General features: G+C 35.7%; 4 protein-coding genes across 5 annotated transcripts in view; 3 read left to right on the top strand and 1 right to left on the bottom strand.

Moving 5' to 3' along the window:
• The window catches only part of LOC142177987 (uncharacterized), a 3,522-nt gene extending 1,339 nt beyond the window's left edge, over positions 1 to 2,183 (top strand). The window contains exons 3-4 of the mRNA XM_075247278.1: positions 583 to 964; positions 1,534 to 2,183. Coding sequence (XP_075103379.1) covers positions 583 to 964; positions 1,534 to 2,183 — 1,032 coding nt within the window. The remainder of the gene's footprint in view (positions 1 to 582; positions 965 to 1,533) is intronic.
• Positions 2,184 to 3,957: 1,774 nt separating this feature from the next.
• LOC142177986 (uncharacterized) lies at positions 3,958 to 7,071 on the top strand. The gene is made up of 6 exons (XM_075247271.1): positions 3,958 to 4,377; positions 4,483 to 4,872; positions 4,952 to 5,107; positions 5,471 to 5,661; positions 5,799 to 5,916; positions 5,959 to 7,071. The coding sequence occupies exons 1-6, from the start codon at positions 3,958 to 3,960 to the stop codon at positions 7,069 to 7,071; spliced, it is 2,388 nt and encodes a 795-aa protein (XP_075103372.1).
• Positions 7,072 to 8,756: 1,685 nt separating this feature from the next.
• LOC107800049 (putative WRKY transcription factor 65) lies at positions 8,757 to 10,506 on the top strand. Of its 2 annotated transcripts, none has more exons than XM_016623189.2 (3): positions 8,757 to 9,044; positions 9,237 to 9,383; positions 9,507 to 10,506. In XM_016623189.2, the coding sequence occupies exons 1-3, from the start codon at positions 8,902 to 8,904 to the stop codon at positions 10,129 to 10,131; spliced, it is 915 nt and encodes a 304-aa protein (XP_016478675.1). In that variant the 5' UTR covers positions 8,757 to 8,901; the 3' UTR covers positions 10,132 to 10,506. The 2 variants fall into 2 exon arrangements, with proteins under 2 accessions (XP_016478675.1, XP_016478674.1); XM_016623188.2 differs by having other exon boundaries at positions 8,758 to 9,044; positions 9,234 to 9,383.
• A 5,110-nt stretch (positions 10,507 to 15,616) lies between these two features.
• On the bottom strand, positions 15,617 to 20,704 carry LOC107800048 (ras-related protein RABA1d). The gene is made up of 2 exons (XM_016623187.2): positions 20,306 to 20,704; positions 15,617 to 16,434 (listed from the first exon to the last, which is right to left on the bottom strand). Exons 1-2 carry the CDS (start codon positions 20,524 to 20,526, stop codon positions 16,002 to 16,004), a joined length of 654 nt encoding a protein of 217 aa, XP_016478673.1. The 5' UTR covers positions 20,527 to 20,704; the 3' UTR covers positions 15,617 to 16,001.
• Positions 20,705 to 72,089: the final 51,385 nt, after the last annotated feature.

The following is a 72,089-nucleotide window of genomic DNA, read 5'->3' as shown; positions in this document are numbered from 1 at the left end:
CTAGAATGACTTGAGTTTTTCTTACTGAAACCGAAATCTGATGTGTCTGTTGTACTACTACAATTCCTTGCCTTTGTTCACACACAGTTCAATAAAATAGTAAAAATGGTGAGATCTGACAATGGCTCTGAGTTCCTAAATTCAATGTGTAAAACACTCTTTAATAAGCTTGGTATTCTCCATCAAACCACCTGTGCATACACTCTACAGCAGAATGGGGTAGCTGAGAGAAAGCACAGACATCTCCTAGAAGTCACCAGAGCTCTGAGGTTTCAAGCTTACATTCCCATCAAGTTTTGGGGTCATTGTGTTATCACTGCAGCATACTTGATTAACAAACTACCATCTTCAGTGTTGAATGGGTGTTCACCTTATGAGTAGTTGTACAAGAGGAGGCCTCAGCTAGGACACCTTAGGACTCTACGTTGTTTGTGCTTTGTTAAGAAAGTTCAGGAGACAGACAAACTTATGCCTAGGGCCAAGCCTGTTGTTCTCATGGGGTTCTCAGACACTCAAAAAGGCTATAATCTTTTAGATATTTCTACACAATAATTCTTTGTCAATAGAGATGTTGTCTTCTAGGAGAATGTTTTTCCATTCAAAGACTCTTTGCATGTCTCTCCTCCTATATTCAATTCTCTTCCTTCACCTCCTAGCTGTGAAGAGGTGTACACAGATATATGTCCCTCTCCTCACATAAATCCCTCTACTTCTTCTTCTAGTGGTCCTGAACCTTTGTCTATTGCTCCTGAGCCTTGTCCCACACTGAGAAGATTACTTAGAACCAAACATCCTCCATTATGGCTTAAGGACTTTGTCACTCAGCCTTCTACCACTACTACACCATATTCCATAACCAACTATGTCTCTTATGACTCTCTGTCTCCTTCTTATCAGTCCTATATTGTAGCCTTCTCATCTATTGTGGAACCTCTTCTTATGATGAGGTTGTTCAAGACCCAAGGTGGGTGAAGGCTATGAAATCAAAAATACAGCCTTGGGAGGTTGTCTCACTTCCTCCAGGCAAGGTGCCTATTGATTGAAAATGGATCTTTAAAGTGAAATACAAGGCTACATGGGAGGTTGAAAGGTTTAAAGCTAGATTGGTGGCCAAGGGGTTCAGCCAGCAGGAAGGTATTGATCATCAAAAGACCTTTAGTCTAGTTGTTAAGATAGTCACATTTAGGACCATACTTTCTGTTGCAACTTCTGAGCATTGGCATATCCACCAAATGGATGTGTGCAATGCTTTCCTATAAGGAGATTTGCTTGATGAAATCTATATGACTCTTCCTCAGGGCTTTTAGAGTCAGGGGGAGAGTAGGCCAGCTTGCAGACTCTTGAAATCCTTGTATGGTCTCAAACAAGCACCCAGGCAGTGGAATACCAAGTTATTAGAGGCACTTATTAGCTTTCATTTCATACAGAGTCAACATGATCACTCCTTGTTTGTACAAGGCATTGGCAGCTGCATTGTGGTTATATTAGTCTATGTGGATGATATGCTCATCACATGACCTGATTTGAGACTAGTAAAAAAAACCAAGGCTACACTCCAGAAGATCTTTAAGGTGAAGGACCTAGGAGAGCTGAAATACTTCCTTGGGATAGAGTTTGCAAGATCATCACATGGTATTCTAATGCATCAAAGAAAATATGGATTAGAATTTGTGTCTGAACTTGGCTTAGGTGTTGCAAAGCCTGCTGCTACACCCCTTGAAGCAAATGTGAAACTCACTACTCCACAGTATGATGAACACATAGGCACAACCAACACCTTGGATGATGCACTATTACCAGATATAACTAGCTATCAAAGGCTACTAGGCAAACTCCTATATCTGACAGTAACAAGACCAGACATTGCATTTAGTGTTCAAACTCTTAGCCAGTTTATGCAAAAGCCTAAGAAATCTCATATAGAGGCAGCACTCAGGGTGGTCAAGTATTTTAAGAATCACCCTGGGCAAGGTGTACTTCTATCTAGTCAGAAGAGAAGTGTTATATCAGTCTTCTGTGATGCTGATTGGGCAGCATGCCCATTGACTAGGAAGTCTGTGTCTGGATTTTTTATAAAGTACGGGGACTCACTGAATCATGGAAATCAAAGAAGAAAAGCACTATCTCTAGAAGCTCTGCAGAGTCAGAGTACAGAAGTATTGAAACAACAGTGGTTGAACTAGTGTGGATATTTGGATTACTCAAGGGCATTGGAGTGGTGTTTGAATTGCCAGCTACTATCTTCACTGATAGTAAAGCAGCCATACAAATAGCTGCTAATTGTGTCTTTCATGAAAGGACCAAACATTTAGAGATTGATCGCCACATCATAAGACAAAAGATTCAGCAAGGACTAATATAGATAGAGTATGTGAGAACCAAAGAACAGTTGGTAGATGTGCTGACTAATGGACTGCCTAGAGCTCAACATGAGTACTTAGTGCCCAAGCTAGGATTGCTGAATATCTTTACACCACCTAGCTTGAGAGGGAGTGTAGAAACAGATGCAGTAGCATAGCAAGAAGGAGGAAGTTGTTAGTTAGATAGTTAGTGTACAGTTGTCATACTCAGTTAGTAGAAATATTGTAGGGACCACTAATCTGTTAGTGGAAGTTAATTATGTATATATGTATAAAATACAATGTACTGTTATATTAAGAAATACAGAAAAAAATTCTCTCATTTTTTTCTTCTTCTTCCTCAGCTCATTCTCTGCTCATGCTTCCTCCATTACTAGGGTTCTTCATCTCAAGCATTCTCTAAGTTCTAACATGGTATCATAGCACGAGCTATGAATTGAAGCTCACAAATCAATCCAAATCTGTAATTCTCGTCCTATCTTAAGTCTCTTCTTCATATCTCAAATCTGAAGCTTTAAGTCATCGTCAACAATGGCGAATGACAATTCTGAGCAAGAAACACCTGCAACTATAACTGAGACCTCTCAAACCTCATCGGAGGATGAATTTGAAGAAAGAATCTCACTTCCAATCACTCATCCTCTGTATCTGGCATTCACTTATACAAGTGGAATTTCTCTGATTTCCTTTCAACTAACAAGGACAGACAATTTCTCTCTATGGTATCGATCTTTGAAAATTGCTCTTCTAGGTCAAAATAAGCTCGGAATGTTGACGGAATGTGGATGAAGGAAAAATTTTGAGAAAAATACTGGTACCAGTGGGAGAGATGCAGTGCAATTGTCTTATCGTGGCTGATGAATGTTGTCGCACCGACTTTGATCAGCGGAATTGCATATGCAACCAATGAACAAACAGTGTGGATGGATCTGCAAGAGCGTTTTGACAAGGTGAATGACACTAGATGTTATAACCTACAAAAGGAAATTGCAACCCTAACTCAAGGTATCTCCTCTATATCTGTATACTATTCTAAACTCAAGGATCTATGGGACGAAACTGAAGATCTAGTTCCTCATCCTGGTTGTGACTGCCCTAAAACTAAGAAATTTATTGAACACCTGCACAAACAGAAGCTATATCAATTTCTTATGGGATTAAATGACTAATATTTACAAGCTCGTAGTCAAATCCTTATGATGAAACCTGTTCCCTCTGTGAATCAAGCTTATGCTATGTTAATGAGTGAGAAGAGTCAAAGAAATGTCACAGGATCAGCAGGTATCTTAGGTGTTGCACCTAATGCCACTGGTGGTCACTATGAATCTACAACACTATACAGCTTTAAGTCTGATAATAGACCAAAACACAAAAAGAATTTCAATCTATACTGTGACTTCTGTAAACTAAAATGCACCACCTGAACTAAATAGTTGGTTATCCAGCTGACTACAAGTTTAAGAAAAAAGGGGGAGCTGGTGCTTATAATGCAGTAGCTGAGTATGGTTTAACATCTGGCAACTAGAATGCACCACCTGAACTAAGTCCCTACACACAGCCTTCTGGACAGCAAAACCCTGGCTTTCAGATTACTACTATGCAGCCAAGATCTGTTCAACCCTTGCAACACAGCAGTCATACTGAAAATGTGGAACAACAACTACAACATGGAGGAGGTAGTGCCTTTCCCTTCACCAAGGAACAATATGACCAGATTATGCAAATTTTGAACAGTAATACAGTCAGTCCTACCTCAACAAACAACAATAGTCTTTCACCTACCTCTCAAGCTAATGCAGCAGGTACTAGTATTGCTTTACTAGTTTTCAATAGTCCACAAGAATGGATCATTGATATAGGGGAAACTAATCACATAGTGTCTAATGTCAATCTGTTAGATAAGGCCATTGTAATTGCTCCCCCTATCCCTAGAAAGGTTCTTTTGCCAAATGGAGATGTCACCCAAGTAACTCATGTTGGAGATAGTCAGACATCAAACAACAACACACTAAAAGAAGTATTTTATGTACCAAAGTTCAAGTATAACCTGCTGTCAGTGTCAAAAATGACAAGGGATCTAAGGTGTTTTGCCTCTTTCTAACCTGATTTTTGTGTGTTTCAGGAGCTCTTCAATGGCAGGGTGAAGGAGATTGGTAGAGAAAGAGATGGTTTGTGCTTTCTACAACAACATGGAAACAAGAGGTTGACTGTTGTGTCCTTGGCAGCTGTTACCTCAAAGGTTGATCTCTCAATCAATCCCAATGATATAGTCTTATGGCATAGGAGACCTGGTCATGTGTCCATCATTGTTCTGAAGAAACTATTCCCTGTTAAACTAGCTAGTATTACTAATGCCATCAATAATTGTTGTGTGTGTCATTGTGCTAAACTAACTAGTACACCATTTCCTCACAGTAGTATCAATAGTACTAGTGTATTTGATCCAATTCATGTAGATTTTTGGGGACCTTATAAAACTGCAACCTTTGATGGTTATAGATACTTTCTCACAGTAGTTAATAACTTCACTAGAATGACTTGAGTTTTTCTTACTGAAACTGAAATCTGATGTGTCTGTTGTACTACCACAGTTCCTTGCCTTTGTTCACACACAGTTCAATAAAATAGTAAAAATGGTGAGATCTGACAATGGCTCTGAGTTCCTAAATTCAATGTGTAAAACTGTCTTTAATAAGCTTGGTATTCTCCATCAAACCACCTGTGCATACACTCTACAGCAAAATGGGGTAGTTGAGAGAAAGCACAGACATCTCCTAGAAGTCACCAGAGCTCTGAGGTTTCAAGCTTACATTCCCATCAAGTTTTGGGGTCATTGTGTTATCACTGCAGCATACTTGATTAACAAACTACCATCTTCAGTGTTGAATGGGTGTTCACCTTATGAGTAGTTGTACAAGAGGAGGCCTCAGCTAGGACACCTTAGGACTCTACGCTGTTTGTGCTTTGTTAAGCAAGTTCAGGAGACAGACAAACTTATGCCTAGGGCCAAGCCTGTTGTTCTCATGGGGTTCTCAGACACTCAAAAAGGCTATATTCTTTTAGATATTTCTACACAATAATTCTTTGTCAATAGAGATGTTGTCTTCTAGGAGAATGTTTTTCCATTCAAAGACTCTTTGCATGTCTCTCCTCCTATATTCAATTCTCTTCCTTCACCTCCTACCTGTGAAGAGGTGTACACAGATATATGTTCCTTTTCTCACATAAATCCCTCTACTTCTTCTTCTAGTGGTCCTGAACCTTTGTCTATTGCTCCTGAGCCTTGCCCCACACTGAGAAGGTCACTTAGAACCAAACATCCTCCATTATGGCTTAAGGACTTTGTCACTCAGCCTTCTACCACTACTACACCATATTCCATAGCCAAATATGTCTCTTATAACTCTTTGTCTCCTTCTTATCAGTCCTATATTGCAGCCTTCTCATCCATTGTGGAACCTCTTCTTATGATGAGGTTGTTCAAGACCCAAGGTGGGTGAAGGCTATGAAATCAAAAATACAGCCTTGGGAGGTTGTCTCACTTCCTCCAGGCAAGGTGCATATTGATTGAAAATGGATCTTTAATGTGTAATACAAGGCTACATGGGAGGTTGAAAGGTTTAAAGCCAGATTGGTGGCCAAGGGGTTCAGCCAGCAGGAAGGTATTGATCATCAAAAGACCTTCAGTCTAGTTGTTAAGATAGTCACAGTTAGGACCATACTTTCTGTTGCAACTTCTGAGCATTGGCATATCCACCAAATGGATGTGTACAATGCTTTCCTACAAGGAGATTTGCTTGATGAAATCTATATGACTCTTCCTCAGGGCTTTCAGAGTCAGGGGGAGAGTAGGCCAGCTTGCAGACTCTTGAAATCCTTGTATGGTCTCAAACAAGCACCCAGGCAGTGGAATACAAAGTTATTAGAGGCACTTATTAGCTTTCGTTTCATACAGAGTCAACATGATCACTCCTTGTTTGTACAAGGCATTGGCAGCTGCATTGTGGTTGTATTAGTCTATGTGGATGATATGCTCATCACAGGACCTAATTTGAGACTAGTAGAAGAAACCAAGGCTACACTCCAAAAGATCTTTAAGGTGAAGGACCTAGGAGAGCTGAAATACTTCCTTGGGTTAGAGTTTGCAAGATCATCACAGGGCATTCTAATGCATCAAAGAAAATATGCATTAGAACTTGTGTCTGAACTTGGCTTAGGTGCTGCAAAGCCTGCTGCTACACCCCTTGAAGCAAATGTGAAACTCACTACTCCACAGTATGATGAACACATAGGCACAGCCAACACCTTGGATGATGCACTATTACCAAATATAACTAGCTATCAAAGGCTACTGGGCAAACTCCTATATCTGACAGTAACAAGACCAGACATTGCATTTAGTGTTCAAACTCATAGCCAGTTTATGCAAAAGCCTAAGAAATCTCATATAGAGGCAGCACTCAGGGTGGTCAAGTATTTTAAGAATCACCCTGGGCAAGGTGTACTTCTATCTAGTCAGAAGAAAAGTGTTATATCAGTCTTCTGTGATGCTGATTGGGCAGCATGCCCATTGACTTGGAAGTATGTGTCTGGATTTTGTATAAAGTACGGGGACTCACTGAGTCATGGAAATCAAATAAGCAAAGCACTATCTCTAGAAGCTCTGCAGGGTCAGAGTACAGAAATATTGAAACAACAGTGGTTGAACTAGTGTGGATATTTGGATTACTCAAGGACATTGGAGTGGTGTTTGAATTGTCAGCTACTATCTTCACTGATAGTAAAGCAGTCATACAAATAGCTGTTAATCCTGTCTTTCATGAAAGGACCAAACACATAGAGATTGATTGCCACTTCATAAGACAAAAGATTCAGCAAGGACTAATCTAGATAGAGTATGTGGGAACCAAAGAACAGTTGGCAGATGTGCTTACTAAAGGACTGCCTAGAGCTCAACATGAGTACTTAGTGTCCAAGCTAGGATTGCTGAATATCTTTACACCACCTAGCTTGAGAGGGAGTGTAGAAACAGATGCAGTAACATAGCAAGAAGGAGGAAGTTGTTAGTTAGATAGTTAGTGTACAACTGTCATACTCAGTTAGTAGAAATAGTGTAGGGACCACTAATCTGTTAGTGGAAGTTAATTATGTATACATGTATAAAATACAATGTACTGTTACATTGTGAAATACAGAACAAATTTTTCTCATTTTTTTCTTCTTCTTCCTCAGCTCATTCTCTGCTCATGCTTCCTCCATTACTAGGGTTCTTCATCTCAAGCATTCTCTGAGTTCTAACAATAACTTAATATTTTTTTCATAGCTGCAAATATCAAGGATAGCGTTTATGAATATTTTAGTTTATTGCAAATAGTTTATGCTATCCAAAAAACATGACGTTGACATGGATACAGACAAATTAAATAATCTAATCAATATAAATAGTACTAACCATCTTAAGTAATAATTAAGAATGAATAATTAGATTAATTAAGAAATGCATTTGATCTTATCTTGCTTTCTTCTTCAATGCATCGAAATTTGTTGTTGAACTAATCCTATATGGACCACTCTTTTAAACTCAAAATCATTACTGTGACATTGTATGCTAGAATTGAGCTGAAACTAGGCTTGGGCACTCCTGATAATCAAGAAAAACTATCCAATTAATAGATTAATTTCCTTAGTTTCATTTTCAAGAGAAAAAAGATCCTCAAAATTGTCTGATTTTGCACCATCCAAGATGGCATGTGAGATTTATTTAAAGAATGTGGTGGAATGATAAGATTTATTTATTCTTAATCAATAATTTCGGAGAATAGATGAACTACCGATAGCTAAAAAAATACTTCTTCTTAATGAATCTTACACGACGTAAACCTATTAATCTGACCAATATAGATACCGCATACCAGATGCTTAATCCATTTTTTTAAAAGTACTTCGCATTATGCTTTTCGGAACATGCATGTGAACCCAATGAGGCTTTGATAAAGGTATCAAAATCTACATATAATTGGTGCAATTCTAATCTTAAGTAGACTTTCTCGTCCCCCTTTTCTTTTCCTTGGTGTCCCTGCTAATATCAACAGGGTTTTTTCGTTGTTTGGTGTCGATGCTTAATCAACAAAGTTTACATGTCATTTTAAATGAAAAATAAACACATGGTATGAGGACTAAGTTATGAAAATTTAGACATCTAGCCATTAGCTAGCCATATAGTCCAAAATTGATGGCGCCCATAAATAAATAAATAGGATTAGAATAACGATAAAACAAACGTTAAGGTCGTTTTCAAATTGTAATATTATAATTGGCCTTTGGATTAGTTTCACATTTGCTTGCACGTCCTCTATAAACAATTAATTACCTCTACCCCATCTCTCCCTTTTTATACTATTCGCTTCTCTTCCTCCATTTTCTTGTTCCCATGAAATCTCTCTCTTATCTTCCATAAATATCAACAGCTTCTATATATATAAATTACAAAACTTAGGACCAAAAGAGACAAAAAGAAAAAGTACTTCAATTCGATATAGCCATGGATGGAAGATTCAATAACATTTTTTTATCTCATGAGCAAGAAGATTCCGAGAATTCGCCGGAAAACAGCCTCGATTCGCCGCGTTCCGACATGTTCAACGATAACAAGATGATGACTTCTACTTCCTCCCCTAAAAGAAGGTCAGTCTCATATACCTTCTTACTTTTCTTTTCCGACATGTTCAATAAAGAAGTTCTTCATTTGTTTTTGGTGGAAAATTTTACTTCAGCTTAAGAGATTTGAGGGAATGTTTTGATATTTAAGTCATGTGCGTGCATGAGAAATATATGGTGCTCACAACATATATATTTAATTTCTTTGAATTGCAGCAGAAGATCCATACAAAAGAGAGTGGTATCAGTGCCAATTAAAGAAGTTGAAGGATCAAAGATGAAGGGTGAAATAAGCATGCCGCCATCTGATTCTTGGGCATGGAGGAAATATGGACAAAAACCCATCAAAGGCTCTCCCTATCCTAGGTTAGTTAGTGAATTGAATTTTCCTTTTTAATTATTTTTGGGAATTTGTCGTAATTTGATAAACTTTTAGGACTGAATTGTATGAAATATCTGAAATTGATTGAATGATTATGATAATTACAGGGGATATTATAGATGCAGTAGTTCAAAGGGATGTCCAGCAAGAAAACAAGTTGAAAGGAGCCGTGCAGACCCTAACATGTTAGTTGTGACGTATTCTTGTGAACATAACCACCCTTGGCCGGCTTCTAGGAATAATCAACACAATCAACGTACAACTACCACTACATCATGTACCAATAATGCAAAGACGAAGACGAAAACATTAGCATCACTAACAGCAGCAGCAACAACAATAATAACAACTACCAATATTGTAGTTTCAGACATTGAGCGCGAAAAAGACACGAGCAATTTCGCAAGTCAATCGGAGCCCAATTCGGATGAAAAATTTACCAATCTCGGTGAATCTTCACTAATTAGTTGCAACGAATTTGGATGGTTTTCGGATTTTGAGTGTTCTTCTACTACCATGCTAGAAAGTCCTATTTTAACCGAAGTCGACGTTACTGATATTGACATGTCATCAACTTTAACAACATTGAGAGAAGAAGATGATTCACTTTTCGCCGATCTCGGAGAGTTGCCGGAATGTTCAAGGGTGTTTGGCCGTGGAATGATGGAAAGGGACGAGGAACGCCGGCGACATAGCTTGAGCTTGACACCTTGGTGTGGGACCACGGGCTGAGATCGTTCGACACGTGTCACTTCTCTACATTTGTCTTTACTTGAGGAAAATATTTTTAACTCTTTTAATTCATTAGGAATTGCGCGTCGTGCGCCATAAGATACCAAAGCAATTTGGTTTTATTGCTTTTTAATATTTCTTTAACTTTTTCTTAGATTTCAGTGTAGGTTTTGTAGTATAGTAAAATAAAAGTTCTCCAATAGAGAGGGCTTTGTCTCAATCTTATTGTAATTAGCATCATTGCCGGCCGTTTCATTTTCAACGGCTAAATTCCTCTTCGATGCCTCTTTACTTTACTTTAAGTGAGAAGGAAGAGATATGCTATTGTTTGTCTTGGGAATTTTGCCAATCACGATCTACCTTTTTCCCTTTTTATTTCTTCTTTTCTTTTATATTTTCACTATACTACCTCCCGGCCTTTTTTTTATGTACAATATTTGATTTTTTCAAATATCAAGAAAGAATTAAATTCTTTTTTTCAAAGTTGCTCTTGGAGTAAAGAGTCTAGGAGTATTTTTTGTATTTTCAATAAATAATTAAGGTTAATATGGTCAATTATATTATTAATCAATGCTAAAATATGAACTTCTTAATATGTAAAAAAACCGTCCCAAAATTATTTAAAGTGGATCGGATGGAGTATTACATTAGAGATCAACAAAAGGAAACGAAGAATAATTAAACTCATACTACCTGCTATGTGGGAGATACTTCCACTAATTCCATTAAACTGTAAATTTTGGTGATAAATATCTTAACCTAGCTCCCAGCAAAAATTAAGGGTAGATTTTTCCTCAGTTGTTAGTTTATATATGTCAACCATTAGATGTGGTATTATGTCAAACTGGAAAACAGCCTAGATTTTAATAGTTCGTTGTATGTTTTCATAATCATAGAATAATAGAGTAATTGGCAAAATTCTAAGTTCTTATATCTAAAGAAGTAACATACTATAGTCTGTTAATTTCGGATAATACATTTATTATAGTGTTTGCTACTAAAGTGAATGTCAAAAGAATATCTTCTAGTCAGATCCTATTAAACCAACATGGCATCATGTGACAAAACCTTTGCTTAAGCCTTACAAGCCGGTAGTCATTAACTTGTTATGTAATTGTGGTTATGCAATAGAAAATAGAGGTAAACATGTGATTTATATAATAGTGAACAAAGTATGTTTAATATATCCTAGTTAAATGAGAAAGCTGGCAAAAAATTTGGGTAGAGCTTGCCCAAACACTAGTTGCAAAAGAACAAAAAGACAAACACATTGAATAACCCTATTATTATAGTAGTAGTTTCTTTTTTGGGAAGATGGCACGGTATAGCCGCTTGCAAAATAATGTCCGAAAATATATATACTCCCTCCATTTCAATTTAAATAAGATAGTTTGACGGTAAATACTTATCCACATCGGGTGTTTACACCAAACTATATTAATTCACTATGGTTAATTAATTTAATTAGATGAGAATGCATGTAATTTACTATGGTTAAATGATTGAAGTCAATATGCAAGACACATATCATATATTTATTGGTTTGGTGTAAACACTCGGTGCGGGTAAGTTTTTACCCTTGACACATAGTTTAAGAAAAAAAAAGACTTTTGAACTTATGGTCTTAAAAGCTTAAGGGATAAAAGCTTGTGGGGCCATGACATATGTGTGGTAATAAAATCTTTTTATTAAAGGTAAAATTGGTAAAATGAAGAGTTTAAAGTTGAATTATTTCCAAATTTAGAAATATATCATTTATTTTAGAACAGACTAAAAAGGAAAGTACCTCATCTAATTTAAAACGGAGGAAATATATTTTTTGTCCTAGTTTTTGTATATATATATTGTATGTCATATATAAAAGTTACAAAATTTATACACTTTTTCGGTCATCAAATATAAATAATTTTTGGCGCATGTTAAAAAAAAAAAAAAAAAAAAGTAAGCCCCTTTTGTTAGTTCCTTTTATGCAAGCAAAGTGTAGCACATCTCAATTCCCAAAGTCTTCATCCTTAACCAGAGGTCTCGAGTTCAAGCCCTGGGTATGGAGTTGCCTTTGTTAGGGAGTGTTTTACTCCCCAATGTGGGGCTTCCCGGCGCGAATCCGGATTAGTAGGGTCCCAATGTGGATATCGAATACCGGGTGAGAAATCAAAAAAAAATCCAAAGTCCATATATGCATTTAATTTTATATGTAAACTTGCAAATTTGGACGAATTAATATTTTTTTCATAAATTTGATGTGACTCATAATTACAAACTTTACTAGCTGACTGCTCCAAAAGTCAAAATGAACCAAAGTTTTGACCTTTTAAGCAATGATAGCTGTACACGGCTGAATAGGGGTTGTCCCACAATAATTTTGATTGGTTACATATGATTATGATCATCAAGTTCCTTGTATATTAATGGTAGTTGCACATGATTTCGAATCAAATTGTCGTATCTTAGCTTAGCTAATACAGGAGTTATTAATTAAGGGTTAGTTAATCATGATTAAAACAAATAAAATATTGAGTAGGTGAAGAGGCTTAAATGAGGGACCCAAATTGCCCTTACATTATTTGTAAATAATTATGATTTTAAAATTGGTAATTTATTGGCATTGGGTAGCGATTAGGGGTTTTATATTTTCTCTTTAAATATGTTATCAAGTTGTCTTAGAGCTTTTAATGAACTTTCACCAAAAAAAAAAAAAGCTTTTAATGAACTTTTTGAGTGATACGTGTCCCCACATACTGCACGTGCAAGTCATGGCGTCACATGAAGATATGTAGTATTAACGTCATTGATGAGATTAAGAATCTTTATCTGTTGCTTCTGCTATCTTATCTCTTGTTTATGATAAATTAACTTTCTCGAAAATGCCAAGTATAAATTTATTTAAATGTATGACCTGAGTGAAAGCTTGCTAAAAGTCGATCTGCACTTGATCTCCTTTTGTTTTGGCAGTCATATAAAGCTTTTGTTGAATCAAATTTGGTAAAAGGCCCTACCATAATTTGAATGATTTTAAACTTTATCAACCGTCAACACAAAAACCATATTCAAAAAATTGAAAAAGGATCTTTACATGGATTAGTATAAACTAGTAATTACATACGGCATGGTATACACATATTATATACTCCCTCTGGTCCATATTACTCCCTCCATTCAACTTTGAGTGATTTTTTGGTATTTTTTTTTGTGGTCCACAATATTAATTTTTTCAAATATCAAGAAAGAATTAACTTTTTCTTTCCAAAGTTGTCCTTGTAGTAAAGAGCATAGGAGTAGTTTTTTATATTTCCAATGAGCAAATTAAGGTTAATATGGTCAATTTTATTGTTAATTAATGCTAAAAGGTGAATTCCTTAATATGTGTGAAAAAAGCCAAAAAATCATTTAAAGTGGACCGGAGGAAATACTAGTTATGTTTTCCTTTTGCATGTCCCTTAAGAAAATATTAAATACAACGATAATTTAACTAAATTGTCCTTATTTGTTTTTTGATCTCAATTTAATTCTATTCTTAATTTCTCTACATTTATTAGAGTATGGATAAAGGTAGGAAAAAATAACTAATTTTATTTTGATTTTCTAAAGTGACAAGTATTTTGGACCAATTATTTTTAGTAATCACTACAAAAAAAATCAAAAAGTATATGGATTATTTACATATATTATATATTTGTCAGCTATTTTTGGATGCACTACGTTAAAAATTTGTGTCGTAACTAAAGACAAATGAAGGATAAAACATTAAAAAGTCGGCCAAATTACGTGTTGACATCATTAGTGTATAGATTTAAAGTTGCCCTGGAATGCTAAGATCAAAATACCAATCCATAAGTCTCCAATTATTAATCAAAAAAATTGTTTGCTATATAAATAAGCTCTCGACAATTATATGTTGATTTATTCTCCTATTAGAATATAGGTAGTGTCTAGTACTAGCTAGTAGGTATATTCTGCAACTTGTCATCTTTCTATGCTTCAAAAGTAGAAGTTGATTTTTGTTGTCCAATTTATCCTTCTCTTCATTTCTTTTTCTTTTTTCCTAAATAATACTAGCATATTTGACCAAACTTCTAAAATTAACTTATTTTTTGCCCAAAAAAGAAAACACTTTTGGCAACAAAAACAAAAAGCACTTTTGACAAAACAGGCTATAAGAAATTGGAGTTGGATTCAGCTAAAAATGACATTGACACTATATGCACAGATTGTTCATAGAGACCTCCTCCCAAAGTTTGATTAAGGTCTTATGTCTAATCTGATTGCGACAAGCAATAAGTTGCCTTCGAATTTCTAAACTAATAAATTGTTTTTCAAAGGCCCTTTCTGCGAGGATTTCGCTTATGTAACAAATAACAATTGATACCCATCGCTAGGTGCAATAAAAAGAATTTATAATTTTAAAATTTTTGAGTCAGATTAATAGCTTAATAGCATGTTTGGCCAAGCTTCTCAAGACAAAAAAAATGCTTTTTTTTTCAAAAGCACTTTTTTTCCTAATTTGAGGTGTTTGGCCAAGCTTATTTGGGAAAAAAGTGTTTTTGGAAAGAAGCAGAAGCAGTTTCAGATAAGCAGAAAAAAATAGCTTCTTTTCAAAAGCAGAAGCAGTTTTGACTTTTCTTCTTACCTAAAATACCCTTAACAAAATATAGTATATACCAAAATAACCCTTAAACCTAATACTTAGGATATTAATTTATAAATATTTCTTATAAAGAAATGGAAACTTTCTAATATATAGTGACTTTAGGGGTGAATGCTTTTATATTTATTGAAGGAATTTTAATATATTTAACTTATATTAAAAGAATTAAGTACTTTTTAATTTTATTTTCATATTTTACTTAAATAAAATATTTTTTTAATTATTGCATGTATTAACAAAATTTTGATATTATTTATTTACTTATAGTGTTAATTATTAAGTAAATCTATTCATGTCCTTATTCGTAATTTGACACTTAAAAGCACTTTCTAAAAAGCTTGGCCAAACACAAATTATTTCTCAAAAGTGTTTTTCAGACTGATTAGTCAAACACAAACTAATTCTCTCCAAAAGTACTTTTTTCAAAAGCACTTCTCAAAATAAGTTGATTTCTCCGGCTTGGCCAAACAAGCTATAAATCAATTGGCATACCTGCATTTGACTCACCAAAAGGAATCCATGAATCAAAGAAAGATATTTTGTTAAGAACGTTTCCCTTTACAAGGTTGAAAGATTATGATGTTACTCATCCAAAGGGTAAAGTGAATTCTACCCCAAATAATAGAAGTATTTGGCATGTAAGTTAGTTAAATTTTGAAAGTATACCCATAATTAAGAAAATAATGATCAGTGTATAATACTACAACAACGACAACGACTCAGTAAAATCCCACAAGTGGGGTCTGAAGAGGGTAGTGTGTACGCAGACCTTACCTCTACTTCGAGGAGGTAGAGAGGTTTCCGATAGATCCTCAGCTCAAGATCCATGTATAATACGTATCTGTAAATTTGTTATGAAATAAGTACTATTAAAATAGTCAAGATAGTTACCATATGCCCATCTCCTACAAAATCCACCCCTAGTTTTAAAACTGCTCTTCATCACAAGTACTCTGAGTACCAAGAGCATAGCAAATACAAGATATCTAGAATTTAAGTAATTGAAAAAGACAGAAAAAAATGATTCAGTAAGTTAAAGCCATAACAGGTCTACACAAGTGTTCCACTAGACAAGGTTCTCTAACATTGACATTCCTTAGTACCAACCAAATGAAACCAATAAAAAGGCAGCTCTTGTGATCGAAACATAACCGCACCGAAGGTAGTCTTGAAAATTTTACACTATCAGTTTACCTAGAACCGGACACAGCAGCACAGATTACCTCTAGGTTGAACAGCAACCAGTTTTCTTGACATCAGATACTTCTTTACCTATATCAATCTTTTCTCCTTGGGAAGGGACGTTTGCATTTCCATTCTCACCATTCTCTATCGCCTTTCTGCTAACAACGTGATAGATTTCAGTGAGAACTTCAGCAAATGCATTATCTACATTGGTAGATTCGAGGGCAGAAGTTTCCATGAAGTAGAGGGACTCCTTTTCCGCAAAAGACTTTCCGTCCTCAGTCGACACTGCTACCAGATGTCGCAGATCAGATTTGTTTCCGACGAGCATGACAACGATGTTGGGATCTGTATGATCTCTCAACTCCTTAAGCCACCTCTCAACATTCTCAAATGTGGAATGTCGAGTGACATCATACACAAGCAAAGCACCTACAGCACCTCTGTAGTAGGCACTGGTGATGGCACGGTACCTACAGAACAAAGTAATACAGCCGTTATGAAGAGTAAACAAGTGTAGAAGACAATTTAACTTATTCTGATTTACTAACAAGGAATAGCTTATCAGTAAAGATGTAATTATGCGAATTGGTGTGGGCATCACAATATGCAGCTATAGCTGAAATGATACTTTTTATTTTTAATGAAAAGGTAGGGACAACATGATAATTCTAGTGCCAATATTTATTTCCTAGTCCTTTCTTGAGGCATCAGAAAATAAGTTGACCACAATCTTATATAGTTTCCAATCCTCTAATATATCCACTGTAATAGACAAAAAAATTGCATCTCTTCCCCCTTCTCGCCACCCTCCTTACCAAAAGAAAAAAAGAAAAGAAAATTGGAACCTGATGGACTGCTTTACATCTAAAAGAAAAAGGGCAACCCGGTGCACGAAGTATCCCGTACTCACAAAAGGGGGTGTGATGTAAGCAGCCAACTCTGATGCAAGCTTTAGTGGCTTATTCAATGGATTTACATTCTAAAATGGCTCTAAAACAGAGTATTATTGACTATTCAGCAGAGTACATGTCCATCTCTAATGACGACTTTTAGCCATATGACAAACAAAAATAGGCTGAAATCTCATGACTAGATGGGAAAAAAGGAATCGCTCGATGTGAAAGAATTTAACGTTTCCTATTATATTAGAGAGAGAGAGAGAGAGAGAGAGAGAGAGAGAGAGAGAGAGAGAGAGGAAAGTTTAAGCTCATGCAACACGAATAATGAATGGAAAAAAAAATTAAACATAATACTCCTTTCATCCATTGTATAGGATTTTATTAGACTAGACTGAACATGGAATTTAAGATGTCATCTTATACGTTAAACTAGCAATACTGGAAGAAGGCTATCACATTAGTGATGGGAAGGTTAGTTTGATAGAGAAAGCATCACATATATTTAAGATCTGAATGGTTCAAAGAATTCAAACAATTAAAAGTTGTTAAGAGTGCACAAGAGACCAACAACTTATGTTACCTGGATCATTTACATACATAAAAGTCGGTACTAGATAGTAGATAGTTCTTGCATCTTAGGTTACAATACTGATAGCGGCTAAAGCTGGAAGGTGGTTCTCAGTATCATGGGATTTAGCTATTGAGACTCGCTAGGCTGTCAATGGAAAGATGAGGGGAAAAAGCGGGAAATACTTAACAAAGCTCCCTTTTCTCATTTTAGGTTAGGTCAAACTACTGGTCATGGCATCCACATGTGCTATTTCTTGACTGGTAGAAGAGTATAACTAACAATCAGTCAACCAACCATGCCTCTAGTAAACTAAGAACTGGATAAGCTTACAACAATGTTGGGGAAGTGAAAAATGAAAACACATAATATGTGAATAAATTAGAGGCTAGAGTAGCAACCGAAATGTCCAATTAAAAGTGTGAAATCAGGAATTGGCAAAGTGAGATTAACAGAATATCAATTATGAGCAAATAATCAAATAACCATTTCTATATTCTATTTCTATCAACTCCACCCCAATTATATAAATCTAGGCCAACAATCAAATCACCATTTCTATATTCGATTTCATATGAGCTTCATCCTGATAGTAACTGACACATTCAACCTCAAGCATAATTACAGGGAATAATATGTCCCTCTTGATGCCAGGTAAATTGCAACTAGTTGAGTTCTGCAATAAACAAATAACTAACCCAGACATCTATTTCATTTTCTAATAAGCTAGAAATCTTCAACAATAATGGACAGATCTAAGACTAGAATTAGTAGAAGTCCTTAAAACAACGGAGATTCATCTTACTAAACGCACTGCGTAATCTAATTTGTATCAGCATTCCGTTCCAACCACCCCCTCCATTCCCCCACCCTCCCTTATCACAAGGAGGAAATCAGAATAGATAAAATTTTAAAAAAACATATCACTTTCTCCTTCATATTATTTGTGATTGTAACTATCAGGTTATCCATTACCAAACGAAAGAAAAGGGGAAAACAAACAAGATAGTCAGACAATAGGCTCATCATCCAAACACACGCAAAAAAATTAGAATAGCATCACGATGTCCTTATCCTGAATATGACACTTGAACCACCAAATCTGTGATGCCACCACAATATCTAGCAAGGTAACCCCATCCACCCCACCCCCAGCTAAAGTAGAAAACTCTATGTCAAACTGATATCAGAAAGAAATAATTTTTGGAGACAATCCTTTGAATCAATCACTCTGTTTCAGCCCTTTTATCTGTTTCAGCCCTCTAATTCTTTTTTTGTTATCCATCTGTCACAACATTTGTGATAATTGTTTTTAGCCCTCTAATTCCTCTTTATGTCAATGATTATTGTTAGCGAATATTTTATGTTGACGAAAAGGAAATTTGGAATCATAGGGCACGTATTTGTTGATGTAGGAGTCAACAAATACGTGCACTATGCAAGGCGGTAGATGAGGAGGATCGACCAAGATGAAAGTAGCATGTAAAGCTATCCCGCTGTGCCTTTTCACACCATCTGTAATCAGAGGTATCAGTAAATTTCTAAATGAGTTGTTGAGTTAGAGAGTGGAAAGTTGTCGGAGGTCAAAAGACCCGCATAAAAGAATGATTAATTTGATTGTCTTGATTCTATGCTTTTTCTTTTCTAAGGAAAAAAAAACCTTTTTAGAAGGATCTAATGAAGAAAACTTTAGAGAAGTTGATTCAAAGGATACATTTAGCATGATAATAAACATGTTCATTCAGCCATCTATTACGGACAGCTTTTTAAAATTAAAACTGTAGGGAAAGTTTGAGAAAGTCTTAGTAACAAAAATGTTTGATCGTGCAAGATTAATGGTGTCATATAAAATGGGACTGAGAGACTAACACTTTCATCTTCCCATAGAACACTACCGTTGAACATGGCTTGGAAACTGGTCTACTTAAATTCAACCTTTTTGCCATTACCAATACAGAAACTACCATTTATACCAAAACTAATAGCATGACGCAATCTTCCATGCCTATACCAAAGCATCAGAATGCAGCTGCACATGGCTAATTAATCGTGGTACATGCCTGGTGAGATTGTTACTAAAAATTCTTCTAATAAAAAGGCACTAATCAGCTATTACTACCTTTCAAAAAAGTTGTTGTATCTTGGACATGATCCATGAAGACATCAGTCACAAACATCCTATGATTGCAATGCAATAGTGGGCACTGCACTGCATTTAACTTGACGCCAGCTATATATGAATGAGCTCACAGAATGAAGACAAAATTTAAAGCAAAAAAGTCTGAAACATTTGCAAAGTATAGCATAGAAGAATTTATCATAAAGGTGATGAATTTGACGCTTCCTTTTTGGGCAATAGTCACGGTGGTCCAACAATTGTGTGTACACACACGGAAATTTTACCTTAGAAAGGAAGTCAATTGAGTGTAAAACTAAGAAAGCAAGATGTGGCAGTACATCCAATACATCTAGGGAAAATCTACCTCCAATCTAAAGCAAACATCAAAATATCAAAACACCCCACCACTCCAGATCAAAAAATCCAATATACACCAGATCTATTTGAAATCCCTACATTTAAACCAGTAAAGTACAACACAGAGATAGCATATCATACTCACATTGCCCAAACCAATCACTAAAAGCTAATGTCACACAACTTCCAACAAAATTCAGATCAGGGCTTTGCAATTCTTGAACATAAAGTAAAATTCAGATCAGGGATTTACAATTCTTGAACATAAAACACATGTCTTTCCCAAATCGAAATACACACACACTAGAAATTCCCAAAATACACCAGATCAGAGAAGAATTCGATGCAAGACATTAAAAAAGATACTCAGATCAAGAATAAAAGAATCACAATGGTACCTTTCTTGGCCAGCAGTGTCCCAAATTTGAGCCTTGATGACTTTAGTGTCAACAGTTAAGCTTTTGGTAGCAAACTCAACACCAATGGTAGACTTGGACTCAAGGCTAAACTCATTCCTTGTGAATCTTGAAAGCAAGTTGGACTTCCCCACACCTGAATCACCTATCAATACCACCTTGAATAGGTAGTCATAGTCATCTTCAGTTCTGTACCCACCCATTACTTACTCTCAAAATGTGAATGCCTCAAACCACTGTAAACTTTAGTATCCTGCACAATAAATCTTTTCTCCTTTTTTTTTCCTTACCCTTTTCTTTTTCCAATTAGCAGTGTAAATTTTTGACCCTTTTGGTGGAGAAGGAAACTGGGGAGACGTATGTCTATTAAGCTCTGGATTCCAAATCCACAGAGCAAATATAGGAAAAGGGAACTTTTTCGAAAGGGGGAACTTTGAAAAGACAGAAGAGCCCCTTTAGACTGTAGGGATGTAGGTCATGTGGTTGGCTATTTCAGGTAATTTAGCTAAGATATGGAGGTAGTTTTGTCTTTTGATTAGATTGGTGTGATTATGATTCCCACTTCTTATGTAGTGTATTAAACATGTTTGAAAATTGAAACTAAAAAAGGTGATTTTTTGTCGATTAAAATTTTCAACATTTAATTGATACAAGTAATCTATATCTATATTTATATTAAAAGAAGAGTGGTGAAGCATGACATTAAGTCAAGTGGCATATTGATAAAATGTCACTTGGCACTTTTCAGGGAAGTCCAACTAATCAATTATCTATATTATATTAAAAGGAGAGTAGTATGCATTGTGGTTAAGCCAAGTGGTAAGCTAAAATGAAGCCACTTGGCAATTTTAGGACAATATTAATAATTAGAAATTATATATAGAAACATAATTAATGGAAGTAGTTTAATGAATCTTATACATAATCTAAATAGATCTTAGACAAATCTAATCTATATATTTATAATTAAATTTATATGTATATTTGTATCTATATCTATATTTATATTTATATTTATATATTGATCTACTCATAGATTTTTTTCTATATTAGTTAGAAATATGGAGGTGAAAAAATAATTAAAAACTATAATAGAAAAAACTAAAAATATATAAAGACGTAAATTGAGATAACCTATAACTATTTATACTTTGGAGTAAGTTAAAATATAAAATAAAACTAAAATTTACTTAAGATATTAAGAATTTATTGAGTTTAAAAATTAAATAATTTCAAGCAACAACATAAGATCTTACATAAAATATACAAATTATTTATAAGGTAAGAGAAAAATTAAATAATCAACAAAAGATATTTTAATAACAAGAATAATAAATTCATATTAATATTGATAAATCGTGCAAACGAATATTTTATACGTAAATATTAATACAACATTTAGATATAATATGTTCGAACAAATAAGAAAATATTTTTCTATGATTATATTTGAATTAAGTTCAGTTAGTTTAAATTTGAAAGCATAACATAATTTTTTGAAAATATGGTTTAATTAAGAAAATAGAATGATAAAAATTATTTGAATTTGAGATGAGAAAGTTTTTAAATTTTTATCTATATTATATTATAATGAGTGTCGTAAAAATAGATATTAAATTCAAACAGGCTAATAAAAATTCACATGATAATGTAATAATATTAGGTATCGAATAATATAAAGTAAAAAAATAAAGAATAAATAGGGAAAAAATAAAAATTCAGATTTTTTATCATAGAAAAAAGGGTAAAACTTATTTAAATTTGAGATGAGAAGGTTTTTATATTATACTAAGAAAAGTCATAATTAAGTCCACATAACTCAAGTCTAACAGTTAAAATCAATAACTAAAAAAAAATGAACAATAAAAATAAATTAGAGATAATGTAAGGACATTTATAAATCATAAGTTTAGAAAATAAAATAAAATAAATATACAATACTTAAAAATATTATTCAATTTTAAATAATTTAATTTTTTCGAGCAATGTTTTTAAAATAAAATAAATATTTATTTCATAATTAAAAAAATTATATATTTATCTTATATTATTAAAGAAAAGTAGTTGATAATGATATTAAATAAATTTACAAGTTAATGAAAAGTCACATAAAATGTAATAAGACTATATATTAGATTAAAAAATAGCAAAATTATGTAAAATTATTAGAAATTAAAAGAAAAGACTATTTGAATTTGAGATTAGAAAGTTCTAAAAACTATGACGCGAATGCTAAAATTATGGATAATACCACGAAATTGAAGTCTTAATTATGAAAAATAAAACAATAATAAAAAATAAAAAAATTCAATTACAAAATAAATTTCTAATATAGGTAATTTTACAAAAATTAAATTTGCATCTTAAAACTAAAAAAGAAAGAAAATTATGTAAAGAAATAAAATGACAGCGAAAATATTATACAAAGATATAATATGTTCACATAATTAAGAAAATATTTTCTATGATTAATATCTGAATCGAGTGTATTAGTTTGAGTTTGAATGCATAGCATAATTTTTTAAAAATGCGGTCCATTTTAGAAAATAGAATGATAAGAATTATTTGAATTTGAGATGAGATTATTTTTTTATTTTTTAAAATATTATGTAAAGAACTAAAATGACAGTAAAAATATTACTACAATATTTAAAAATAATGTATTCAAACAATTAAGAAATTTTTTTCTATGATTAAATAAATTTTAAAAATACAAAATAAATGTCTATTATTTGTAATCTTACTAATGAAAATTAAAAATTAAATTGTATCTCATAGCTAAAAAAGAAAGAAAACTTAACTGCATCTAATACAAAATTAATTATAAGAGAACTCAATACATTTGGAAAATTAAAATCAAATAACTTATGTATTAATATTTTAGACTAATTAAAAGTTACAATTTAAAACAAAATATGCCATTATTTTGGCTCTAGGTAAAACATTAATAAAAAAGCTAATTAACATTTGTAGTAGGGAAGAGAATGTACATAAAAAAAAATAGAGGTAGTGTGAGGATACTTATACTTTAAATTAATTTAAAAATAGATAAATAAAATAATAAAATTATATTTAAAAATATTACTGATAAATTTAAATGATTAAAATATTATGAATAAGAGGATAAAAGCATAAAAATATACCAAATTTCAAGAATAAAATATTTATTTTTATTAAATACTATTAGAAGGATAAAAAGCAAGACATTAATTTAATTATAAGCTAATAAATAATTATATGATAGTATAATAAGAATAAAGTGATAATAAGAATTTTGATAAGATAATATGATCTAATGTGCTCGAACAAGATGGATCACAATATGGCATGTTTAGCATTCTTTAATATCGGTAACGGAATGAAATACAAGTACCAAAATCAAGGGGTTAGGTTGCTACAATTATATATTAAAAAGATTGGTTGTTCACTACGAGATTTGAACAATAATTTTATATCATGTTTCATAATTAAATTCTCATGTTATATAATTTTTATCTGAGAGGTTTATATTTTAAGGTTATTTGTACATGATTTAAACAACGTACACCGCAATTTGAAATGATTTGTTCGCGCATCGCGCAGGTACTGATACTAGTATTATATTAAAAGGAGAGTAGTGAAGCATATGGTTAAGCCAAGTGGCGTATTGATGAAATGCCACTTGGCACTTTTAGGATAAAAAATTGAGAAAAAATTAATGAGAATCTATATAAAGATTTTGAATTGATAATCTAAATCTTTTCATTGAAATTTCGAAATGGTAACTTTAGACCATAAAAAGAAAGGAGCTTATTTTATGGAATCTGTTTGCATGTACATTGGATGAATTTTTATGGAATTTGTCTGCATGTACATTTATTAATTAATTGGATTTTCATCCAATTAAACTTAAGTGCTTAAAAAATAAAATTAATAATATTGCTTTAGTTATGGTCAATATCAATTAATATTGCCTCTTATATTTACAGTAAGTACATTCTGAAAGCTTTTCAAAAATAAGGATTCTTGCAATTTATTCACTAATCACATGATCCATTTTCTTATATTTTATAATTTTTATATTTTAGAAACATTACACAGAGAAATGAAATGATAGTGAAAATAACGTTACAATAATTAGATATAATGTTTTCACACAAATACAAAAATATTTTTTTATAATTAATATTTGAATTCAATGCAGTTAGTTTAAGTTTGAAAACATAAGATAATTGTTTGAAAATATGTTCCAATATAAATAGAAGGATAGACTTATTTGAATTTGAGATTTAAAAAAAAAATTAAATTACGATAAGAAAAATCATAGTTTAGAATATGAGCAATAGAGTCAAAGTTACTACTAAAATAATTTTTAACTATTATCTGTATATATTAAAATGCGTATGGCAAAGGTGGATATTAAATACAAACAAGCTAATAAAGAGCCACACTAATACTATTAAGTATTTAGTATATAATAACAAAAATAAAATAAACAAATAGAGAAAATCAAAAACTTCATCACAGAGAAAAAATAAGGATAAACCTTATTTAAATTTGAGTTGAGAAAGCTTTGTTTTTTTTATATCTATTATGATAAAAAGGTTATAGCGTGGATACGGTCACATCAAGTCTAATAATTAAAATTTAAAAAATATTAAATATTAAATATTAACAATAAGTTAGAGATAATGTAATAATATTTATATAAAAAATTAGTTTAAAAAATAAAATATAGTAAATATAGAATATTTAAAAATGTTATTAATAAATTGTAATAATTTGAATTTAGAGCATGATAGTAAGCCAAGTGGAGTATTGAGAAAATGCCACTTGGCACTTTTCAGACATAATCTAAATAGATTTAGACAAATCTAATAAGAATTAAGAGAAATTAGATTTGATCAAATTTAATTTATGATAAATATCAGTTAAGATTGCCTCTTATTTTTATTTTTATTATAAATAAATTATGAAAGCTTTTCAAAAATAAGAATTCCTATAATTATTTACTAACCACATGATCTGTTTTCTTCTATTTTATAATTTTATATTTTAGAAGCATTACGTAGAGAAAATATGATATTATTTCAATTGCAGGTAAAATATAAATGTGAAAAAAGCTAATTAGAATTTTATAGCAGGGAAGAGAATATATAAAGACAAAAATAGAGATTGTACGAGGAAACTCATATTTGAATTAATTTAAAAATAAATAAATTAAATAGTACTTTAAAATATTATTGCTTGATTGAAATGACAAAAGAGTTCCAAGTAAGAGGATAAAAACATAAAAATACATTAAGTTTCAAAAATAAAAATAAAAATATTTATCGATAATTATTAAAAGGGTAATAAGCAAGACGTTAAGTCGATGGTAAGCTAATAAAAGAACACGTGACAGTATAACAATATTAAGTAAGGAATTATACAATAATTATAAACAACGACCAAAAGGAAAAAAATGTGTAAAAGTGTAGAAGAAGATCTGTGTGAATCTGAGGTGAAAAATAAATTGATAGTAAGAACTTTATTAAAATAATAAGATTTAATGTACTCAAACAAGACAGATCACAACATGACATGTTTAGTATTTTTTAATATTGACCGAAAAATAAAATACAAGTAGTAAAATCAAGGGGTTGGGTTATTACAAATATTTTTTTTTAAAAAGGCTATCCACTACGAGATTTGAAATGGTTTTATGTCCAGCTTCTTAATTAATATCTACTGATTATATATAATTTTTATCTGAAAGGTTTATATTTTAAAATTATTTGCACATAAAAAATGGGTATAGATTAAATGGGGGCGACTAAATAGGACGCCCGTGCAATTTTTACGTTACAAACTTGCCAAATCGACATATTTGGGCTCTCAGAATGGGCTTTAAGTTCAATTTTGGCAGGCTTCATTGCAGGAATGCTCAATTCCAATATCAATAGGGCTTGATTTGTAAAATACCGAGCGGCCTAATGTGTAATTTTCCTTTATTTAATGGAATTTTCACCTCCTATAATAAATGTTGATACCTTATTTATTTTAAATAAATACCTTTTTAAAAAATTATATTCCATAGCTACCTTTTGATTTTTATAGCCAAATATCTATTTATGGTTACCTCCTACCCTTAAGCCATAAAATACTCTTTGTATTATTTTTCTCTGTTATTCTTTCGGATTTTTCTCCACCCTTTGTCTCTCATTAGGGTTGTTCACTAGAGTTTATTATATGAGTGCCCGTATTTTCCAATCTTAATTCACCTACAATTTCATTGTTTCCCCCGGCACTAAATTCCTCCGTCTCTATTTTTATCCGACTTCTGAATTCAACAAATCTGAATCTATTTTCTCAGTGACTGCTAATCATTATGCTCTCTTGAGTAACTTCAGCGCTTTCCTCACTGTCTCTGCTAATGACGATGATGAGTCTAGTAAAGCAATTCCAAAAGAATATGTCATCAATGTTGATGAAAGTCAAATACTCAATATAACTTTTTCTCCTTCACCAAACTCTTATGCTTTTGTTAATGGGATTGAGATTGTTTCCATTCCAACTGATCTTTGCGCCAAATTTTGAGAGTATCGAGTCAGAATCGCATCCCTCTTGACGAGACGACATTAGGGTTGTTCTTGAAAAAAGACGAGGGAGTTTGGGGCTGAGCAACTTGAAGAGTCTGTTAATATATTTCAATGTATCTCGTTGTATTTTCATATATTTCATTGTATTCATTATTTTTTTCCCCAGTGTATTTCAATGTATGTCGTTGTATTCCATATATTTCATTGTATTCACTGTCTCGTTGTATTCCATGAATGTATTCATATTTTTTTAATTAATATAATTTATGTATTCAGATGTATATATGTATTCAAATTGCTCTATTTTTGTTGTATTTATCGGCTGGAAAAAATATTCAACATATTTTCGATTGAGAATCTTTTTTTATAACTGGAAATACAAATTTTATGTGTTATAATTGAGTTTGTTGAGTTATATTAGGAGTCTATTATGTTAATTGATTCACTTTCCGTTTAAAAACAGCTGAATAGATTATGAATTGCGCTATTTTACGTTACTGTATTCACAAATACATATCGTGAATACAGTCGAATACAATAATCTGTCTAGCTGTAATCCCTTGTTTCATGCCGTGAATACAGTCGAATACAAAAATTTATCTAGCTGTAATCCCATGCTTCACGTCTAGAAATGCTACTGTATTCATGAATACAGTAGCTTAAATACATTGAATACACTCTAAAAAAAATATGAAAACATAGCTATAGGAAGTAATATAGTAAATGATAGCTACAACTAACTAATAACCACTAAAACATAGTGGTTTATGAAAGTTTCTCTTATTTAATCGAGACCAATCGAATAGGAGTAGGCCGACTTTTATCCTTTCCATTGCGGGAGAAATTCAAAAATAGCCAGATTTACAAGTGGTAATTGAAAAATAGTCACAGTTTCAAAAGTAATCGAAATTTAGTCATTTTTCATGTAAAGATAAATCTGAACTAAAAACACTGCTCAAAATCCAGATATTATTCCAGTATAATATACTGGACTTCCAACATAATATAGTGGAGTTCCAGTATAATATACTGGTCCAACATAATATGCTGGAAGTTCATACACATGTGCTCCAACTTCCAGTATATTATGTTGGAACTTTTCGTGTGTTGGAGTTCCAGCATAATATGCTGGAAGTTTATATACAGGTGCACCAATCTCCAGTATATTATGCTGGAACTTTTTGTGTTGCAGTAAAATAATGACTGTTTTTCAATAACTTTGCAAACGCTGACTATTTTTTAATTACAAGTCCAAATATTGGTTTGCTCATGCTATTTTCACTTCAATTGATTTACTTTACATGACCTTCACTGTTGTATTTTGTATTTTTATTCACCGTTGTATTTTGTATTTTTATTCATCGTTGTATTTAGTATAATATGCCGTGATATATTTTGGTAAAATTTAAAGAAGGATTTTGCTAGTCTACTACATGTAGGCTAACAGGGTACAAAATTTTTATTTATTCAAAGTACCCTTATCACTTATATAATTTATTGATACCTTTTGGACAATGATGTCTTAAGGTTATTGGAAGACTCTGACAAATAAAAATATATATATCCCTAATAATTGCACATAATGATTTTTTAACTCTAAATACAAATAAGAATATAAGATAAAGCTTTATGGCCGAGATTTTTGTGGAATCCAAAGATGACTAATATGAGAAAATATGGTTTCACTTCCTTAACTATTACACACATCAATTCTTGTCGCACTGGCACCTCATAATTGATTGTAATGATTTTAATATCTTGGTTGTTGAGCAAAGGATTTCATACAATGATTTGTCTCTGCAAGAAAACTAGGGATAAAGCTCTTTTTGTCAATTAAAATTCCTTGGAGACTAGTGCAAATGACATAAATGACCTAAATTTTGGCTCTGGTACGAAAATAGTTTTTAATTCGAATTTTGAAACATGTTGGTTAGAAATTATTGGGCAAGTGTTATGGTAATTCATTAGAATCCTAAAGGTTGCTATAACTTTGCAAGTTATGGTAACCATCACAAAATTCTGATGGTTTCCATAATTTTGCAAGTTATGATGATTATCAAGATTCTCGATGTTTCAAAAATTTAACAAGCGTACTTTAAAATTCTGACTAAAGGTCATTTTCCAAAAAGAAATTTAACGAGGTCAAATTATAAAAGGAAATTTTACTTCCTATAGCAAAAATATACACCATATCTATTATAAACAAAAATTATTTTTAAATATTATTTTCTATAGCTATCTTCTATATTTTATAGTAAAAATAAGTATTTATGGTATATACTACCATTGAGGCATGAAATACACCATTTATGTTTTTGCCCTCTCTTAGAGAGCTGGATATAACTATTTTTAAGGTGATTATCCTTACTGTATTCATGAATATATGACGCGAATACATGTGAATACATGCGCGTACAGCTGGACTGCCCTGATTTTAGGGCACTTTTTATTGTTGTATTCGTATTCATGAATACAACAGTGCGAATACATGTGAATACATGCACGCACAGCTAGACTATCTTGATTTTAGGTGCTTTTTGCTGCTATATTCATGAATACATGGCGTGAATACATGTGAATACATGCGCGTATAGCTGGACTTGTAATACTCCTCATTAAAAAAACAGGGTAGTTAAGTAATTTGCAACAAAAAATAATATAATAAGAGATAAATTAGGGTCAAAGCCCTACGTTAATTAAACAAAGGAATTGGGGGCAAGCTATTTAACTCGGCAGAAGCAAAAACAAACAGAAGCATCGAAGGCAAAATCACAAAGTTGGTTTGCTCTTTTCTAGCAAACGAATTTACGGAGGAGGAGAATAAGTTAGGTAATTGAATTCTAATTTTTTTTTTGAGACAACAGTAGACGCAGGCAAGGATTTCGTTAGTTAGAGCACACAAATTGATATTTTTCGGTGAGCCTCGCACTTATTCGCGTGGGCAGAGATTTTATTTATTGTTATGGTCTTTTCATTGAACTCATAGAGTCGCTCCATGGTCATTATTTTAGTGTCATGAGTATTCTTTCGTTATTATAGTCTTATGTTGAGTATCGTTCTCATTTATCAAAGTTGGAGATAAATTAGTATTTTCTAGTGGTTAGTTGGTGGTTTAGTTATGGTGGAGACTTGTATTGGTTAATTGACAAGTTGCCAATTGTTTGGTATGATATTAGGATGTTTGGTTGTTGATTTAGGACAGGAAATTTTTTGGGATGGTCCAAAAATAGGGGAAACTCTGTCCGATTTTCTGTAAAATTTCCGATGAGGCTTACTTGGGAGCACTTGCTCCTAAGCGCCGGTCACAATCCTAAATTGGGTCCTGAAAAAAGTTGGTATTAGAGCTTAGGCTTTAAGTCTCGAGGCATGGAGCAATGTTTAGTAGAGTCTTGTTCATGGGTATGTAGACGCTCATAGTTATGATCTTGAGGCTACTAAACATCTAGGAATGTTTTCCCTTCTTTCATTCTTTGATCGTGCGTTGAGATAACTTGAGATTGACTTTGGAATATTTCTTTCGCAGATGGCTAGGACACGCACACCCTTATCTGTTGGACGTGGTGCTACCTGGGGTGGAAGTCAAGTTGGGGTTCATCAAACTAGAAGACAGACTGATCCTCAACCTCAAGTTGGGAACATGGGTCAAACCCAAGCTGTTATGCCAGATCAAGTGCAAGAACAAGGAGTTTAGAATGCTCCACCACCAGTGCCAACTGTTGTACCTATTGTTGCCTTACCTGCAGATGCAGTGGCAAAGTTACTGAATGTGTTAGAGGCATTGGTGCCTACTAAGGGAGGGAGTTCAGCTCCTCAGGCTACTTTACAGACAAAAGCACCTGCACAGACTCGGACTTTCAGGAATAAGGAAGTATCCCTACAAGAGTTTCTGAAATTGAAATCACCAAAATTCACAGGTTCCAATAATTCAGCAGATCATCAAAGTTTCTTGGATGGGACACTTAAGGCATTACGTGCTCTTGGATGTTCTAGTGAGAGAGTCGTGGAGCTCGCATCATACAAACTAGAGGATATGGCCAACGCCTGGTATGAAACGGTATTGCTAGGAAGGCCAGCAGGAGCACTACCATTAACATGGGACGAGTTCACTAAGTTGTTCAAGAATCATTTTCTTCCAAACAGTCCGATGCAACAATATGCTAGAGACTTTAAGAGATTGGTTCAGACTCCAGATATGGATGTGTCAACATATAACACTAAGTTCTGTAAGCTGGCTATATATGCTCCTCACTTGGTTCCTACCGAAGAAGCTCGAGTTCAGAGGTTTGTTGATGGATTGGTTGGTCGTCTATACATTGTAGAAGCCCCGCAGATGAAGACTTTATCCTACTCTGATGTAGTCGATCTTGCTAGAAAGATTGAAAACAAGGGACGTGAGGAGCGTGCAGCTAGTGATTTACGTAAGAAGGCTAAGACAGGAGGGGCTTTCAGTAGTGGTTTTAGTGAAAATAGAAGAGCAGGAAATCAGGGACAACAACAACAACAACATGGTTCTCAGACAGGGACACACATGTCTTCACAGTCCACATACAGACCACATTACAGACAAGGTAATAGGGGACCATCTTCTTTTGGACATCGTAATTCTGGGCAGATATATGCCACTACTCCAGTCTGCCAAACTTGTGGTAGATCACATTTGGGCCAATGTCGTGTTCTAACTGGAGAGTGCTTTCGGTGTGGGTAGTTGGGTCATCACTTGAGGGATTGCCCTTAGCCTCTGAGAAATTTCAACCAAGCTTTTATTTAGTCAGCTGCACCAACTCAGACTACTCGTAATACTTCAGGTGCTAAAGGTGCAGGAAATAGAGGTCGAGGTACTGGAAACCGTGCTACTGTGAATCAAGGACAAGGAAATGTTGGGAGAGGTCAGGCGAGAGTTTTTACATTTACTAGACAGGATGATCAGGCCTCGAATGTAGTGGTTACAGGTATTCTTTCTGTCTGTTCATTTGATGCACTTGCTTTGATTGATCCGGGATTTACTCACTTTTATGTGTCCTCGTACTTTGCTTTGAGATTTAGTAGACAACCCGAGCTATTGAATGATCCTTTTCTAGTTGCTACTCCTGTTGGAGAGTCTCTATTAGCTGAATACGTGTATCGTGCTTGTCAGATTCGGGTTGAGGGTAGAGATACTCTAGCTGACCTTATTGTACTTGATATGATTGACTTTGACATACTGATGGGAATGGATTGGTTATCTTCTTGCTATGCTATAGTCGATTGTCATGCAAAGATATTAAGTTTGAGATACCAAACCCAGTTTTATTCTAAGAGGGAGTCAGGTTCCAGAGACTTGCAAAATTGTATCTTTTATGAAGGCTCAACGACTTCTAAAGAAGGGTTTCTTGGGTCTCTTAGCTATTGTAAATGACACAAGAAAGGAAGCAGTTAGTATAGAAAATTTACAGTAATGAGAGAATTTTTTGATGTATTTCCTGAGGATTTACCAGGATTGCCTCCAATACGAGAAATAGATTTTGGTATTGATTTGCTACCTGACACACAGTCCATATCGAATGGCACCAGCAGAGTTGAGGGAGCTAAAGCAACAGTTACAAGATTTGTTAGATAAGGGTTTTATTAGACCTAGTGTATCACCATGGGGTGCACTAGTACTGTTCGTAAAGAAGAAAGACGGATCCCTGAGATTGTGCATTGACTACAGGCAGTTGAACAAGATAACAATACGCAATAAATATCCCTTGCCTTGTATAGATGACATGTTTGCTTAGTTACAAGGAGCTGCCCACTTTTCAAAGATTGACCTCCGTTCTGGTTATAGTTAACTTAGAATCAAAGATGAAGATATTTCTAAGACTGCTTTCAGAACTCGATATGGGCACTATGAGTTTCTTGTGATGCCTTTCAAACTAACAAATGCTCTAGCTGCATTCATGGATTTAATAAATAGGGTGTTCAAGCCGTTTCTGGATAGATTTGTAATAGTATTTATTGATGACATACTGATATATTCTCGTAGCCAAAGAGAACACGAGAATCATCTCAGGACTATGTTGTAGACATTGCGAGAACACCGACTTTATGTTAAGTTCTCGAAGTGTGAATTTTGGCTAGACTCGGTAGCAATTTTAGGGCATGTTGTATTCAAAGATGGACTTATGGTAGATCCTAAGAAGACCGAAACTGTGCAAAAATGGCCCAGACCTACTTCTCCTACAGAGATTTGCAGCTTTTTAGGCTTAACAGGCTATTACAGGCATTTTGTACAGGATTTCTCCAGAATAGCAGCGCCGTTGACCAAGCTAACACAGAAAAATGCAAGTTTCAGTGGATGGAGGAATGTGAGCAGAGCTTTCAGAAGCTCAAAACGTGTCTAACAACTGCACCAATATTAGCCTTACCATCAGGTTCTGGAGGATTTTCAGCATTCTGTGACGCCTCGAGGGTGGGATTAGGATGTGTTCTCATGCAAAATGGTCGTGTTATTGCTTATGCTTCGAGACAATTGAAAAGGCACGAGGAAAACTATCCTACACATAATTTGGAGATGGCTGTAGTGGTAATTTGCTCTAAAAATTTGGAGACATTATCTATACGGCGAAACTTGTGAGATTTATACTGACCATAAAGGTCTGAAGTATATCTTTCAGCAGAGAGATCTAAATCTTCGGCAGCATCGTTGGATAGAACTACTTAAAGACTATGATTGTTCTATTTTATATCATCCTGGAAAAGCCAGTGTGGTGGCTGATGCATTGAGTAGAAAATCTATGGGGAGTTTGGCACATATAGCCCATGCAAAGAGAATTTTGGCCAAAGATATTCAGAGACTAGAAGATACAGGTATCAGATTTAGTGTCGGAAATTCAGAGGTATTGTTGGCTGTGAGCACGTGATTTTTGCTTCACGGAAACTACTCCAAAATAAATCGAAAAAAGAAATAAAACAAGTTACCTTCGGGTATAATTTTGAGAATTTGCGTGACGTTTTGATAATTGTTCTGTCCGTAAATGCTCGCCTTGCTATAGTTAAAAATACAAAAATACAAAAATACATGTTGCATGCATTTAGGAATTAGTGGTGCATTTACGAATTAATTAACCATAATTTGGTTAAAAGAAAATCACAAAAATATGCACGTATATTTCTTGTCATTGTGTGATGTTATTTTTTTTTTAATATTGTGTGTTAATTATTATAGGTGTTAAATAATATGGGTGTAATTTTATTTTTGATTTTATAATTTGTTTAGGATTTTGGTTTAAGTTTGATAATTAAAAGAAAGAAGGAAAATGGGTAAAAATAAGGGAAATCGGGATTGGACCACCATAGGTGGACCCAAATCCAGGCCCAAAACAACCCCACACCCGGTCCAATTTGGTCAAGCTTCGAGACGCCTCAAACGGCGTCGTACCGGTTCCTTTTAATTGGAGCCGTTGGATTAAATTGATCCAACGACCAGGATCTCATCACCCTTACCCGTTCCCTGAACCCGACCCGTTGCCTAGTTCGAACCGACCCCCTACTTAACCAAACGACGCCGTGTTAATTAACTCCCCTAATCCTGGCCATCGATCTTGATTGATCCAGCGGCCAGGATTAAACCACTCACCTCGTATATAAGGCCCAATCCATCACCCTACGCCCCAAACCAAACCCCCCCTCGCCCACTGTTCATCTTCGTCCCAAAACCCCCCTCTCAAACCCTAGCTGCCTTAGGATTCCCCTACCGTAAACTCGGCAACCACGACTCCGATGACTACCAAAATAACACCCCTGATGCACCCAACCACCCTGAACACAAATCCGTTAACCATTTACCTTGAATCACCCTACAGCTTCTCGAATCTTCAATCGAAGATTCGAGCAAAAACCAGATCTACACCCACTGACCCCAAACTCATACCATAACACCTCCTGACCTTCCTCACCCCCTGAATGACCTTGGTTCTGTTCGAATCTAACCATAAAGGCTCGAACCCATAATTCGAGCCCAAGAACCCTAGAACTCATATCTATAGGGGTCTGTCCAAATCAACAAAAGGATCGGGGTCTAATAGACTTTAACCGAGGTATACTCAGTTGAGAACACTTCGATTAAAGTCCATTCGACCCCAAAAATGGCCGATTCCAAGTTCGATCCTGGGTCAGTTTTGATTTCAGATCCCTGAGGTAATTTTTCCCTTTTCTTTTGTTCTCCTATGAATTTTATTTGTTTTTCATGTTTAGTTTGGTCTGTTTCTGATTTTCTGTCGAACTCTGTGAATCCTGAGGTAATGTTTCGTTTGTTTTGGTGTTTTAATGATTTCCTGCTGTATATTATAGCTTGTATAGTCGTTTAAATAAGTGTCGTCAATTACTTTGTTTGAAATTAGAGGAAAAACAGGACAGTAGCTCATTAATACCCTCCAAGTATGTTTGCCCGGACAGAAGCTCATCAAAATCTGTATGCCAACTTATAATGAACCTGTTGAATATGTTCAGTTTTGTCTGTGAACTAGGCTACTCATTCATTCAGTAACCTCATGATCTACATAGAAGCCTGTTCATTATTCATCACTACTTCGAGCTTAGCCTGTTGGCTGTTGTCTTTTGCATTTGTTGGCTCTGAGTTGGTCAGGATTGGCTCCCAATATGACCAACTCATTTGGGTTTGATTGGCACCTTTGTTTGATTGAGTTTGAGTCATTGGTTGAACTTAGGTTGAGAATTGGGCATAACTGTAGAAGTTTAACAAATCAACCTGAAATCAGTGTTTGGCTTAAGCTGATTAGCTAGTAGTCAATGATTAGTTGAATTTAGAGGGGTTTATATACTAACTATTAAGGGGTAGGGTAACAAGTAATATGCAAAGGGTTAAGGGGTAATTTTGGGAGTTAGTAGCATGTTAACAGGCTGTTAAAGCTGGGGTCTGCCTAGGGGTCATTTGTTAAACTTATTTTAATGACAATGGGGAACAAAACAACAAGCATGGGAATTAAGTGAATATTATAATACACCCATGACTCTTGATTGAAACAAATAAGACAAGCATGGGGAACAATATAGTGGGCATCAAGAAAGACATTTAGGCATGGGGGTTTAAGGGGTATGGGCAGAATAAAGGCTGAAGGGATCAAGGCAGCCTGGGGGCTTGCCATTTTCTGGCTTATAAATAGGCTGATTTAGAGTTAGGGAGGGGCTGGACAGTTTTTAAGTTTGAATAGAGAAAAGAAAAGCAAAAACAAGGCTAGTCTTTCAACCTTTAGAGGACAGTCTGTTTTCAGAGTGATATAGAGTTAAGAGTGTGCTGGATTTTGAAAATAACAATCAGAGGCTACTGCTTTTCTGCATCTATTTCCTTCTCTGCTTTGCCTGTATTTGTTTTGGGGTAATGCTGGGCTGCAAACTGGGTTCTTTGTCTTGGTGTTAAAAAAATCTGACTGCTGGGTTGTGTTGCTGCGGATTGCTGTTTTTCTTGTTGCTGCTGTTGCTGTGTATGCTACTGCTGCACTGATCATTCCTCTTCTTCTTTTGCTTTCCTATACCAGGTACACAACTGATACACTGTTCAATGTAGGCTGAAATTTGAAACATGAATGCAAAAAATGAAGAGCTGAAGTTTTTTTTCCGAATCTGTTTCAGTCTGTATATTGAACATTAAAGTTGTATGTATAATAGTTCATATCTTCTATTAGGATAATGAGGGTAGTCATCATGTATAACTAGACATCACGTATGGAAACTTAGTATCACCTTATGTATGTATGTTGGTAGATAGAAAAGAAGTGATAGTGTAGTAAGCAATATCTGGAATTTTAGCTGTGTTTGTGATTAGCATATCTTCTAACGCATGTTAAGTGTTAAATTATCCATTGCTAGTTAATCTCACTCCATTTAGTAGGCTTCCTCGCTATAGCTTGCAACAATACCGTTAGAATAAAATAACACCAGTTTCCATTTCAACCTCATAAATGTTGGGCCTGAGTAGTGAACTAACAGCCCCTTATCGGAAAATGAATGGCCTAGGTCCAGTCCATACAGTGTGCGCTGGGCCTGGGCCCGTAATATCTAAGCGACTGCCCATATACGCGTTCATGTTTCGGATTTTGCAAATCATATTCGGAACCCGACTATAACTAACTTGTAAGCATGTAAATAAAGTTGGACCGTTCTTCTTCTTTCATTATTAGAGACAAACTCAATAGAAAACATAGCCACTATAGGACGACCTTTTAAATAAAAATGAGACGAGCCTCGCCAAATAAAACGCACAGATTGTGGGGCCCTCACAAAAATGTATGTGTTGATTACTTAGAACTCGGGATAGGCCGTTCAGCGAACTCCACGGCTTTACCCAAAATAATAATACGCTAATCGCTTTAGGCGCGCATTTTAATAAATCTGACCTTCTTAAACTCGGGTGCACATTTATGTGACCCAAATCCAAATCTCAACGGAGTCGAAATGTGTCTCTAATCATGGGTACATTGATTGTGACGTGGTCCGAGATGCATGTCCATAACGTTGCAAATTCCTTTTAAAAAATAAGGATGAGATGAGCCTCGCCGAATAAAAATATAAAATTGCGGGGCCCTTGGTAAATATTTGCTTTGAAATTGCTTAGACTTCGGGATGGGCCGTTTAGCAAAATTTCACGGCCCTACCCAAAGTAAATGATACGCTAGTCGCTTTAGGGGCGCCTTTAATAATTTAATTTTCTTAAACTCGGGTGCACATTTATGTGACCCAAATCCAAATCTCAACAGAGTTGAAATATGTCAACAACCACGGGTGCATTGATGTGACGTGGTTGGAGATGTATTTTCATGATGTTGCAACTCTTCATAAAAAATATATATATATATAATAATGACAAAAGCGGTTAAAAGTTAAAACTTGCACATGAGCTCATAATTATATAAAATCAGATAAACAAGCCGAATATGACAGTGGAGCGACCGTGCTAGAACCACGGAACTCGGGAATGCTAATACCTTCTCCCGGGTTAACAGAATTCCTTATCCGAAATTCTGGTTCGCGAACTGTTAAACAGAGTCATTCTTTTCCTCGATTCGGGATTAAATTGGTGACTTGGGACACCCTGAATCTCCCAAGTGGCGACTCTGAAATAAATAAACAAATTCCGTTTCGATTGTCCTTTAATTGGAAAAACTCCTTCACCCCTCACGGGGACGGAAAAAGGAGGTGTGACAGCTCTGGCGACTCTGCTGGGGATAAATAGCCTGAACCACTGGTTCAGGGTTAGAAATTCGAGCTTAGAATAATTGTCATTTTTTTGGCTTTGTTTATTATTTGATATTATCATGAGGTATGTGCTTCATATGCCGATGATATGTGTTACCGCTTTGATATTATTGACTGTATATATAAACTGTGCCGAACCCTTCTCTTCTTACCTTCGGGGATGATGCTCACTGGTTTGAGACTCCCTGTTCTGTTAGTGTCATACCCAAGTAGAAAGAGGCTCGGATAAGTTACAAAGTCGGACGATCCCGCGTGTCCCCGGTACGTAACCCCCTCCTCGACTCGAGTTGTCCGCTCGGGTAAGCCAGGTCTAGAACAAAACCTAGTTTTGAAACTTAGTAAAACATGACTTCATGCCGGATCCCTAGTAGGAAACGTTTATTTGCATCATGTTGCATTTGACTTAGGGGGCTCAACACAGGGGTTGGGCCTGTCTAAGAAAAGCAACCTGAAACAAAAAGACCATCCTGCTGCATCTTGTCTGTTGGCGCATTTAATTTGCTTCGAATTTGCATGTTGACCGGTGGGTGAAAACGAGAATTTTGAAAAAAATTGAGAGTTGCTCATTTAAGAAAAACCAATGTCCAAATTGCCAAAATTTTGATTTTTGAAGAAAGAAAATTGGATTCGTGATTTAATTAATTTTTCTTAGCCGAACTACGTCGGTTTGATTCTCACCGGATGTGAGATACGTAGGCAACCCTTATCGGGTCCAACTTCCTATTTTTGCAAAAAAAAAACGATCAAGAAAAATGACAAAATATTGCTATTTTCATAAAAGAGTCAGATGATGCCACTTTTTGCGAAAATAGCCGAATGTTCCCAAAAGGGACGCCGGAAGGCTGTCTTTGCACAAACAACCGCCTTTGGCCATTTTTCTTACCTTTTGGCCGGTTAAATCCCCACAGCCTTAAAATCTTCATCCCTGAAGAGCTGAAAGGCCGTATTTGGAAAATCAGTCTTTCTTTTCTCAAAATTAAGGAAAATGGGAAAAATAGTTTTTGAGTCAAAATAAAGATTTTGCTTTTGTCTAAATCACCTTAATAAATGTGCAGAATGAGCACGAGTAAGAGTTCATCTGGGGCCATTATAAACAGAGTCCCTTTGGGCTTACACATGTGGTGGAACGACTTGGAAGAATCAGGGTGAGATACAGTCAAGATATACTTAGGAAACTTGGTTGGATTACTGGACATCGATCCCCGAGGGGACATTATAAGGGCTTTAATTTCATTCTGGGACTCAGCACACAATGTATTTCATTTCTCAGACTTTGAGCTCACACCGACGCTAGAGGAACTGGCAGGGTACATCGGATGTCCTAAAATCCCTATGAGAGAGCAGTATCTTATTGCACCAAGGACCGTGACCGTACACAGATTCCTAGACACCGTGAATATCCGCAGAACTGTACACAACCCAGAGTTATCAGAAGGGTTTTGTAGTTTGGCATTCCTATACGCCAGGTACGGCCATCTAGGAGGGTTCAACAATCCCGAAGTAAGATCTGCAGCGGGGAAAACCGGCTGAAATGGGAAAGACATAGGTGTATTGCTTTTATGGTGGCCTTTCTGGATTTTCTGGTATTCCTTAGAAAGGATGAGAAAATTAACATACAAATCGCTGGGGTCGTCAGCACTTTGCTCAAATAAGACAACAGCACTCTGGCACCGATGATAATAGCAGACATCTTCAGCGCTCTCACTGTTTGCAAAACCGGAGGAGGTTTCTTGAGGGTTGCAATATACTACTACAAATGTGGATGATAGAACACCTATGTCATCGCCCTCAGTTTCTGAAATATGGGTCGTCACAAAAGACTTCTATAAAAGAGTTTTCCATAAGGGTCGACGGGTTCAGCCTACCAGAAGGGATCGCTGAATGGGTCACTCTACTGCGTTCCGTCTCAGCAAACCATATAGAATGGGCATTTGGGTGGCTACCCATAGATGAGATCATACACATGTCAGCCGTCGAATCTCACTTGTTGTTGATGGGTCTCCAAAGTATCCAGCCCTATGTGCCATACAGAGTATTGAGGCAGTTGGGGCGATGTCAAATAGTCCCAAAGGAAGAGGATCTCAGTAGTCGGGTGGTCGAAATCGGGCCTGGTGGGCAGTTCCCTGAAGCAGTCGTTCGGAGAATCTGGAATGAATGTCAAACCCTGAAAGTAGATACTTGTGTACAGGATCGGGCCAAGGGAGAAGTGTCGCAAAAATACCTCACATGGTACAGAAGAGAGCTTGAGCACCAGATAAAAACTAAGAGAGCTCATGTCCAAGACTTTGTAGAATCGTCGCAAGCACAATGGGGTTGGCTAGCCAAAGAGAAAGAATATCGGGTCAAGATTGGCAAACTAAAACAACAAATTGAGGGGCTTAAATACCAAAGCATCTTGCAAATTGATGCTGATACAGGGGAGAAAAGTAAGTTGACTCAAGAAAACAAGGCCCTGAGAGCCCGAATCCGCCAAGACAGAAAGAATGTCGGTGACTAACAGAAAAATCGGTCCAATGAGAGGTTGATAGCAGAGCTGAGGAGTCAGGTCAGCAAAAGCCGAGAGGACTTGGAGAGATCTGAAGCTTGCATAGCGAGAATGCGGGTCAGATGGGCAAAAGGTACAATGGCCCGGAGGAAGCATCTGCAACAAGTCATAAGGGATTCTGAAATAAGTATCGGACTATTAAGAAAAACGAACTCCACTCTTCAGGAGAGGATCTTTAAAAAGCCCGAGATGCCCAAGCTGACAGAAGGTGCTGTTATGATGTGATGGACAGAATGGAAAAACAAATGGAGAGATTCCAGGATCGACTCGCCGACAATGCTCAAGCACTTGGACTGAAAAACCGGCGAATAGAGCAATTATTCAGGGAAAAGGACAACATCCGAGGTAGGATTGACGAGATTGGACACTACATTTACATGAGATGCTTGGCATGTGAGCAAATGCCTCATGACACCCTACTAGCCTCCGTCATGGGCTACGTTTACCAGATCATGAATGAGTTGAAAAGCTTACAAAGGGGTCTCACACCAAAGCCCGCGGAAAGGCCGAACGATGCCTCGCGAGAACCTAAGTTGAAATCCTTAATGTATCCCTATTTCGAGTCTGGTTTGTTGACTTTATGGGTCCGTTATCTTCCCATATGTAGTTTTTTTCTTTTCATCGAGTCAGGTTAAGAATTTTGGAATCTGTACTATTTCTGTTCTTTGTTTAAAATAAGTAGTTTGTAAGAGCAAATTTTGGTGATGAATTGAATGATTCCAACAGAATTTCGTGTCATTACTTTGTGGCAGAACTACGCCCGATCTGATTCACGCGGGGACGTGATACGTAGGCAATCCACATAAGATTCGACCGCCACTAAAAAAGAAAGAAAAAGAAAAAGAAGAAAGAAAGAAAAGGAAAAAGAGAGAAAAAGGAAGAAAGATAGAAAAGAATAATAGAGAGAAAAACGGGGGTTTCCCAAAACACTTTAAAGGCACAAATAAAGCAAGCCGGGATGACGCATGCGGTTAAAGCAAAAACATGTTAGAAATGGTTAATTGCTTAGGAACATTGCATCCCCAACGTGCTATTACCAAATCTATTAAACTCTAACGCTAACAAGTTTGTTGTTTTTCCCAAATACCAGACAGTTAGTTGTTAAAGCGTTCTGGCAACACATCCTTATCAAACCAGATCCAAGAGACCTGTACCAATAATCATGACTACTTCAGAAAATAGTGCCGAGGAAGAAAGACCAGTAAGCCAGTTGCTGAAAGAGGCAATGGAGAAGATAGAGAGGATGGGATTGGAGATGAATGCGATGCAGTTAGCCTTGGCTAAAGTACAAAAGAGCCCTGAGCCACTAGGGCATATGCCGGAATACCCTCACTCTGGCCCTTCAACAAGCCTCTCGAATCACCGCTATTATCAGGAGAGAAGCACCTATGATTCCTAAGCTCCACCACCTCATCAACCTTTCCCACCACCAAAGGTTCCCACTTTTATGGGACCCACAACAGCCACACTGCAAAGATCAACCAGTGAGCCGTTGTTTCAGGCTCACGATGCGCAGTACTATCCCCCTGAACCCACATTCAATGCACCAGAACCCCATACCTATAATCCGCACTTGGAGGTCCCGGCGGAGATTGAAAAGCCGGTTAAGGTGCCAGAGCAGGATGAGGTAATGAGGAAGTTCAAAAGCCTGGAGCAATCCTTCAGGAGCATGCATGGATTGGGCAACCAGGTCAGCGTGGCCTACAAGGATCTATGCCCTTTCCCGGACGTCCAACTCCCGGCAGGGTTCAAGATGCCCAAGTTTGACTTATACGAAGGGCACGATGATCCTATGGCACATTTACGGGGCTTTCGCAGCAAAATGAGAGGAGCAGGCGGCAAAAATAAGCTACTGATAGCTTACTTTGGTCAAAGCTTAAGTGGATCGGCATTGGAATGGTATACCAGGCAAGATCCCAGCAGATGGTACACTTGGGATGATCTAGCGCAGGCTTTAGCGGGTCACTTTCAATACAATCTCGAGATAGTCCCTGACTGTCTCACATTACTGAGGACCGGAAAGAAGCCTGGGGAAAGCTTACGCGAGTTTGGTTTCCGCTGGAGAGAACAGGCAACCAGGGTTGAACCTCCCATGAGAGAGGGAGAAATGGTGGACTACTTCATGCAAACGCTGGATCCAACTTACTGTGGTCACTTGGTGACGACGGTTGGAAAATCCTTTAATGAAGTAGTAAAGATAGGGGTCATGATAGAGGAGGGACTGAGGTCCGATAAAATCCTGAATTACTCAGCGCTCAAGGCAACAACCCAGGCTATTCAGAGCGGCACGGGAGGTGCGCTGGGAAGGAAAAAGAAAGAAGAAGTCGCCACGGTTGAGGCAGGCAGTTGGTCCAGGTCCGGCAAACCATACTACAACCAACCCAGACCCCGCAATCCAAATTACCCGTACAGCCCGCCGCAACACTACTATCCACCTCAAGAACCACACTTCTCCGTGCACCAAGCCCAAACATATACTCTGCCTCCGGTTCGCCCGCAATGGTGCGCGCCGGCTCCCCAAAACGCGTATGCACCTCCACAGAACACATACCCTCCATCCCAAAATGCCTATCCTCCACCAAGGGCATACAGGAACCCTCCAGGGGCAGGTTTTCGAGGAAGTCAAGCTACTAGAAATGACAGGCTATAGAGACAGAGAGCCTTTATTGAGTTGGGAGAGACCTATACCGCCTTGTTCCACAAATTGAGGCAGCTAGGTTTGGTGAGTCCTGTCGAGCCTAGGGGCCAAACCCCCCACCCCAAGATTTGGACCGATCGATAAGCTGTGAGTACTGCTCAGGAATGCTAGGGCATAATACCGAAAAATGTTGGAGGTTGAGGCATGCAATACAAGATCTTATCGACGCCAACAAGATCGAGGTCCAGACGCCGGAGGCACCCAACATCAACCAGAACCCATTGCCAATACACCACGAAGCTCACATGATCGAGTTGGTGTACAAGGGAGGAGAGCCGAGGAAACCCTCACCGACGGTGATGATGATCCATGCTGCTCCGAAAGAAGAATCGATCGGTGGGGAAGCAGGGGTACAATTGAAGGGGGAAGATGTCAAGTCAGTGGTGATATTAGGGAAGAATCCGTCCACCGCAACAAAGGAACTAAAGCCAGCCAAATTGGTGGTATCGGGAAATTCATCCACACCCGTAGTTGTTGTGAAAGGGGTCTGTAGGGAACCGGCCATCATAAAGCCGGTAGTCCAATTGCCAGTGATTGATAGCAAGGCCGTGCCTTGGAAGTATGAAAAGGCGGTGGTAATGTACAAGGGAAAGCAAGCGGAGGAGGATAGCTGTGAGGCGCAGGGACTGACTCGATCGGGATGGTGTTTTGCTCCAGTGGAGTTGAGAAGGTCCAACCCAGCCGTAACAAAGAAACCCGTGTCAGAAGAAGAGGCGGAGGAATTCTTGAAAAAGATGAAAGTGCATGATTATTCCATTATCGAACAACTGAAGAAAACACCGGCCCAGATCTCGTTGTTATCACTATTGATCCATTCGGATGAACATCGCCGGGCCCTGATGAAGATACTGAATGAAGCTTATATGCCCAATGAAATTTCAGTAAACCACCTTGAAACGATTGCCAACAAAATTTTTGAGGTAAACAGGGTAACGTTCTCTGATGATGATCTGCCAGTGGAGGGCATGGAACATAATAAAGCTCTCTACTTGACTGTCAAATGTGAAGATTCGGCAGTTACTCGGGCATTGGTGGATAACGGCTCAAGTGCCAATATTTGTCCATTATCCACCCTGAACCAGTTGAATGTTGACCATGGTAGAATCCACAAGAACAATATTTGCGTCCGAGGATTTGATGGAAATGGAACAGACACCGTGGGGGATATTATACTCGAGTTGACCATCGGCCCGGTCCAGTTTACTATGGAGTTCCAGGTATTGGATGCCGCGATATCTTATAACCTGTTGTTGGGACGACCGTGGATCCACGCGGCCAAAGCGGTGCCATCCACCTTGCATCAAATGGTCAAGTTCGAATGGGACAGACAAGACGTCGTGCTACATGAGAAAGACACTGCGTGCACCATAGGAGGCGCCATTGTTCCCTTCATAGAAACCAATGATGACAAAGGTCCCTGGGTTTACCAGATTTTCGATGCAGTGTCAGTAAACAAGATTCCCGAGGGTGAAAGCATTCCACACCCCAGGGTAGCTTCCGCAACCTTCATGATGGTTTCAGAGATGCTGGGTAATGGGTTTGTGCCAGGAAAATGTTTAGGGGCTGAGCTTTAGGGGATTGTTCAACTTGTCTCCTTACCCAAGAATTTAAAGACCTTTGGATTGGGGTTCAAACCTACAACGGCAGATGTAAAGCGAGCGCGGAAAATGAAGAAGAGAGTTCGGGTTCTTCCCAAACCAATTCCGCGTCTCTCCAGATCCTTTATTAGAGCAGGTGCCAAGGGATCACCGGTCCCGAAAATTCTCGGGCCATTGATTAGGATGGACGGGGATTTGAATCGGAGCTTCGAAAGGCTGTTCGTTGATGTCCATGTAATAGAAGTTAGAGAGGGTTCCAGCAGAGCAGAAATACAGTTTGTGGGGCCTAAGGCCAATACCAACAATTGGACGGTTACTCCTCTTCCTACCCGGGGGGAGTCCTGGTAGTAGGCTTTGATTTTTCTTTCTTGTTTTTCGGATTATTCCAGGGTGTAATCCAAATCTCATTTTATTTTGTAAAGTGTGAACCCTGTTATCCCGCATTTTTAATAAAATTCTCTTTTCTTGTCTCATTTTAATTTTGTTTTGTTCTTTTCTCTTTCTGAACAGTTCTCTTTTTACTGGTTCTAATGACATGTTATGCACAACAGATCTTCGACCTAGTCTAATAAATCAATCTGACTCCGACTTAATTATACAAGAGATCGGTTATGATGATGAGTTCGAATATGATGAGGATGAAGCCTTCGAAGAAATAAACCGAGAATTGTGCCAATTCGAAGAGAAACCCAAGCCTAATCTGAATGACACCGAAGCTGTAAATCTAGGGGATGCAGATAACGTCAGAGAAACCAAAATCAGTATCCACATTGAGCCAAACATTAGGGAAGAATTAATCAAAGCCCTCATTGAGTTCAAAGATGTTTTTGCGTGGTCATATGATGATATGCCGGGATTAAGCACCGATCTAGTGGTTCACAAATTGCCCACTGACCCGGCATACCCTCCGGTCAAGCAAAAACTGAGGAAGTTTAAAACGGACATGAGTGTGAAGATCAAAGAAGAAGTGACCAAGAAGCTGCAGGCAAAATTTATTCGGGTCACTCGATATCCCGATTGGTTGGCCAATGTGGTACCAGTGCCGAAGAAGGATGGGAAAATCAGGGTATGTGTCGACTACCGCAATCTCAACAAGGCAAGTCCTAAGGATAATTTTCCATTGCCCAACATCCATATCTTGATCGATAATTGTGTTGGGAGCGAGATCGGATTCTTTGTGGACTGCTATGCAGGATATCATCAGATCTTAATGGACGAAGAAGATGCGGAAAAGACGGCTTTCATTACGCCATGGGGAACTTACTGCTTCCGGGTAATGCCATTTGGATTGAAGAATGTTGGGGCAACGTACATGCGAACAATGACTATTGTGTTTCATGACATGATACACAAAGAAATTGAAGTGTACGTAAATGATGTGATCATAAAGTCTTGGCGTTAGGAAGACCATGTAGCAGACCTAAGGAAGTTCTTTCAAAGACTGCAAAGGTATGATATTAAGCTCAACCCGGCCAAATGCGCCTTCGGGGTTCCATCAGGAAAGCTGTTAGGATTCATCGTCAGTCGACGGGGTATTGAACCCATCCAAGATCAAATCCATCCAAGATTTGCCACCGCCAAAGAATAAAACGGAGGTAATGAGTCTGTTGGGAAGACTAAATTATATCAGCAGGTTCATCACTCAACTCATGGCGACTTGTGAACCCATATTTCGGCTGCTGAAGAAAGATGCTGCGGTAGACTAGACGACGGAGTGTCAAGAAACCTTCGACCAGATCAAAGGGTATTTGTCAAATCCACCTGTGTTGGTCCCACCTGAGCCGGGGAGACCATTAATTCTTTATCTGACAGTCCTGTAGAATTCATTTGGTTGCGTGTTGGGCCAACACGACATTACAGGAAGGAAGGAGCAGGCCATTTATTATCTTAGCAAGAAGTTTACAGTATATGAGGTCATGTACACTCAACTCGAGAGGACATGTCGCGCCCTAACTTGGGTGGATCAGAAGTTGAAGCACTATTTGTCCTCATATACTACTTATCTCATTTCCCGTTTGGATCCATTAAAGTGCATTTTCAGAAACCTATGCCTACAGGGAGGTTAGCAAAATGGCAAATTTTGCTCACAGAGTTTGACATCGTCTATGTGACGAGGACGACCATGAAAGCCCAAGCGCTGGCCGACCACTTGGATGAGAATCCCGTTGATGAAGAATACGAGCCTTTGAGGACGTATTTTCCAGACGAGGAAGTAATGCATACAGGTGAGCTGGAATTACCCGAGGAACCAAGCTGGAAGCTTTTCTTTGATGGAGCCGCAAACGCGAAAGGGGTTGTAATAGGAGCATTACTCATTTCTGAAACAGGACGTCACTATCCTGTTACAACTCAGCTACGTTTCTATTGTACCAACAACATGGCCGAGTATGAAGCATGCATTTTGGGTCTGCGACTAGCTGCAGACATGGATGTCTAGGACGTTCTGGTCTTGGGAGACTCGGACCTCCTGGTGCATCAGATTCAGGGTGAGTGGGAAACACGGGATTTGAAACTCATACCATATCGACAATGTTTGCACGATCTGAGCAAGCAATTTCGATCAGTGGAATTCAGACACATCCCAAGAGTTCATAATGAGGTTCCCGATGCATTGGCCACCTTAGCATCAATGTTACACCACCCCGACAAAAATGTATGTTGACTCATTGCACATTCAGGTTCGTGATCAGCATGCTTATTGCAACGTGGTAGAGGAGGAAGTGGATGGCGAGCCATGGTTTTATGACATAAAGGAGTACCTCAAGATGGGGATATATCCGGAGTCGGCCACCGGAGACCAAAAAAGAGCCATTCGGCGTTTGTCAAATGGTTTCTTCCTCAGTGGAGGAGTGTTGTACAGCAGAACCCCAGACTTGTGATTGCTAAGATGTATAGACGCCGGTCAAGCCACGACAGTTATGGCAGAGGTGAAAGCTGGAGTTTATGGGCCACATATGAGCGGATACGTATTGGCAAAGAAGATTCTTCGAGCAGGGTACTATTGGCTCACTATGGAGTATGATTGTATCAATTTCGTGAGGAAATGCCATCAATGTTAGATACACGGAGATCTGATTCATTCTCCGCCGACAGAATTGCATACATGTCAGTGCCATGGCCATTTGTCGCATGGGGCATGGATGTCATTGGGCATATTGAGCCGGCAGCGACCAACGGCTATAGGTTCATCCTGGTGACCATCGATTACTTCACCAAGTGGGTGGAAGCTAAAACTTTCAAGTCGGTAACCAAGAAAGCAGTGGTGGATTTTGTTCACTCCCATATCATCTGCAGATTTGGGGTCCCAAAAGTGATCATCATGGATAATAGTGCAAATCTTAACAACAATTTGATGAGTGAGGTATGCCAACAGTTTAAAATTACACACCGCAATTCCACCCCATATCGTCCCAAGGCGAATGGAGCAGTTGAAGCAGCCAATAAGAACATCAAGAAGATACTGAGGAAGATGGTAGAAGGATCTAGACAATGGCATGAGAAATTACCCTTTTCTTTGTTGGGTTATCGCACTATAGTCCGGACTTCCGTAGGTGCAACTCCTTATTTATTGGTATAAGGAACTGAAGCAGTAATACCGACAGAGGTCGAAATTCCGTCCCTCCGAATTATCGCTGAAGCCGGGATTGATGACGATGAATGGGTCAAAACTCAACTGGAGCAGTTGAACTTAATAGATGAAAAAATATTGGCAGCAGTGTGTCATGGCCAGTTGTATCAGAAGAGAATGGCAAGGGCATACAATAAGAAGGTGCGCCCCAGAAAATTTGAAGTAGGGCAGCAAGTATTGAAACGGATCCTCCCGCATCAGATCGAAGCAAAAGGCAAGTTCGCCCCAAATTGGCAAGGGCCTTATGTCGTGACCAGAGTGTTGTCCAACAGCACTTTATGTCTAACAAATATCGAAGGAAGATGCGTCGACATGGCTATCAATTCTGATGCAGTCAAAAGATACTATGCGTAATTTCTTTGATTATGATAGTTATTGGTTCGTTTGTTTGTACTTAGTACTTATTGGATAATGAAATGACGGAGGCAATTCTTTCTTCTATCCAAACACTTTTAACCTTCGCTTCCCCTTCGAGCCTTATTTATTCTTTCATACCCCTCTTTTGGAATCACTAATGGAAAAAATATATGAAAAAAAAGAAAGGAAAAATGAAAACAAGATAAAGGTCATAAGAAAAACAAAGGAACCGTAGGAACTACGTTTGACCTGATTCCTCCAAGAGGATACGTAGGCGCCTCACGGCTCAGTCATAGTGCACCGTAGTGTGCATAGTATGCATAGTTCAACATAGTGTAACGAAAATAAAATCCCCCAAGCAAGAAAACTGGGGCAGAAGTTATGTTTTAAAGTTTCAAAAAAGGGTTTGATTCCAAGGGTTGTAGTGGTTCATCCATCAAAGTTATTTTGAATTTTTTATAGCCTTTATTTTATCCCCTCGCCAAAACCAACATCGATGTCCAAAAGGACCTCCCGATCAATATCCGAGAGGTGCCAAGTCAGGCAAATGAAAGCCGAGAATAATGCACTGATCCCCAGCAAAAAGAGGATCATAAACTGGAAATGAATTGATAGTCGAAAAGAATCTCTAGAAGAGAGAGTCATATCGGCAACACTCCAATCCCCCGCTGAAAAAATAAAATGAGAGAGTCTTATCGGTGAAAACTTTCACAGGAACCATAAGGCGACGAAAGATGAGAGAAATAAAACGAGAGAGTCTTATCGGTGAAAACCTTTACATGCACCATAAGGCGACGGGAGCTGAGATAAAGGAGAGAGTCTTATTAGTGAAAACCCCTCGAAGGGCACTATATGGTGACAAGATAGATTGGCAAAAAGGATCCGCATTTGCGAAGAAGTGGGCACCTATTTATCCCCAGCAAGTGAGGCCATCAGGAAGATTGATTGATACAAATAGACTGGGTCGATTAATCCGTAATGCACAACATGATCATTGGGACCAGTCATACCGTCCAGATAAGTTCTTTCCTTTTCTTCTCCCCCGACATTTTTTCAGAAAGATTTTTCTCTTTTTCTATCTTTTTCATTTCTTTGTCCAAAAAGATTTTTTCCAGAAATTTGTTTTGAGAAGGATTTTTCAGAGTTTACTACCGGGGGCCAAAATGGTGCAAAGCAAAATGCAAATGGGACAGTCCAAAGCCAAGACAATAAGACAAAAGGCGTTTGTTGCAAAACCACATGACAAACTGGCCTAGAAAGTTAAGGGGGACATGAAGAAAAGCGGAAAACGACAGTTGAGGGACTTATGGACCAAGTTCCAAGAAGATCCCCAACAGAACTTCGATAGATCACGGACCAAGGTCCAAGGTGGTCAGACACCACATGAAAGAGGAAGAGAGAATTAATCCGCAGCAAGATAACCCCAACCGTCCTATCCTCAATAACATTATCCCCAGGTGATAACATTTTATGCCCTGCAGTGCTGGGAGAAAATAAACTTTTAAGGGAGTAGTTTTGGAGTTGAAGAGGACTCCCACAACATGTTTTGAAACAAAAGAGCGGGGAAGGGATAAATGGAAAACCATCCCCGGCAAGAAATACCATCCCCCACATACACGCCATCCCCAGCAAGAAACTTTATCCCCAACAAGTTTTGGGAGCACAGAGCAAGGGAAGGGGAAAGGAAAAATCATCCCCCAACAGGAGTGACACGATCACTCACCATGTTAAAACTAACAAAATTTTCTTTGATTTCTACAGGAAAATAAAGATTGATGATGGCAGAAAGACACGCCACAAAGAAGGTCACCAAAATCGGGGCAGGAAATTTTCTGTCGTTGTCAAAAATTTCCTCGGAGGAACGAGGAAACGAATTCACATATTTTCATATCTTAGTTAAATAGGTGCCCACATGTATAATGAGAGGAATACCTTTATGTCTTAGTTAAATAGGCGTCCACCTGTATAATGAGAGGAATACTTTTATGTCTTAGATAAATAGACGCCCACCAGTATAACGAGAGGAATACTTTTCATGTCTTAGTTAGATAGGCGCCCACCTGTATAACGAGAGGAATATTTTCATGTCTTAGTTAAATAGGCGTCCACCTGTATAATGAGAGGAATATTTTCATGTCTTAGTTAAATAGGCGCCCACCTGTATAATGAGAGAAATATTTTCATGTCTTAGTTAAATAGGCGCCCACCTGTATAATGAGAGGAATACCTTTATGTCTTAGTTAAATAGGCGTCCACCTGTATAACGAGAGGAATACTTTTCATGTCTTAGTTAGATAGGCGCCCACCTGTATAATGAGAGGAATATTTTCATGTCTTAGTTAAATAGGCGCCCACCTGTATAATGAGAGGAATACCTTTATGTCTTAGTTAAATAGGCACCCACCTGTATAATGAGAGGAATACTTTTATCTTTAGTTAAATAGGCGCCCACCTGTATAATGAGAGGAATACTTTTATGCTTTAGAAATAGGCACCCACCTGTATAATGAGAGGAATATTTTTATGCTTTAGATAAATAGGCGCCCACCTGTATAATGAGAGGAATATTTTTATGCTTTAGATAGATAGGTGCCCACCTGTATAATGAGAGGAATATTTTCATGTCTTAGTTAAATAGGCGCCCACCTGTATAATGAGAGGAATATTTTCATGCTTTAGATAAATAGGCGCCCACCTGTATAATGAGAGGAATAGTTTCATGTCTTAGTTAAATAGGCGCCCACCTGTATAATGAGAGGAATACTTTTATGCTTTAGTTAAATAGGCGCCCACCTGTATAATGAGAGGAATACTTTTATGCTTTAGATAGATAGGCACCCACCTGTATAATGAGAGGAATACTTTTATGGTTTAGTTAAATAGGCGCTCACCTGTATAATGAGAGGAATATTTTTATGCTTTAGATAGATAGGCGCTCACCTGTATAATGAGAGGAATACTTTTATGCTTTAGTTAAATAGGCGCCCACCTATATAATGAGAGGAATATTTTTATGCTTTAGATAAATAGGTGCCCACCTGTATAATGAGAGGAATATTTTCATGTCTTAGTTAAATAGGTGCCCACCTGTATAATGAGAGGAATACCTTTATGTCTTAGTTAAATAGGCGTCCACCTGTATAATGAGAGGAATACTTTTATGTCTTAGATAAATAGGCGCCCACCTGTATAACGAGTGGAATATTTTTCAGTCTTCGCATTTTCAGGTCTTGAAACCTGCAACTCACCAGAAAACAGAAGGTTGCGACAAGAGATCCCAGCCAAATTCAAGTGCATGAGCCAAAAGGAAGATAAGACAAATCTCGAGAAGAGCGGCTTTTGAACATCAAATTATTCCCAGCATAGCAAAAGCTTAATGAAGGAAGCCATATCCCTAGCGGACAGAGCCAGACAGTGAGAATTGGTATTCAGAGAAGCAAAAGGCCAGTATTATCCCCGTCAGTTCTCGAAAGAAAAGAAGCACTGGAATAGATACAAGCCGACGAGAAAGCAAGGCGTCAAGAACAAATGGAAGATAGATGGGATCTTGTAATCCGTTGTCTAGCCTAGCTTCTTGATTTTTCTTTTAAGCACGGTGTAATAAGGAGATCGGTAAGCAGTGGTAACAACATGCAGCAGCAGTAACAGCAAAATTGCAGTCACATGGTAGTCCCAGCTACCAACACTTCCCGAACTACATTAACCTGATTCCCCTTTAGCCAGGGATATGCAGGAAACCTTTGAAGCAAAGGTTCGGTTAAATCTTTTTCTCAAAAAATGCTTCACACGGAGTACTCCAACAGGGCAAAAATTGCTCGTATCCGCTCACTTCATCTTTGCACGAAAGCTCTTTGTGTTTTCGGTCAAAGAGGGGCAGCTGTGAGCACGTGATTTTTGCTTCACGGAAACTACTCCAAAAGAAATCGAAAAAAGAAATAAAACAAGTTACCTTCGGGTATAATTTTGAGAATTTGCGTGACGTTTTGATAATTATTCTGTCCGTAAATGCTCGCCTTGCTATAGTTAAAAATACAAAAATACATGTTGCATGCATTTAGGAATTAGTGGTGCATTTACGAATTAATTAACCATAATTTGGTTAAAAGAAAATCACAAAAATATGCACGTATATTTCTTGTCATTGTGTGATGTTATTTTTTTTAATATTGTGTGTTAATTATTATAGGTGTTAAATAATATGGGTGTAATTTTATTTTTGATTTTATAATTTGTTTAGGATTTTGGTTTAAGTTTGATAATTAAAAGAAAGAAGGAAAATGGGTAAAAATAAGGGAAATCGGGATTGGGCCACCATAGGTGGACCCAAATCCAGGCCCAAAACAACCCCATACCCGGTCCAATTTGGTCAAGCTTCGAGACGCCTCAAACGGCATCGTACCGGTTCCTTTTAATCGGAGCCGTTGGATTAAATCGATCCAACGACCAGGATCTCATCTCCCTTACCCGTTCCCTGAACCCGACCCATTGCCTGGTTCGAACCGACCCCCCTACTTAACCAAACGACGTCGTGTTGGTTAACTCCCCTAATCCTGGCCATCGATCTTAATTGATCCAACGGCCAGGATTAAACCACACACCCCGTATATAAGGCCCAATCCATCACCCCACGCCCCAAACCAAACCCCCCCTCGCCCACTGTTCATCTTCGTCCCAGAACCCCCCCTCTCAAACCCTAGCCGCCTTAGGATTCCCCCACCGTAAACCCGGCAACCACGACTCCGATGACTACCAAAATAACACCCCTGATGCACCCAACCACTCTGAACACGAATCCGTTAACCATTTACCTCGAATCACCCTACAGCTTCTCGAATCTTCAATTGAAGATTCGAGCAAAAACTAGATCTACACCCACCGACCCCAAACTCATACCACAATACCTCCTGACCTTCCTCACCCCCTGAATGACCTTGGTTTCGTTCGAATCTAACCAGAAAGTCTCGAACCCCTAATTCGAGCCCCAAGAACCCTAGAACTCAGTCTATGGGGGTCTGTCCAAATCAACAAAAGGATCGGGGTCTAATAGACTTTAACCGGGGTGTTCTCAGTTGAGAACACTTCGATTAAAGTCCATTCGACCCCAAAAATGGTCGATTCCAAGTTCGAGCCTGGGTCAGTTTTGATTTCAAATCCCTGAGGTAATTTTTCCCTTTTCTTTTGTTCTCCTATGAATTCTATTTGTTTTTCATGTTTAGTTTGGTCTGTTTCTGATTTTCTGTCGAACTCTGTGAATCCTGAGGTAATGTTTCGTTTGTTTTGGTATTTTAATGATTGCCTGTTGTATATTATAGCTTTTATAGTCATTTAAATAAGTGTCGTCAATTAATTTGTTTGAAATTAGAGGAAAAACATGACAGTTGCTCATTAATACCCTCCATGTATGTTTGCCCGGACAGTAGCTCATCAAAATCTGTATGCCAACTTATAATGAACCTGTTGAATATGTTCAGCTTTGTCTGTGAACTAGGCTACTCATTCATTCAGTAACCTCATGATCTTCATAGAAGCCTATTCATTATTCATCACTGCTTCGAGCTTAGCCTGTTGGCTGTTGTCTTTTACATTTGTTGGCTCTGAGTTGGTCAGGATTGGCTCCCAATATTACCAACTCATTTGGGTTTGATTGGCACCTTTGTTTGATTGAGTTTGAGTCATTGGTTGAACTTAGGTTGAGAATTGGGCATAACTGTAGAAGTTTAACAAATCAACCTGAAATCAGTGTTAGGCTTAAGCTGATTAGCTAGTAGTCAGTGGTTAGTTGAATTTAGAGGGGTTTATATACTGTCTATTAAGGGTTAGGGTAACACAGTAATATGCAAAGGGTTAAGGGGTAATTTTGGGAGTTTAGTAACATGTTAAAAGGCTGTAAAGCTGAGGACTGCCTAGGGGTCATTTGTTAAACTTATTTTAATGACAATGGGGAACAAAACAACAAGCATGAGAATTAAGTGAATATTATAATACACCCATGACTCTTGATTAAAACAAATAGGACAAGCATGGGTAACAATATAGTGGGCATCAAGAAAAGACATTTAGGCATGGGGAATTAAGGGGTATGGGCAGAATAAAGGCTGAAGGGATCAAGGCAGCCTGGGGGCTTGCCATTTTCTAGCTTATAAATAGGCTGATTTAGAGTTAGGGAGGGGCTGGACAGTTTTTAAGTTTGGATAGAGAAAAGAAAAGCAAAAACAAGGCTGGTCTTTCAACCTTTAGAGGACAGTCTGTTTTCAGAGTGATATAGAGTTAAGAGTGTGCTGGATTTTGAACATAACAATCAGAGGCTACTGCTTTTCTGCATCTGTTTCCTTCTCTGCTTTGCCTGTATTTGTTTTGGGGTGTTGCTGGGCTGCAAACTGGGTTCTTTGTCTTGGTGTTAAAAAAATCTGACTGTTGGGTTGTGTTGCTGCGGATTGCTATTTTTCTTGTTGCTGCTGTTGCTGTGTATGCTACTGCTGCACTGATCATTCCTCTTCTTCTTTTGTTTTCCTATACCAGGTACACAACTGATACACTGGTCAATGTAGGCTGAAATTTGAAACATGAATGCAAAAAATGAAGAGCTGAAGTTTTTTTTCCAATTCTGTTTAGTCTGTATATTGAACATTAAAGTTGTATGTATAATAGTTCATATCTTCTATTAGGATAATGAGGGTAGTCATCATGTATAACTAGACATCATGTATGGCAACTTAGTATCACCTTATGTATGTATGCTGGTAGATAGAAAAGAAGTGATAGTGTAGTAAGCAATATCTGGAATTTTAGCTGTGTTTGTGATTAGCATATCTTCTAACGCATGTTAAGTGTTAAACTGTCCATTGCTAGTTAATCTCACTCCATTTAGTAGGCTGCCTCGCTATAGCTTGCAACAATACCGTTAGAATAAAATAACACCAGTTTCCATTTCAACCTCATAAATGTTGGGCCTGAGTTGAGTGAACTAACAGGCCCTTATCGGAAAAGGAATGGCCTAGGTCCAGTCCATACAGTGTGCGCTGGCCTGGGCCCGTAATATCTAAGCGACTACCCATATATGCGTTCATGTTTCGGATTTTGCAAATCATATTCGGAACCCGACTATAACTAACCTGTAAGCATGTAAATAAAGTTGGACCGTTCTTTTTCTTTCATTATTAGAGACAAACTCAATAGAAAACATAGCCACTATTGGACGACCTTTAAATAAAAATGAGACGAGTCTCGCCAAATAAAATGCACAAATTGCGGGGCCCTCACAAAAATGTATGTGTTGATTACTTAGAACTCGGGATAGGTCGTTCAGCGAACTCCACGGCTTTACCCAAAATAATAATACGCTAATCGCTTTAGGCGCGCATTTTAATAAATCTTACCTTCTTAAACTCGGGTGCACATTTATGTGACCCAAATCCAAATCTCAACGGAGTCGAAATGTGTCTCTAATCACGGGTACATTGATTGTGACGTGGTCCGAGATGCATGTTCATGACGTTGCAAATTCCTTTTAAAAAATAAGGATGAGATGAACCTCGCCGAATAAAAATATAAAATTGCGGGGCCCTCGGTAAATATTTGCTTTGAAATTGCTTAGACTTCGGGATGGACCGTTTAGCAAAATTTCAAGGCCCTACCCAAAGTAAATGATACGCTAGTCGCTTTAGGCGCGCCTTTAATAATTTAATTTTCTTAAACTCGGGTGCACATTTATGTGACCCAAATCCAAATCTCAACAGAGTTGAAATATGTCAACAACCACGGGTGCATTGATGTGACGTGGTTGGAGATGTATTTCCATGATGTTGCGACTCTTGATAAAAAAAATATAATAATGACAAAAGCGGTTAAAAGTTAAAACTTTCATATGAGCTCATAATTGTATAAATCAGATAAACAAGCCGAATATGACAGTGAAGCGACCGTGCTAGAACCACGGAACTCGAGAATGCCTAATACCTTCTCCCGGGTTAACAGAATTCCTTATCCGGATTTTTGGTTCGCGGACTGTTAAACAGAGTCATTCTTTTCCTCGATTCGGGATTAAATTGGTGACTTGGGACACCCTGAATCTCCCAAGTAGTGACTCTGAAATAAATAAACAAATCCCGTTTCGATTGTCCTTTAATTGGAAAAACTCCTTCACCCCTCGCGGGGACGAAAAAAGGAGGTGTGACATTGGCTTGTGCTCAGGCTAAGTCTTCAGTAATTGAGCGCATTAAGGCCACCCAATATTAGGATGAACGATTATGCAAATACAGAGATGAGACCTTAGCTGGTAAAAACAAGAATATGATTGTTGAAAGTGATGTTGTTCTTCGAATGAGTGACATGCTATGTGTAGCAGACGTAGATGGGTTGAGACATGCTATTCTTAAAGAAGCTCACAACACTAAATATACTATACATCCTGGATCCACAAAAATGTACCATGACCTGAAGTAATTTATTGGTGGGAAGGTATAAAGAAAGATGTTGCTAACTTTATTTCTAGTTGTTTGACTTGTCAGCAGGTCAAGGCTGAGCATCAGCGACCCGCAGAACTACTACAACAAATTGAGATTGCAGAGTGGAAATGGGAAAGAATTACTATGGATTTTGTCACCCGGCTACCACAAACCCTTAGAGGTTATGACTCGATATGGGTGATTGTAGATCGACTGACGAAATCAGCATACTTTTTGCCGGTAAAGACTACATATGGTAGAGTCAGGTATGCACAGATATTTATGAACGAAATTGTCCGACTTCACGGAGTTCCAATATCCATCATCTCTGATAGAGGATCACAGTTTACTTCACGCTTTTGGAAATCTTTTCAAGAAGCATTGGGTACACGAGTAGATCTTAGTACTGCATTTCATCCACAGACAGACGGGCAGTCTGAACGTACTATTCAGATCTTGGAGGATATGTTAAGAGCTTGCATTCTTGAGTTTGGAGGTAGTTGGGACACTTATCTATCTTTAGCTGAATTTGCTTACAACAATAGCTTCCACTCCAGTATTCAAATGGCACCGTACGAAGCATTATATGGTAGAATATTCGTTCTCCTATCGGATGGTTTGAAGCTGGTGAGACTAACTTATTGGGACCCGACTAAGTACAAGAAGCTATGGACAAAGTCCAGTTGATCAGATAGAGATTGCTTACTGCTCAAAGTAGACAAAAGTCTTATGCTGATAAGAGAAGAAGAGATTTAGTGTTCACAATTGGAGACAAAGTGTTCTTACGAGTCTCTCCCATGAAAGGTGTGATGTGATTTGGGAAAAGAGACAAGCTGAGCCCCAGGTTTATAGGACCGTATGAGATACTAGACCGAGTGGGAGTTGTGGCTTATCGTTTGACACTTCCTCCTGAGTTATCTTTTATTCACCCAGTGTTTCATGTCTCAATGCTAAGAAAATGTATATAAGACTCATCTCAAGTGCTTGAAGCACCAACTATCAGCATAAGATGAGAAGTTGTCTTGCGAGGAAGAGCCGATGGCAATTGTTGATAGACAAGTAAGAAAGCTACGGTCAAAAGAAATTGTGTTCGTAAAAGTTTTATGGAGAAATCATGTTGTTGAAGAAGCTACTTAGGAAATAGAGGATAATATGCGAGTCAAGTACCCCCATTTATTTCATTCTACAGGTACGTACTTGAGTTAAATTCGGGAACCGAATTTTATAAGGCAGGGAGAATGTAATACTCCTCATTAAAAAAATTAAAAAAAAACAGGGTAGTTAAGTAATTTGCAACAAAAAAAATACAATAAGAGATAAATTAGGGTCAAAGCCCTACGTTAACTAAAAAAGGAATTGGGGGCAAGCTATTTAACTCGACGGAAGCAAAAACGAACAGAAGCATCGAAGGCAAAATCACAAAGTTGGTTTGCTCTTTTCTAGCAAACGGATTTACGGAGGAGGAGAATAAGTTAGGTAATTGAATTCTAATTTTTTTTCATGGTAATCTATCTGAGATTTCCTTTACTCAATACTTAGCATAATATTAGTGACTATTTTGTTAACCAAGGGAAGAAACAAAAAATTTAAGTTACTTTTAATTTAGTAGGAACATGGATTCTCATTGGATGAATAAGTATTTTATTAATCTTATAGCAAACAATCTAGTCTAGTGTAGAAACTTGAATGCTTGTAAGGCACTACATGAGGACAAGAATCAGTTTCATATGAAAATAAATCAAATTCTTAATGCCCTTTGTATATAGTAGTATCAATAAATTATAGGACCAAACAGAGATTCAAGGGCTTTTGTTGAAGGCATTATTTTTCAATTCAGAGGGTAAATTTTCTTACTTCAATTTGGTTAAGATTATCATCTCAGTGTATGTACAAAAGAAATTATTGTTGACAGTGATCCTTAATGATTTAGATTTATACATATGTTTGGCATAATCTGGGATAAAAGAAAAATATTGATGAATAAATATATGAGTAAGTTGAAATTGATAGGTTATAAACTAGTTGAATTACTCATAGTATGGATAAATATAATTCGGCAAATTGATGGCAGAACATAAAACTCTGAGGATTCGGGTAATCTATATTAGCTATGAATTAGCTTAAACAAAGAAATTAACACAAGATCGATATTGATGTGATTATAGATTGATTGAAGAAAATCGTATAGATCGCTCGAGGTGATGAGTTTGATATTTCAACACGAGTAAAGTGAGTAGTAATCTTACCGCAATTTGTGTTTTCATAACTTGCATGATTTACACATGATTTTTTAATATGAATATGTTACCGATTATTTTAAGTTGCGTGGGGGACAAGTCTTTTACTCGATATGATACCGAAATCGTTACTTGAGAAGATTACTGTTGTTTTAAATATTTTCGTTGTCACCAGATCTATTTTACTGTTACTTGAATGTATTGTTATCGAAAAGAAATTTATATGATTTGATAAGAACCGAAATGCCCTATATTGTTTTAAAATATTTTCTATGGGTATATACGGATTACAGAGACAAGTATAAATGGGAGTAAATATTGAAGGATCCCGTAGCTAACGATGGGTTCGCTAGACCTGGTGCACCTTGTAATTACAGATTACCATTATAGCCCTCGCTAGTGGGAAAGTAGAACTAGCATACTGTTACCGATTTTTCTCGAGTAGGGACTACCGTTATATTTGACTTCTTGCGAAGAAGTCCACAGTTATACCGATTACATGATCCGTTCATTAAAACCTCCCAAAAGTGAATATTGATATTGTACAGTGGTTACCGAGCTTATTACTAAATTATTATTTGTATTATACTACAAGAAGAACATGATGAGACTGAAAATTAATTATTGTTTCTGAAAGGGCATTTTTATGTTATCTTCTATTTGAGATACTAGCATTTTTTCTGACTTGTCCCTAATAAAAACAGTTGTGGTTAAGTGCTATTACTCACTGAGCTAGCAACTCATTCCCCGCTAATTTTTTTAGAGACAACAGTTGACGCAGGCGAGGATTTCGTTAGTTAGAGCGCACAGATTGATATTTCTCGGTGAGCCTCGCACTTGTTCGCGTGGGCAGAGATTTTATTTATTGTTATGGATTTTTCATTGAACTCTTAGAGTCGCTCCATAGTCATTATTTTAGTGTCATGAGTATTCTTTCGTTATTATAGTCTTATGTTGAGTATCGTTCTCATTTATCAAAGTTGGAGATAAATTAGTATTTTGTAGTGGTTAGTTGGTGGTTTAATTATGGTGGAGACATGTATTGTTTAATTGACAAGTTGTCAATTGTTTGGTATGATATTAGGATGTTTGGTTATTGATTTGAGACAGGAAAATTTTTGGGATGGTCCAAAAACAGGGGAAACTCTATCCGATTTTCTGTAAAATTTCCGATGAGGCTTACTTGGGAGCACTTGCTCCTAAGCACCGGTCACAATCCTAAATTGGGTCGTGACAGGACTTCCCTGATTTAATGCGCTTTTTATTATTGTATTCAAGAATACAGCAACACGAATACATGTGAATACATGCGCGTAAGCTGGACTGCCCTGATTTTTGGCGCTTTTTGCTGTTGTATTCATGAATACATGACGCGAATACATGTGAATACATGCGCATACGGTTGAACTACCCTGACTTTTAGGCCTTTTTTGTTGTTGTATTCATGAATACATCAGCGCGAATACAGCGAATAAACTATCATAACAACTAAATAGTAGCTATAGGAAGTAATTATATGTATATGGTAGCTATATGAAGTTAATAACTGTTGGTGTTATTTATACTTTATAATGCAAAGTCAAAGATTTTTTTGTAGTCCCTTTTTCCTTCTTTACTTCTTTGTCTTTTGTGAAAGGAAAAGTGTCCCTCATTGATTGTGGAAAGTCTTTTTCTTCACTTTATAATGAATTACTCTTTGTTGGACTTGTAAAGAGCTAGTAAAAGAGAGTGGTCTCGCGCACATGAGAAGTTGGTCCTGAAGGAAAAACGGGTTGATTTGCCCCTCCCTCCCTGCGCGCGAGATATACGCGAGACCTAATCTAAATCTGGTTTTGCTAAAATTATTTCTTCATTTTTGAGCTTACTAGAAAAGTGTTCAAATACTTGATTACCATATGACTAACTATCTCTTTGATTTGTTTATAAATTATAAATCTGCTAAAGTCATATGGGACAATTTGGGGAAGAAATATGGCGCAAATGACGGGGAAAAAAAAGTATGTGGCTGGAAAGTGGATCAAGTTTAAGATGGTTGTTAATAAGTCGGTCATGGAGCAGATTCACGAGTATGAGAACTTAACTACTGATTTTGAACGGGGTCATGGAGATGTGTGAGATTCTTCATGCTAATGTTCTGCTTGAAAAGTTTCCACCTTCCTGGAGTGATTACAGGAATCAACTGAAACACAAGAAGAAAAATTTAACTATTCATGAACTGATCAGTCACATGGGGATTGAGAAATCAAACTGTCTCAAAGATGAGGAGTCTGAACGGCTTAAGGATAAAATGAAATTTTCTCTCTCTTAATTCTTCTAAAGCTAACCTTGTGGAATCTTCTAGTACTTTTGCGAAAGACAGATTTAAAGGAAAACAGAAGAAAGGACATGTAAAGAAGCATAATTACTTCAATAAGCCGGAGGGCCATATTCAAAAGTCAAAAGGACCTTGCTATGTCTGCGGCAAAATTGGTCAGAAGGCTTTTCAGTGCAACTAGAGACAAGGACAAAGCTAAAAGAATGGAGGAAAAACTCCAGCCCAAGCTAACCTTACTGAGAGTGGTGATGTCAATGTTGTTGTGGTTGTTGAGGCGAACATGGCTAACAAGACTGACTAGATACTGGACATAGGTGCTTGAAGGAACATTTGCGCCAATAAGGAGCTGTTTCACAACTTTGAGGAATCTGCTGATGGTGAGTGTGTCTACATGGGCTAACTCCACTACAGCTAGAGTTATGGGTAAAGGAAAAATTCTCCTTAAGTTAACTTCTGGAAAAACCTTAGCTTTGAACAATGTTATGTATGTACCTTTAGAAACCTAGTTTCTGGTGCGCTTCTCAACCAAGCAGTTCTTAAAATTATTTTTGAACGTGATAAAGTTGTTATTTCTCGTGGGGGAGACTTTGTTGGAAAGGGTTACCTTTGTGAGGATTTATTTGTACTGAACATTGCTTAGAGATTACCAATAATGCTAGTACTTTCAATTCTACTTATATTGCTGAGTCCATTGATTTATGGCATGGTAGACTAGGTCATATTATTAATTCTTTTATTAAAAGACTTAGAAAAATGGAATTAATTCCTGCAGTTAATGTTGATAATTTTTCTAAGTGTCCTATTTGTGTAGAGGCAAAACATACCAAAAAGCCTTTTAAGAATGTAACTAGTAGAAAGACAAAATCGCTTGAACTAGTACACTCAGACTTAGCAAATTTTAAGAACACTGTTAGTAAGGGTGGAAAGAAATACTATATCACTTTTATAGATGACTTTTCTAGATACACTAAGTTATATCTTCTTAAGTTAAAAGATAGGCTGAAAGCATATTTTTGAAATACAAGGCAGTAGCAGAAAATCAATTAAATAGAAAAATCAAGAGACTTAGGTCTGACAGGGGTGGTGAATATAGTACTAATGCTCTAGAAGTCTTTTGTGAGAAAAATGGCATTATACATGAAGTTAGTTCTCCCTATACGCCCAAACAAAATGGTGTAATCAAACGAAAAATAGAACCCTTAAGGAAATGATGAATTCTATGCTTTTGAGTTCGGGTTTATCTGATAATATGTGGGGGGGGGGGAGCACGTTTTATCTGCATGCTATGTTCGTAATAAAGTACCTCATAACAAGTTAGATAAAACCTTGCATGAGTTATGGAAAGGGTTTTTCCCTAACTTAAAAATTCTAAAAGTGTGGGGATGTTTGGCTAAGGTTGGTCTACCTGATTTTAAACAAGTAACTATTGGACCCAAGACTTTTGATGCTATTTTCATTGGTTATGCTCAAAATAGTGTTGCATATAGATTTATTTCTTTGAATAGTAGTTCTATTTGTGAATCTAGAGATGCAGAATTTTTTGAGCATGTTTTTTATTGAAAAATAATGTGCCTAATAATGCTTCTACATCTATGTCTGTTAATTCTCATATTGTGCCTTCTTTTATTGTTACTGCTAATGAGCATGAAAATGAACTTAGAAGGAGTAAGAGGCGTAGATTTGAAGCTAGCTTTGGTCTTGAATTTATCATTACTTTCTTGACTGAAAATATTGATCTTGATGTTTTGAGTGATGAATTAGTGTCAATCTATTTAATAGAAGAAGACCCTAAGATATATAGTGAAGCAATGTGGTCAATAGATGCTAGTTTTTGGAAAGAGTGCATTAAAAGTAAATTAGACTCTATAGTTTTTAATCACACTCGGGGCTTGTCTGATTTGCGTAAAGGTTGTGAACCCATAAGTAGCAAGTGGATATTTAAGAAGAAATTGAGACCTGATGGTACAATTAAAAAAATATAAGGTTATACTTATTATTAGGAGTTTTAACCGAAAGACATTGATTACTTTGACACTTATTCTCAGATGACTAAGATAGCGACTATTAGAACTCATGTTACTTTAGCCGCTATTCATAATTTAGTGATACATCAAATGGATGTTAAAACGGATTTCCCAAATGGTGATTTAGAGGAAGAGATCTATATGTCTCAACCAGAGGGATTTATGATCCAAGGACAAGAGAATAAAGTATGCAAATTGAGAAAGTCTCTATATGGTCTAAAGTAGGCACTTAAGCAATGGTATGAAAAGTTTAATAGCACATTAGTGGGTAATGGTTTTGTAGTTAATGCATCAGATACTTGTGTTTATTTCAAGATGATAGGATCAGACTGTGTTATTATATGTCTGTATGTGGATGACGTATTAATCTTTGGCCCTAATGTGAATGTTGTTTATGAGACTAAGAATTTTTTGTCTTCTAAATTTGAAACGAAAGATCTTGGAGAAGCAGATGTGATTTTAGGGATTAAAATCAAAAGAACTTCTAATGGTTTTTCGTTATCTCAGTCTCATTATACTGAGAAAATATTGAAAAGGTTTAATTGTTTTGATGTAGCTCTTGTAAGAACTCCTTATAATCATATCATACGCTTAAGGAAGAATAAGTAATTCAGTATTTCTCAAACTGAATATGCTAAGATAATTGGTAGCGTATTGTTTCTCATGAATTATACTCGACCTGATATTGCTTATGCTGTTAGTAGATTGAGTAGATATACTTACAACCCCAATAATGAATACTGAAATGCTCTTCATCGTTTGTTAAGGTATTTGAGAGGTACTATGGATTGGTGTTTGCATTTTAACAAGTTTCCTACTATTTTAGAATGATTTTGTGATGCAAACTGGGTTAATGACAATGATGAAGTTAGCTCTACTAGTGGCTATGTGTTTACTTTGGATGTAGATGCTATTTTATGGAAGTCGTCAAAACAAACTTGTATAGCACGATCTACTATGAAGTTTGAATTCATTGCCCTTGAGTTGGCAAGGCAAAAAGTCGAGTGGTTGAGAAACTTATTGCAGACGTGCCTTTATGGGGAAGACATGCTTCTCCAGTTTCTCTTCATTGTGACTCACAGGCGGTAATTGGAATTGCCAAAAAGTGTGTACAATGAAAAAAGAAGACATATCCGCATTAGGCATGGTGCAGTAAAACAGTTGTTGAAACATGGTGTTATTTTCTTGAAATATGTAAGATCCAAAAGAAATTTGGCGGATCCTTTAACCAAGGGTTTGGCAAGGAGAGTTATCCTTGAAACGTCGAGGGAGATGGGGCTAAAGCCCACAGATAGTGGAAGTATGTTGGATACCCGTTTGTGGTCAAATGAAGCCATATGAGACCTCAATATGCACTACATTTCTTATCCCTATGGCGTGTGGTAGTGCTTTATAAGGTTGCACTTATTTTTCTCTTAATGATTCCATAGCCTTAAGGTGGTCTACGTATAGATAGACTTGATAGAATCACCTACGTGACTGTAAAGGTGTGGTCACCTTTTATGGAAGACTTGGGATGTCTTTCTAGAGCACTCGTGGGACCCAAGGTATGTGCATGACCATAAAAATACTTTGTTAGTATCGCAGAGTTTGCATAAAACTAAAGATATAGTATGTGTTGTGGGGGTCTCAACTGGTGTCCATTCAGTTCAAGAGTACTTCACTTTGTGGATGTTAGTTGTTGCTTCATTTCAATACGTGTCAATTCAAATCGAAAGATATTGACACTTAAGTACGTGTTCTTCTTTTGCCCAAATTTATTCTTATTCTATTTTTGTCTTTGTATTATTGGAGGATTGTTGGTGTTATTTATACTCTATAATGCAAAATCAAAGATTTTTTTGTAGTCCCCTTTTTCTTCTTTACTTCTTTGTCCTTTGTGAAGGACAAAGTATCCATCATTGGTTGTGAAAAGTCCTTTTCTTCACTTTATAATGAATTACTCGTTGTTGGACTTGTAAAGAGATAGTAAAAGGGAGTGGTCTCGTGCACATGAGAAGTTGGTCCTGAAGGCAAAGCGCGTCGATTTGCCCTCTCCCCTGCGCGCTAGATATACGTAAGGCCTAATCCAAATCTGGTTTTGCTAAAATTATTTCTTCATTTTTTGAGCTTACCAGTAAAGTGTCTAAATACATGCTTACCAGAAGATGTCTAAATTCTTTCTCTTTGAATTGGATTTTGTAACGTCCAATTTATTATTGTAACGGCCATGATTTAATTCTTATAACAACTATGATTTAATTCTTGTAACGAATGTAGTTAATTTTGTAAAGACTCTATTTTAATTTTTGTAATATCTACAGATTAATTTCTTCATCTGTAACTATTTAGCAGCTTTTGCCTACAAAAGGCAGCCTTCTTTGTGAATAATCTAACACGGAAAAAACACCTTCATCTTCTTTCTACTTCAATTAAATTTTGGGCAATTGTTTTGTGCAAATTTCAAACTTCTAGCCACGAGTGTATGTGTTTGGAGGTGTTGTGGAAGCTTAGGGAGCGACCGATCTTAACGATTTGCACCCAATCGGGCCGAAATCGCTTTGAAGGCAGTAGCTTGCCACGACACAATATTTTTCGTTAGGTTATTCTTCTTTCCATCTTGTTCCTTGTCAATATTATCTATTATTTTTCCAATAATAATCACTAAACAACAGTGATTTCTTAAAATTCCTCAATCATAAACAGCGAACTAAAAGAAATTTTCACGCTATTTCTTGGGGAGACTTCCGCGAAAGTCCAATATAGAGGACCAAAATAAGAAGGGGAAAAAGAACACGAAAGAATCTTGTTTACTGAATTTAATGCCGAGACAGTATTTTGAAGAAATAAAAAAGGGGGAAGATTTCCACTAAGTTTAAGAGATGAAAAAAATAAGGAACTATGTTGAAAATGTTGGTCCTTTTTCTTGTTATGAAAAAGTTGACCAGAGCTCGCAGTAATATAAGGCATAAAATCGTCACTTGGAAATCTATATCTATATTATATTAAAAGGAGAGTAGTATTCATTGTGATTAAGTCAAGTGGCAAGCTAAAATAAAGTCACTTGGCAATTTTAGGACAACATTAATAACTAAAAATTATATATAGAAACATAATTAATGGAAGTAGTTTAATAAATCTTATACATAATCTAAATAGATCTTAGACAAATCTAATCTATATATCTATAATTAAATTTATATGTATATTTGTATCTATATCTATATCTATATCTATATCTATATTTATATTTATATTTATATTTTGATCTACTCATAGATTTATTGATCTACTCATAGATTTTTTCTATATTAGCTAGAAATCTGGAGGTGAAAAATTAATTAAAAACTATAATAGAAAAAAATAAAAATATATAAAGACGTAAATTGAGATAACTTATAACTATTTATACTTTGGAGTAAGTTAAAATATAAAATAAAACTAAATTTTACTTAAGATATTAAAGATTTATTGAGTTTAAAAATTAAATAATTTCAAGCAGCAAAATAAGATCTTACATAAAGTATACAAATTATTTATAAGGTAAGAGAAAAATTAAATAATTAACAAAAGATATTTTAATAACAAGAATAATAAATTCATATTAATACTCATAAATCGTGCAAACGAATATTTTATACGTAAATATTACTAAAACATTTAGATATAATGTGTTCGAATAATTAAGAAAATATTTTTCTATGATTAATATTTGAATTGAGTTCAGTTAGTTTAAATTTGAAAGCATAACATAATTTTTTGAAAATATAGTCTAATTAAGAAAATAGAATTATAAAAATTATTTGAATTTGAGATGAGAAAGTTTTTAAATTTTTATCTATATTATATTAAAATGAGTGTGGTAAAAATAGATACTAAATTCAAACAGGCTAATAAAAATTCACATGACAATGTAATAATATTAGGTATTGAATAATATAAAATCAAAAATAAAGAATAAATAGAGAAAAAAATAAAAATTCAGATTTTTTATCATAGGAAAAAGGGTAAAACTTATTTAAATTTGAGATGAGAAAGTTTTTTATATTATACTAAGAAAAGTCATAATATAAGTCCACATAATTCAAGTCTAATAGTTAAAATCAAAAACTAAAAAAATTGAACAATAAAAATAAATTAGAGATAATGTAAGCAGATTTATAAATCATAAGTTTAGAAAAAAATAAAAAAATAAATATACAATACTTTAAAATATTATTAAATTTTAAATAATTTAAAATTTTTGAGCAATGTTTTTAAAACAAAATAAATATTTATTTCATAATTAAAAAAATTATATATTTATCTTATATTATTAAAGAAAAGTAGTTGATAATGATATTAAATAAATTTACAAGTTAACGAAAAGCCACATAAAATGTAATAAGACTATATATTAAATTAAAAAATAGCAAAATTATGTTAAATTATTAGAAATTTACTATTAGAAATTAAAAGAAAAGACTATTTGAATTTGAGATTAGAAAATTCTTAAAACTATGATGTGAATGCTCAAATTATGGATAATACCACGAAATTGAAGTCTTACTTATGAAAATAAAACAATAATAAAAAATAAAATTTTTAAATTACAAAATAAATTTCTAATATAGGTAATTTTACAAAAATTAAATTTGTATCTTAAAACTAAAAAAGAAAGAAAATTTATGTAAAAAAATAAAATGACAGTGAAAATATTATTACAACATTTAGATATAATATGTTCAAACAATTAAGAAAATATTTTTCTATGATTAATATCTGAATCGAGTGCAATTAGTTTGAGTTTGAATGCATAGCATAATTTTTTAAAAATGCGGTCCATTTTAGAAAATAGAATGATAAGAATTATTTGAATTTGAGATGAGAAAGATTATTTTTTAAAAAAAATATTACGTAAAGAACTAAAATGACAGTAAAAATATTACTACAATATTTAGAAGTAATGTGTTCAAACAATTAAGAAATTTTTTTCTATGATTAAATAAAATTTTAAAAATACAAAATAAATTTCTAATATTGGTAATCTTACTAATGAAAATTAAAAATTAAATTGTATCTTATAGCTAAAAAAGAAAGAAAATTTAACTGCATCTAATACAAAATTAATTATAAGAGAACTCAATACATTTGGAATATGATAATCAAATAACTTATGTATTAATATTTTAGACTAATTAAAAGTTACAATTTGAAACAAAATATGACATTATTTTGGCTCTAGGTAAAACATTAAAATAAAAACTAATTAACATTTGTAGTAGGGAAGAGAATGTACATAAAAAATAGAGGTAGTGTGAGGATACTTATACTTTAAATTAATTTAAAAATAGATAAAATAAAATAATTATATTTAAAAATATTACTGATAAATTTAAATAATTAAAATATTATGATTAAATATTAAATAATATAATAACTATAAGAAAAGAACAAAAAAAAAAGAATTTATGTAAAAGTGATGTGATGAATAAGATATACTTGACTTCCAGATAAAAATAAAGTGATAATAAGAATTTTGTTAAGATAATATGATCTAATGTGCTCGAACACGATAGATCACGATATGACATGTTTAGTATTCTTTAATATCGACAGCGGAACGAAATACAAGTACCAAAATCAAGGAGTTAGGTTGTTACAAATATATATTAAAAAGATTGGTTGTTCACTACGAGATTTGAACAATAATTTCATATCATGTTTCATAATTAAATTCTCGTGTTATATAATTTTTATCTGAGAGGTTTATATTTTAAGGTTATTTGTACATGATTCAAACAACATACATTGCAATTTGAAATGCTTTGTCCCCGCATCGTGCGGGTACTGATACTAGTTATATTAAAAGGAGAGTAGTGAAGCATGAGGTTAAGACAAGTGGCAAGCTAAAAAAAAAGCCATTTGGTAATTTTAAGACAACATTAAAAATTTGAATTATAAATGTATGGAAGCAGTAGTTCAATAAGATTATTTTTCAATTATGATACAAATCTCTATTAGTAGTATAATTTAGTTAACATTTGTTTTGTATAATTATGGTAGGTAAGAAATAAATTATGGTAGGGACGAATTTTAATTAATTGATCAAGCTTTGTAACTGACCTTATTTTGGTACATATACATTACTGTATGTATCTTTAATTAAAATTTTATGTATAATTCAGTTATAGTAGGTATCCTTTTTGAGAAAGAATCAATTAAATTTTTATTTTGTATCTTACATATTAATTTTAAATTGAAATAATAATTCTTTATTTAGTGCAAACTTTGTATTGATCTTATTTGGGTGTAATACACATTACTGTAGGTATTTTTTTATTAAAGTTTTGTGTATAATTCAATTATGGTAGGGTTTTTTTTTGAGAAAGAATTAATTAAATTTTTATTTTGTATCTTACACATTAATTTTAAGTTAGAATAATAATTTTTTATTTAGTACAAGCTTTGTATCTGGCCTTATTTGTGAACAATATACATTACTATAGAAAGAATTAATTAAATTTTTATTTTGTATCTTACACATTAATTTTAAGTTGGAATAATAATTTTTATTCAATACAAGCTTTGTATCTGACCTTATTTGTGAACAATATACATTACTTTTTGAGTATAATTCAGTTATATATATAATGAGGTTATATTAATGTTTACAATTCGGACAAATAAATATTTTATACATGTGACGACCCGACCAATCGTCTCATGAGTTGCTGCAACAATTAGAGTTTTTACGATTAATATTTGAATTGAGTATTGCTAGGTTAAGTTTGAAAGTATAAGATGATTTTTGAAAATGTGGTCCAATGGAGAAAATAGAAGAATAAGATATATTTGAATTTGAGATGGGACTTTTTTTTAATATGATAAGAAAAATCATATTTAAGAATATGAACAATAGAGTCAAAGTTACTATTGAAATAATTTTTATTTATTATTTATCTTATATTAAAATGAATGTGATAAAAGTGGATATTAAATTCAAATAAACTAATAAAAAGCACATGACAACGTTAATAATATTAAGTATTGAATATACAATAGCAAAATAAGAAACAAACAGAGAAAAAATCAAAAATTCTATCATAAAGAACAAAAAAGGATAAAACTTATTTAAATTTGATATAAAAAAGTTTTTTTTAAGTATGATAAAAAAGGTCATGATGTGGATAAGGCCATATAGCTGAAGTTTAATAAATTAAAAAAATCAAAATATTAATAAATTAGAGATAATGCGAGGTTATTTATACTAAGAATTATTTTAAAAAATAAAGAAAATATATAATGCTTAAAAATATTATTAATGAATTTAAACTATTTAATAATTTTGAGTATTAAGTTTAAATAAAATAAATATTTTTTTCAATATTAATAAATCATACATCGATTTATATAATAATATTAAAGGAGATAAATAGATTATGATATTAAAGAAAGAGGCATGTTAATGAAAGCCACGTAAGAAAATAAAATACTACTGTACATATTAGGTAACTTAATAGCAATAATAAAAATTTAAAAATATTTAATATTATAAATAGAAGGATAAGACGATTTGAACTTGAGATTTAGATTAAAATTATGGTGAAAACGCTCAAACTATGAATAGGACTACAAAATTAAAATTTTACTAGATAAAAAACTAAAAATTGGATAACAAATTAAAACTAAGGAAATACAAAATAAATATCTCATGTGGGTAATATTATGAACGAAAATTAAAGTTTAATTTGTATCCTAACGTTAAAAGAGAAAGAAAATTTAATTACACGTGATACAAAAAACAATTATAAGAAAATTTAATTGATTTAAAATATAATATGAAAAAACTTATCTATTAATATTTTAAACTAATTCAAAGTCTTAAAATAAAACGTGATATTATATATTTTGTTTATTGGTAAAATATTAATGTAAAAAATTAATTAAAAATTCATAGTAGGGAAGAGGATGTATAAAGAGGAAAATAGAGATAGTGTGAGAATATTTATACTTTGAATTAATTAAGTATAAGGAAATTAAATAATTAAATAATACTCAAAAATATTATTGAAAGATTTAAATGAAAAAAGAGTTCCAAGTAAGAGGATAAAAGTACAAAAAAAAATTAACTTTTAGGAATAAAAAAATTTATATTTATATATGTTTAT

The sequence above is a fragment of the Nicotiana tabacum genome, chromosome 3 (assembly GCF_000715075.1).
Source record: "Nicotiana tabacum cultivar K326 chromosome 3, ASM71507v2, whole genome shotgun sequence".
Classification (NCBI taxonomy): domain Eukaryota; kingdom Viridiplantae; phylum Streptophyta; class Magnoliopsida; order Solanales; family Solanaceae; genus Nicotiana; species Nicotiana tabacum.
Note: the sequence above shows the minus strand (reverse complement) of the source record. Positions and strands in the feature narration are given on the sequence as shown.

Excerpts from the sequence above, each read along its gene's own strand:
- LOC142177986 (XM_075247271.1), top strand. The coding sequence starts at position 3,958 with ATGCAGCCAAGATCTGTTCAACCCTTGCAACACAGCAGTCATACTGAA. Across the intron at positions 5,662-5,798 it reads CCTTGCCCCACACTGAGAAG|CCTTCTCATCCATTGTGGAA; the intron begins GTCACTTAGAAC and ends CCTATATTGCAG. Across the intron at positions 5,917-5,958 it reads TCTCACTTCCTCCAGGCAAG|GCTACATGGGAGGTTGAAAG; the intron begins GTGCATATTGAT and ends GTGTAATACAAG.
- LOC107800049 (XM_016623188.2), top strand. The coding sequence starts at position 8,902 with ATGGATGGAAGATTCAATAACATTTTTTTATCTCATGAGCAAGAAGAT. Across the intron at positions 9,045-9,233 it reads ACTTCCTCCCCTAAAAGAAG|CAGAAGATCCATACAAAAGA; the intron begins GTCAGTCTCATA and ends TTTGAATTGCAG. Across the intron at positions 9,384-9,506 it reads AAAGGCTCTCCCTATCCTAG|GGGATATTATAGATGCAGTA; the intron begins GTTAGTTAGTGA and ends TGATAATTACAG.
- LOC107800048 (XM_016623187.2), bottom strand. The coding sequence starts at position 20,526 with ATGGGTGGGTACAGAACTGAAGATGACTATGACTACCTATTCAAGGTG. Across the intron at positions 16,435-20,305 it reads GACACTGCTGGCCAAGAAAG|GTACCGTGCCATCACCAGTG; the intron begins GTACCATTGTGA and ends TTTGTTCTGTAG.